At 34.5% G+C, this 61,452-nt stretch overlaps 4 protein-coding genes and 1 pseudogene across 7 annotated transcripts; 4 read left to right on the top strand and 1 right to left on the bottom strand.

Annotated features, from left to right (window-relative positions):
• Positions 1-817: 817 nt before the first annotated feature.
• On the top strand, positions 818-5,884 carry LOC116105389 (pentatricopeptide repeat-containing protein At1g13040, mitochondrial-like). 4 transcript variants are annotated; one of them, XM_031391818.1, is made up of 5 exons: positions 818-2,553; positions 3,294-3,409; positions 3,698-3,803; positions 5,444-5,517; positions 5,601-5,884. In XM_031391818.1, the coding sequence occupies exon 1, from the start codon at positions 994-996 to the stop codon at positions 2,545-2,547; it is 1,554 nt and encodes a 517-aa protein (XP_031247678.1). In that variant the 5' UTR covers positions 818-993; the 3' UTR covers positions 2,548-2,553; positions 3,294-3,409; positions 3,698-3,803; positions 5,444-5,517; positions 5,601-5,884. The 4 variants fall into 4 exon arrangements, with proteins under 4 accessions (XP_031247678.1, XP_031247679.1, XP_031247675.1 ...); XM_031391819.1 differs by lacking the exons at positions 5,444-5,517; positions 5,601-5,884 and adding an exon at positions 3,921-4,465; XM_031391815.1 differs by lacking the exons at positions 5,444-5,517; positions 5,601-5,884 and adding an exon at positions 3,908-4,465.
• A 6,254-nt stretch (positions 5,885-12,138) lies between these two features.
• Positions 12,139-13,260, top strand: LOC116105380 (NDR1/HIN1-like protein 13). Its single transcript, XM_031391809.1, has one exon. The coding sequence runs from the start codon at positions 12,139-12,141 to the stop codon at positions 13,156-13,158; it is 1,020 nt and encodes a 339-aa protein (XP_031247669.1). The 3' UTR covers positions 13,159-13,260.
• A 1,151-nt stretch (positions 13,261-14,411) lies between these two features.
• LOC116105391 (serine/threonine-protein kinase AFC2-like) lies at positions 14,412-18,311 on the bottom strand. Its single transcript, XM_031391821.1, is given in 13 exon segments — positions 14,412-14,823; positions 14,985-15,087; positions 15,179-15,276; positions 15,394-15,458; positions 15,531-15,687; positions 15,848-15,939; positions 16,179-16,293; positions 16,388-16,436; positions 16,508-16,661; positions 16,762-16,788; positions 17,450-17,636; positions 18,095-18,126; positions 18,129-18,311. Coding segments are annotated over 13 exon segments (1,293 nt in total). The 5' UTR covers positions 18,193-18,311; the 3' UTR covers positions 14,412-14,673.
• Positions 18,312-32,989: 14,678 nt separating this feature from the next.
• Positions 32,990-35,149, top strand: LOC116105379 (cytochrome P450 71B10-like). The gene is made up of 2 exons (XM_031391808.1): positions 32,990-33,892; positions 34,422-35,149. Exons 1-2 carry the CDS (start codon positions 32,990-32,992, stop codon positions 35,043-35,045), a joined length of 1,527 nt encoding a protein of 508 aa, XP_031247668.1. The 3' UTR covers positions 35,046-35,149.
• A 12,147-nt stretch (positions 35,150-47,296) lies between these two features.
• LOC116105378 lies at positions 47,297-52,784 on the top strand (annotated as a pseudogene).
• Positions 52,785-61,452: the final 8,668 nt, after the last annotated feature.

Genomic DNA, 61,452 nt, shown 5'->3' with positions numbered 1-61,452 from the left:
ATTCTGAAATTAGGTGCAACTAAAGGATTTTATCGGTAAAATTTATTCAGTCTGTATTTAAGTCCAAGGCATATTATAGTCAATAAAATTGGGCGGAACTTAATCAATCTCCGTTACAAATTGTTTAAAGTCTTTAGAAGAAAGTCCACGAAGCCGTCGTTAGTATGCTATGCTACTTTGGACCAATACCACTTCATCTTCTAAGAATTAAATGCCAACGTCTATTATTATATTAATTCACTACATTTCTTTTGGCCATGCAATGCAAGTGCCCATTAGCAAGCTCGAGTTTGCCAATCTGTGGGAGCGAAATACTGTGTAATAGTTTTTGGAAGTGAGAAATATTAATGACCTTTGATGCGGTGCATGGATTTTTAACCTTATGAGAATAATCCACATGTCTAAGTCTAACTATTCGATTAAGTGTCGCAATAAATACATCTATTACATGGTTAAATTTGTTTTTAAAGACCTACTAGAGACTAGATCGTGTGGAAAGTCACAACACAACAAAAGATTTGGAATGTTCGTCCTCCAAACTTTTAACTTATTATGAAACAAGGTTGCGTGTTGACTGTTCGAGTGACATTTTTTATATTTATTAAGCTTTAAGTAAATGATCGATTTGACATCGGATGTTCTTCTGAAAGAAATATTCATTGTTTAAAGCCCATTAGGTGTCACAGCCCATTTAGAGCGGACAAATTTGAATTTCTGGGCCTTCAAAGTGCAAATACATCTCCAGGACGCCACCTTCCTGCCTCGCTCTCACTCGCCAGTCTCGCTCTCTTTATTTAACTTGTAGGCAAACCGCACGCGGAAACCAAAAAGCCGTATCACCATTTCGGCATTACCTTTCTCTCATTTTCTATATAAATACACTTTCTTCATTTGTAGTTTCAGTCCTCTATCAATGGCTCTGATGCTGTAACTGTCAATGCATTGACTTCCCGTGCCACCATTTCCACTCATTATTATGCATTTCACCCTGATATGTTTCACAAACTGGGCGCCCAACGCCTGATATACCGTGCCCAAATCTCAAAGTTTGTGAAAGCTGGCCTCATCGATCAAGCTGTCCACGTGTTCGACGAAATGACTCAATCAAATTGTCGCGCTTTCAGCATTGATTACAATCGTTTCATCGGTGTTTTAGTTCGCCATTCCCGTTTTGAACTTGCCCAACATTATTACCAACAAATGGGCCCTCTAGGCTTCTCTTTAACACCCTTCACTTATTCTAGGTTTATTTCAGGTTTATGTAAAGTCAAGAATTTTGGTTTAATTCACATTCTTTTAAATAACATGGATAGGCTTGGTCTTGTGCCTGATATTTGGGCCTTTAACATTTATTTGAGTCTTTTGTTTTCTGAGAACCGGATTGAGTTAGCTTTGGAAGAGTTTGATAAAATAGTTAATAAAGGAAGGGAGCCTGATGTTGTTACATATACAATTATCGTTGATGGGTTGTGCAAAGCAAAGGAGTTTGATAGAGCTGTTCAAGCTTGGAAACAGATGATTGAAAAAGGGATAAAACCAGATTTAAAAGCTTGTACAGCGCTTGTTATTGGGTTGTGTGACGGTGGGAAAATTGATTTAGCTTATGAGTTAACAGTAGGTTCAATGAAGGGAAACGTTGAGTTTGGCTTGTTAATTTATAACACGTTGATTAGTGGCTTTTGTAGGGTTGGTAGGATTGATAAGGCTAGTGCAATAAAGAGGTTTATGACGAGAAATGGATGTGAGCTAGATTTGGTTACTTATAATGTGTTGTTGAATTATTACTGTGATGAGGTCATGGTGGGAGAGGCCGAGAAGCTGATGAAGAAGATGGAGAAGAGTGGGATAGAACCTGATGCATATAGTTACAATCAACTTCTTAAGGGCCTTTGTAAAGCTAGCAGACCAGATAAAGCTTATTTGTTAATGTTGAGTAAGATGGAGGCAAAAGGGTTATGTGATGTTGTATCATACAATACTATTATCAAAGCATTTTGCAAGGAAAGTCGTACTAGAAGAGCTTATAAACTGTTTGAGGAAATGAAACAGAAGGCGATTGCACCAGATGTAGTTACTTATACTATTCTAATAAAAGCGTTTCTTAGAGCAGGTAGTTCTGATTTAGCTAAGAAGCTTCTAGATCAGATGATGGGAATGGGTTTGTTGCCGGATCGTATATTTTACACTACAATTGTTGATTACCTATGCAAGAGTGGGAAAATTGAGATGGCTCATGGTGTTTTTCTGGACATGATAGAGCAGGGAATCACCCCTGATGTGGTTTCATACAATGCCCTCATTAATGGACTCTGCAAATCTTCTAGAGTAAGTGAAGCCATGCATCTCTACGAGGAAATGCAGACCAGAGGATCACATCCTGATGAAGTAACATTCAAATTGATTATTGGTGGGCTCATTCGAGAGAAGAAGCTTGAAATAGCTTGTAGTTTGTGGGATCAGATGATGGAGAAGGGTTTTACTCTTGATAATGCAGTTTCAGATACTCTAATCAAAGCTATCCATTCAGGAGATGTTGCACAACATTGAGAAATGGTAATTCACCCACTATACTCTGTCATGTGTTTGATGTTGATTTTATTTGGTGGTTAAAATTTTCTTCTTGAATGTTTTGCTCAACAGGCAGTTTTGAATTGCTTTATTTACCCCACTGGTAATGGGGCTATCCCGTTTCTACAGGCTGTAGCACCTCCAGTTATCCAATACCAATGCTAATAGCGGTGTTCTATTTCCACTATTATGAAATCCTCTCATTTCTATTAACATGTGCAAAATAATAATGGATTGGCTAGAAAGTTTATTGAATGATCTATTGGGCATAACTGTTGACATTGGTGCAATGATGTAGCATATTTTGCAGTGCTAGGAAGTCCAATATATTGTTCTTTTAAACTGAGATTTCAAGAAGCGTTGATGCCACCAGTAATATTTGTGGTTTTCAGCATTGCATTTTTTGATGCTTGTACTCTTTATACTTTCTTTAGGACAGCCAGGATTAATTTGTTGTTTCTGTTACTGTTTTATGCACTTATATAGCTGGTGATTTATCTACTATTTTTAAATATGCTGAGCCCTGACCCTCTGTTTTTAAGTAAAAGTCACTTAATTGGTGTCTTGATGCTGTACAAATGTTTCAATTCGCACATGTAATGGGGGATGATGGTTTAGAATTCATATTGGCGTTGACTGTTTGCGGTGCTAATATTTGAACAACTGAGCTGCCTAGATACTTCATGCCTCATTGTAATGTTATAATATAGGTTTCTGTATTTCAGGTTGAAGTTTATGGTGTTAATGTTATGTTCTCTGTCCTCTACTGCAAAGCTACTGATATTTTTGGTCTGCATTATCTTATGTTGCCGTGGCAGATTCTGAAAAGCGGGGCATTCAGGTTTGAGGTTCTAGATCTCTTATACTATAATGCTAGTATTTTATTGGTATCTAGGTGTTGGTAGATAAAAAAAAAGAAGAAGATATAATGGATGTCATGCGTACAAATATATGCCTTTTTAACTGTCTCATAGTTTTTTTTTTTTGGGGGGTGGGGGGGGGATTGCGCTGGTTCTATAAACCTTTTCAGTATTTGCTTTCTTATTTTAATTTTTTCCTTTCTAATTGCTAATAGAATTTGACATATTCTTTCATATGAACCCCTCCTCCATTTCTTTTCCCGCTTCAGCTTGAATCTGCATCTTATCTGGGCTTCTCCAGGACACACGACCTAATTTTTAAACAGAAGTGGAAGGGGATGCTTATGTTTGAAACCTTGAAATCCAGAAACAGAGGTATGCCTCTCCTTCTATTTCCTTTTTCCTCCGATGTCCAATGCATGTGTACTTGTGTTTTGGAATCATATATAGTATTCAAGGATGGCAGATTTTGAATACAGATGTCTATCATAGGCTAGCAGATTGAATGATCACAACCATCTGCAGCATTTTCAACTATTCTGGGCAGATTGAATGAATGGATCAAAGGTCTCATCAAATTGTTTGAAATTTGGTTAGCTGCCCTGTTTTAGCACTTTAATATGGAAGATGATACCAAACCCTGAGATTTGGGGATACAAGTAAAATATTTAGCGAAGGTGATGCGAGGAATCAGGAAATTGCTTTTGAGCTGGACTTAATTTCCAATTGCCTTAAGAGAATTTTAACAACAGTTGTCAGTGTACTCTGCAAAAATTGCCTGCTTGCTTGTTTCACATCATGGGTCTTTGTGTTTGTGTACTGATGCTGCTACTAGGACTCGTCTTTTGTCCTTTTAAATCCCCGGTTGACTAGAAACAATCAAACTGATTGTTAGTTAATATTATTGTGAGTTTAAATTGCTAGCTTCATTGAAGAAAATAATACTCTTCAAAGCTGCTGTTTATTTATTTAATCAATAATATTTATAAATTTTAGCGGGAAAATAGGTTTGGCAAATGTCATTCCTTTTTCCACCTATAGTATAATTTAACATGCTTCTGCTTATTTAGGGATTATATATAATTTTAGAATTTAACGTGTAATTAGTAAATGACTTATTATGGTAACGTAAATGGATAACAATTTGGCTATAGCTTAATTACAAGCATCTAATAGGGTAATGAGGATTATTTGGATCCACTAGCAACTAGCAAGCAGTCGAAAAAGGGGAATTAGCAACTGAAGATTACTTGCCTCCTTTACTCAGCTAACTTTGATTCTTTGCCTTTACATGAATCCTACTTGAAGTTGTGACGAAGTAATCGTCTTTTCCACTCCACCGCCACAACTCCTCTTTTCATCACCTTCGTGCTCCTCATAATCATCGTCCCTTACATTACATTTCATTTGGCAATTTATCACCATGCGTCACCACCCTGAAACCAACCCTTATTTTTACTCGGAACAACATTCTCAGTTGCCAACACCAACACCAACACCACAGCATGAGTCACCACAACATCAAGAGCCACACCCACAAACCCAACCATCAGGGATGAAACCGCCACAGAGTCAAGACCAAATTCATCCAACCACCCCATGGATCTGGCCACCAACTCAACGACCAACAATCCCACCACCAAAGGTGGAACCAATGGGTCAATGGGGGGCATTGGTTCCACATGGTAGTGCACCAAAGACACAATCAACCCGTTTACAGGCGCAGGAACCTGCACCACGGTTTCCACCCCAATATACTGGTGCACAGGCTGCACAACCACCAAAGCATCAACGGCACGGGCGCCAACAAAGTCCACTGGTGCGACAAGCATACCAACGCCCGATTTTCCGTCTAGCACCTCGTCGAACCAAACTACACACATGGTTTCTTGCAGGCTTTTGTGCAATCTTTTGGCTAATCATTATTCTAGGAGGCTTAATTGTCCTAATAGTCTATCTTGTGTTTCGCCCACATAGCCCAAGTTTTGAATTGTCTAGTGTCACCTTAAATGCAGCATATCTAGACGTGGACGTTTTGCTCAATGCCGATCTCACTGTGCTCGCTAAGTTCATAAATCCTAACAAGAAAGTAAGGGTGGACTTCAATTACGTAGTCCTTGATCTTTACTATGGAAACACCCTGATTGCGTCTCAATATGTTGAACATTTCAGAGCAGAAAGGCGTCAGACAAGTCTTGCCAGTGTTCATATGGTAGCGAGTCAGGTTCAGCTTCCCTCGGATGAAACCGAACGGCTTAAGAGAGAAATAGAGAGAAATCATACTGCATTTCAAGTTAAGGGAGTGTTCCGGGCACGATCGAATTTGGGAAGTTTCCTGCGCTACTCTTATAGACTGTATAGACTTTGCACAATTGTGGTGACTAATCCTCCTGGTGGAGTCTTAAAAGCTGTCAAATGCAAACCTAAACGTTGAGAAGGATACTTTTTTGAAATTACCCATTCTTTACTTGTTTTACATTCGTACGAGTATGAATTCAGAATTAATTTATCAGTCTTTTGAGAGTAGATGTTCCGATGCACCATGTTTCATTCACAATCTTAAAAAAACAAACCTTTCTTCAACTTCTATTCTCGTGTAAATTTTGCTTGTAGATGAGATGATGGGATTATTAATTGCTTTTGCAAGAATGGGAAAATTGGGATGGCTTGTCAATAAACAATTGTGGAATAATTTTCTGATAATTTCATTGATTGTAATTTTACAATATACAGTATAAGCTAGGAACAAAAACATTTACAAGGAAGGAATAATATTTACAAGGAAAAAATATCATATAATTGTGAAAGAAATAATATCTTATAATTAAGAATATTGACCATATCAATCTCTTAATTATAAAATATTCTAACAATATTAACCATATTAATCTCTTAATTATGGAATATTCTAACACTCTCTCTCAAATTAGAGCATGAATATCACACATGCCTAACTTGTCTAAAACGCCATCAAACGCATTATTGGCTACGACTTTGGTAAGAATGTCGGCTAATTGATCTTTAGACTTCACAAAAAGAAATATAGTAGCTTCTAGTTTTTCCTTAATGAAGTGTCTACCAATTTCTACATGCTTTGTTTGATCGTGTTGAACTGGATTGTGGGTCATCTCTATAGCTGAAGTGTTATCACAATACAACTTCATTGCATCTAGAGAGTCAATCCCCAAATCTCTTAGCAAGTTCCTCAACCATAATAGCTCACACACTCCTAAAGCCATGCCTTTGTACTCAGCTTCTACACTTGACCTTGCTACTACCAGTTGCTTTTTACTCTTCCAAGTAACAAGGTTTCCCCATACAAAAGTAAAGTATCCTGAAATAGATCTTCTTTTATCAGTTGAACCAGCACAATCTACATCAATGTAACCTTTTACCTTCAGATGATTGTGCTTAGTGAAAAGCTTTACCTAGAGTAGAGTTCAAATACCTCAATATACGTTCCACGACATCCATGTGAGGTTTACGAGGATCATGCATAAATTGGCTCACTACACATACTGAATAATAAATCAATTTTCCCACAAGTCTATGGTATCTTGCCTTATCAGTAGAAGTTGTATCCAACAATGAAACAACTTATGATTTTGTTCAATAGGAGTACTCGCAGGCTTACATCCAAGCATACTTGACTCAGTTAACAAATCAAGAATGTATTTTAGTTGAGATAAAAAAAAAAAAAAAATACCATTTTTTGATCTGGCTACCTCAATCCCAAGAAAGTACTTCAGGTCACCAAGCTGTTTCATTTCAAATTCTGAGGCCAAGTGTCATTGTAAGTTTTCGATTTCATCTTGATCATCACCTGTCGCCACCATATCATCAACATAGATAATCAAAGCAATAATTATACCCTTTTGGTGCTTTAAAAACAAAGTGTGATTTGAGTTGCTTTGTTTATAGTCGAAGTTCTTCATAGACTTGGTGAATCTGTCGAACCAAGCTCTTGGAGATTGTTTTAAACCATACAATGTCTTCTTGAGTTTGCACACTTTTGTTACATTAGAGTACTTCTCCATACCTAGAGGAAGAACCATATACACTTCTTCTGTAAGATCTCCATGCAAGAAAGCATTTTTTACATCAAATTGAAGAAGTGGCCAATCCCGGTTAATTGCAAACGACAGGAGCACTCTAACTATGTTAAGCTTGGCAACTGGTGCAAAAGTATCTTGATAGTCAATCCCATAAAACTGCGTATACACTTTTGCAACCAACTGAGCTTTATACTTTTCAATGGTCACATCTGCCTTATGCTTGACCACAAATACCCATCTACACTCCACGGTCTTCTTTCTCTTCAGTACAGGCACAAGTTCCTAAGTAGCATTTTTTACAAGTGCTACCATTTCTTCAGCCATGGTTTGGGTCCATCTAGCATCTGTCAAAGCTTCTTGCGTTTTACTAGGAATAGAGATAGACGATAACTATAGCACATAAGACGCAGATGACTTAGACAATTTTTTCGAAGATACGTGATCACTTATAGGATTTTTAATGGGTGGTATACCATGGTTAGAACGAGCTAGAAGACAATATTGAGACAATTGAGATTCAAAATTAACATCATCAACAATCGTAGAATTAGGATTAGTGGGTACCTTTGAATGAGTCTTAGGAGAAGATTGACCCAATGGTTGTATTGGATTGTTATGAGACATTGTACTATCACGGAGGAATCATCTTCGAAGCTTAGAGCCATTTGTTCAACAACTGGGAACCTTTCCCCTTCATTAGGTCGATCGATGGTATCACTTCCAATTGTCTGGAACAAATCCGAGACAGAGTCTTCATCCGTAAATTCCTCGATCACTCGATTTTCTTCTTTCAGTTCTTTTGGTTGTTTGGGAAAGATCCGAAATAAAGAATTATTTTCCATAGCATCTCTAGATGTTCTATTTCTTTTATCTAAATCTTTGAGAAAGAGCGCATGTAGTTCTTCATGATTAATCACTTCATCTTGATTCTCCCCCTGAAGTGGTAAATCAGTCATCGGTGTCTTATAGAAAAGTTCATTCTCATGAAAAATAACATCCATAGAAACATAAAATCTCTAAGAAGATGGATGATAACACTTGTAGCCCTTTTGACTAATCCCATATCCCACAAAAAAACACACTTCACTGCACAAGACTCAAGCTTAGTCCATTGATGTGGATGCAAATGGACATAGACCACACATCCAAAAATTTGAGGAGCCAAAAGTACCACCTGTGGAAGAGTGCAATGATCAGAGAAATCATCCATTGGTCTTCTAAAATTGAGAACACTAGATGGTGTACGGTTTATTAAGTAGACCACTGAATTTAAGGCGTCACCCCACAAGTGAGAGGGCATGACCTCCAATTAAGAGAGATCGAGTAACTTTTAATAACTATCTGTTTTTCCACTTTGCAACACCATTTTGTTTAGGAGAATAAGGACATGTTGTTTGGACAATAATCCTTATTGAGTGCATGAATTCTATCAATTATTGCTTGAAGTATTCTCCCCCTTTATCAAAACGAAGGACTTTTATTGGAATACCAAACTGAGTAGTTACCATTTGATGAAACAAGCGAAAAACTGAGTAAGCATCACTCTTATGCTTCAATTGATAAACCCAAGTCATTTGAGTGCAATCATAAACAAAAGTTACAAACCACCTTATCCCATTAAGAATAGAAATTGGTGCCAGTCCCCAAACATCCGAATGAATTAATGAAAAAGGTAGATTTGCTCTATTATCACTTAAATGGAAAATAGTACGATGACTTTTTGTCATTACACAAGTTTCACAACTAAAATCCGAAAAATAACATCCACTAAACAAAGAGTGAAATAATCTCCTAAGATAGCTAAAAGAGGGATGTCCTAGTCTCTTATGTTGTAACCAAATTTCCTTATTTTTCTGATTCATCAAATCTTCCTTTAGCAAGTGAGTTTGTCCTTCTTTGTTGGAATGTTGGAACCCTTCCTCCAGATAGTACAATCCTCCATTTTGTCTACCACTGCCAGTTTTCTCCTTGGTATGGATGTCCTAAAAAACACAGTGAGTGGGAAAAAATATAGTAATACAATTATAAGATTTGGTTAATTGATTAACAGAGGGAATATTACAATTTAATGATGGCACAAATAAGACATCTTTGATAGCTAAGGTGGGGGATAACGGGACTGTACAAACTCCAATAACTGAAGATGATACTCCATTAGCATTGGTAACGATAGTTTTGGAATATAACGATCACAAGTCATATGGTCTATTGGACCATAGTCAATTATCCAATCACTATTTCTAGTAAAAGACATACCTAACTTAGTAGTAAATCCAGGAATTGTGGCTAGATTCCCCTTCGGATTAATGTCTTCCTCATTAGCACTAGAAGATATCTAAGATGCTTTCTTGCCCTTCGGATGCCAATCCGGATATCCATGGATTCAAAAGCATGTATCCACTGTATGACAAGTACCATTACAGTGAGTACACTTCCGATCCTTCTTTGAAGTAGGCATTTTTCGAGAGGCCATTACAACCCCTTCTCCAATTTTCCCTCCAAGCATAGCATCTTGGTGATTAGCTTCCGCAGAAACCATAGCATAATACAACTTGTAAATCTGGAAGTGGTTTGGTAGCAAGCACGTGACCTTAAACCCCATGTAATTGAGGGTCAAGACCAGCCAAAAACATATACGCACGTTGGGAATTAACCTTAGTGGTATATTTCACAATCTCATTTGTACACTCCTTAGTATAGTCATCAATATCATCAAGTTTCTGTCATATTTTTTGTAGTTTGCCAAAATAAGAAATAACGAAAACTTCCTTTTGGCGAACAGAAATTACCTCATAGTGTAGTTGATAGACTTTTGATGCATCCTGGTCAACCGAATATGTCCGTTTGGCAACCTCCCATATTCCCTTCGCTGTAGCTAACGAAGGATGAGAGATGTGACGTCCTTTGTCATTGTGTCAAGGAGCCAAGATTTGACCAAGTAGTTTTCATCTTCCCATGCTTCATATTCCTTCGAACGAACATCTTTTGGTGCAGCCTTATTACCAGAAATAAAACACCAACGTTTCCTCCCACAGATCTTATTTTGAGCGTTCAAAGACCACTCTACATAATTGGTACCAGCAAGTCATTTCGGAGTGATTAGAGAATAAGTTTCTTGCCATGGAATCCAGCCGATACAGTTGTAGATTTATTCTTCTTTAGAGAATTATTACTACTTTCTTCTAAATCACCCATAGCGGCAAAGATTAAAAAAAAAAAAAAAAAAAAAAAAAAAAACTTCATAGTAGAATGATATGAACAGAAACAACAATTGTGACCGGGCTTCAATTCCTAGATTAAAGAAGAGGAGATTGAAGAGGGCTCTGATACCATTTCAATAAACACAATTGTGGAGTAATTTTTTGATAATTTCATTCATTGTAATTTTACAATATATAGGCTAGATACAAGAACATTTACAAGGAAAGAATAAAGGAATTAATTACAGAATATTACAGAAAATATCCTATAATTATGAAAGAAATAATATTCTATAATTAAGAATATTGACCATATCAATCTCTTAATTATAGGATATTCTATCAATTTTGATCATATCAATCTCTTAATTATAGAATATTCTAACACGGCTCATTGAGTTTTTATTAATATGAATATGATTGAAAAGGAAATCATCCCTTAAGTGGTTTCATACAATGCCTTTATAAACGAGCTCAGCAAATCTTCTAGAGTAACTCTGGCTATGCATCAATGCTAGAAAATGCAAACTAGATGATCAAATTCCGATGAAGTAACATTCAAATTGATGATTAAAGGAATGGATCAAAGGTCTCATCAAATTGTTTGAAATTCGGTTAGCTGCCCTGTTTTAGTGCTTTAATATGGAAGATGATACCAAACCCTGAGAGTTGGGGATACAAGTAAACTATTTAGCGAAGGTGATGCGAGGAATCAGGAAACTGCTTTTGAGCTGGACTTAATTTCCCATTGCCTTAAGAAAATTTTTAACAACAGTTGTCAGTCCACTCTGCAAAATTGCTTGCTTGTTTCACATCATGGGTCTTGTATTTGTGTGCTGATGCTGCTACTAGGAGTCGTATTTTGTCCTTTTAAATCCCCGGTTGACTAGAAACAATCAAATTGATTGTTAGTTAATATTATCGTAAGTTTAAATTGTTAGCTTCATTGAAGAAAATAGTACTCTTCAAAGCTGCTGTTTATTTATTTAATCAATAATATTTATAAATTTTAGCGGGAAAATAGGTTTGGCAAATGTCATTTCCTTTTTCCACGTATTGGCTTTGAGCCTTTGACCCTGTAGCTGTAAGTTTCTAATTTAACATGCTTCTGCATATTTAGGGACTATATATAATTTTAGAATTTAACGTGTAATTAGTAAATGACTTATTATGGTAACGTAAATGGATAACAATTTGGCTCTAGGGTAATGAGGATGAATGGAACCCCACTAGCATAAATAATAGAGCAGTCGAAAAAGGGGATTAGCAACTTAAGATTACTTGCCTCCTTTACTCAGCTAATGTTTGATTCTTTGCCTTTACATGAATCCTACTTGAAGTTGTGACGAAGTAATCCTCTTTTCCACTCCACTGCCACATCTCCTCTTTTTATCACCTTTGCGCTCCTCATAATCATCGTCCCTTACATTACATTTCATTTGGCAATTTATCACCATGCGTCACCACCCTGAAACCAACCCTTATTTTTACTCGCAACAACATTCTCAGTTGCCAGCACCAACACCAACACCACAGCATGAGTCACCACAACATCAAGAGCCACACCCACAAGCCGAACCATCAGGGATGACACCGCCACAGAGTCAAGACCAAATTCATCCAACCACCCCATGGATCTGGCCACCAACTCAACGACCAACAATCCCGCCACCAAAGGCTGAACCACTGGGTCAATGGGGGGCATTGGTACCACAGGGTACTGATGGTAGTGCACCAAAGACACAATCAACCCATTCACAGGCGCAGGAACTTGCACCACACTCTCCACCCCGACATACTGGTTCACAGGCTACACAACCACCAAAGCATCAACGGCACAGGCGCCAACAAAGTCCACAGGAGCAACAAGCACACCAACGCTCTTATTTCGGTCTAGCACCTCGTCGAACCAAACTACACACATGGTTTCTTGCAGGCTTTTGTGCAATCTTTTGGCTTGTCATTATTCTAGGAGGCTTAATTGTCTTAATAGTCTATCTTGTGTTTCGCCCACATAGCCCAAGTTTCGAAGTGTCCAGTGTCACCTTAAATGCAGCATATCTAGACGTGGACGTTTTGCTCAATGCTGATCTCACTGTGCTCGCTAAGTTCATAAATCCTAACAGGAAAGTAAGGGTGGACTTCAGTTACGTAGTCCTTGATCTTTACTATGGAAACACCCTGATTGCGTCTCAATATATTGAACCTTTCAGAGCAGAAAGGCGTCAGATAAGGCTTGCCAATGTTCATATGGTAGCGAGTCAGGTTCAGCTGACCTCGGATGAAACCGAACGGCTTAAGAGAGAAATAGAGAGAAATAAAATTGAATTTCAAGTTAAGGGAGTGTTTCGGGCACGATCGAATCTGGGAAGTTTCCTGCGCTACTCGTATAGACTGTATGGACATTGCGCAATTGAGGTGACTGATCCTCCTGGTGGAGTCTTAAGAGCTGTCAAATGCAAAACTAAACGTTGAGAAGGATACTATTTTGGAATTACAAATTCTTTACTTGTTTTACACTCATACGTGTATGAATTCAGAATTAATTTATCAGTCTTTTGAGAGTAGATGTTCCGATGCACCATGTTTCATTCACAATCTTAAAAAAAAACAAACCTTTCTTCAGCTTCTATTCTCGTGTTAAATTTAGCTTGTAGATGGGACGATGGGATTATTAATTGCTTTTGCAAGAATGGGAAAATTGGGATGGCTCATTGTGTTTTTATTGATAGAGATTAGAGAAGGAAATCATCCCTTGCGTGCTTTCATACAATGCCTTCATAAATGAGCTCAGCAAATCTTCTAGAGTAAGTGAGGCCATGCATCAATACTAGGAAATGCAAACTAGAGGATCAAATCCCGATGAAGTAACATTCAAATTGATGATTGATGTCTGGTTTCCGTTAACATGTGCAAAAGAAAGATGAATTGGCCTGGAAGTTAAAAAAATGGTTTGTATTAGGGGAATGCTTTTTCAAGGATCTATTGTGGCATTGTACAAGTACAACGATGGGGTGCCAGAAAGGGTAAGTTGATTGAACCCGATTATTTGGGGCATAACATAATCATATAGACCAAATCGATTCTACCTACAAGAATCTAATTGGGTGGTATGAAGAATATCATCAACGGAAACCCAGTAGATATTAGAATAGATTAATAGAGCAGTCGAAAAAGGGAATCACCAAATAAAGGATTACTTGCCTCCTGCACTGAGCTAATGTTCGACGCTTCACCTTTACACAGATCTTAATTGAAGTTGTGACCAAGTAATCAATCCACTCCACCGTCACAACTCTTTTTATCACCCTTGTGCTCCTCAAAGTCAAAATCATATTATGGTTACTTACTGGTCCTCCTATCAGAGTCATAAAATAAGTCAAAGGCACCAGTAGTTTGAACCATTTTTGGAATTAGAAAATCATTTACTTGTTCTACACTTATTTCTTTTACCTATATAAACTAAAAATTTATTTGTCTTTCTTGTCCTTCAGCACAAGTTTGTATTTCTTTTTGTACTTATATGAGATGCTCCTTCCAAAATGTTTATCTAAAATCTTAGAAATGGAAACTTTCTACAGCTTTTGTTTGAGGTCCAGATTGTTTGGAGCATGTGTTAAGCATATAACTCATGAAAGGGCATAAAGTAAATGTCTAGTGTTCACCATAATCTACCAAAACAGAATTCTTTCCTAAGGAAAACAAAGCCCTGGCAAACAAATGCTAAGTTTTTGACACAAAAATGGGAAAAGCGGTACAACACTTATCATAGCACAAAAACTGGACAAGGAGAAAGCTTATCCTGACAATTTTATTATTTACAAAAGATGAACAACAAAACATTTCTTGAAGACCAGGAACCTGGCCGCCCTATAAGCCTTCACTAAGGATCGACACTAGTTCAGATTCTTCATAAACCCACACCCACATCTCACTTTAGAAATCATTAAGCAGCGCCAGAATGATGAGAAAATGACAAACAAAATTTACTTAAAATCTCCGGTAATAATCTCCTGTAAGGAAAGGGTGCTTGAGGGCTTCACGAGCAGTTAGTCTGTTGGAAGGATCATACCTAAGAAGCCCTTGCAAGAGATCTATTAGGTATCCAGCTGAGTGATCTACATGCTGCATTACTATGTTCTACAAAAAAATACAAATTAAAAACACACTAATGACAATTCTTTTTTCATTGTGAGGTAATAAAAATGAAATGAGTATAAGAATGATATAACTATAATTAACAAATCACTAAACATGCCCCCAAAACCAAAGGCTAAAATATAATAAGGTTTTATACACACCTGGAGACGAGGTAACTTTAGGACAGCTTTAATGCTTTCCCGAGATGTTGCCCCCTCTGGCCAGTCCAATCTACCTCTTCTCACATACTTCTCAGCATGTTTGCTGAACCAGTAACAAACAATAAACAATTCTAAAAATAGATGAACAGATAAAAGAATGGATAAAAAATAAGAAACCCTTAAAGGGCACACACCCAACTCTTTTTAACATGTGCTGGGGTAATGGGCCTAAAACCCTTTCCATCATGGCCAAGTGCTCTAAGTTTTCATGTGTCTGAAACAAAGCTTCTCCCTGCAAATAAAAAAAATATTTTTTCCCTGGTATAAGAAAAAGAATTTCATTGACATTCCATCACCTTCATACCATCTTATGCATTCGCCAACAGTATACTTTTGAGAGTTAACATACCGAGCACAATTCCACCAAGATACAACCAACACTCCATATGTCACATGGATAACTCCATCCAAGTCCTGAAATCAAATAACCTTAATTCCAGAAATGTTATGTCAAGAATTAATATGGGGCAAAAAGCAAAAGCATACCAAGAATAACCTCGGGTGCACGGTAGTGCCTGGTAGAGACAATATAATTGTGATCTTGATGCTCATATGCTGTGCTGCCAAAATCAATAACCTTAATAGCACCTGACTTTGGCAACCTCTTGTAATAGGTTCCCTCTGTTATTGACCGAGACGTAAGCTGCAAAAAAAAAATAAGAAGTTAAAAACTCAAACATTGAAATTAACAGGAAAGATGCACAAAACTCCCCAAAAGAAAAAAAACTGAATTGCAAAGCCAGAAGATTGCACTGCTATTATTTCACACTAATTAAGAGCATAATGACAATAAGCAACCATACCTTGTAGTCAGGTATTTTTATGTATTCTGGAGAAACAAAAAGTATGTTCTCAGGTTTCAAGTCTGTATGGATGAGGCGCAAGTCATGCATGACTGCATATAAAAGAAAATGAGAGCAAGCATAAGAAGTAATAGCATTAATACTGTGATCTAGCATCAATATTTTTACTCAGAAACAAATGAATGCCTCTGAGGAAAATAAATAAATAAAAATGCAACAGAAGATTAATTGATAACAACAAAACAGCAATTAAGTTCAATGAGCAGTGACGTAGTTCACACAATTTCAAAAAACTTGTCACCATGGGAAGAAGTAATAGCAGTCAACATACATGCTACACATTCCAACAATTGTCTGCCAATCTCGTGGACTAGATCAACAGGAAAGGGGCGATAATTATTTTTTCGAAGAAAATCGTATAGGCTTGGTCCAAGCATCTCAAAGACCTGTTAAGACCATTTAAATCCACCAAGCCTTAATTCTCACAATATATAAAAATTAAGGGAAGTTGTATCATAGAAAATCAAATTGAATACTTACTATACATATATGGTTACGATAGTCAAACCAGCTCCGTATTTGAACACAACTGCAAATAATAAACCCACTTAAACGATGACAAAAATTACAAAGTGAAAACGGTAAGCAAAGTACACTCACCGACGGCCACTTTTGTCATTCTTCTTGAGTAACTGTAGCACATCAATCTCTGTCATTGCTGCATCACGGTATTTCTTAATACTACGCACAACTTTTATGGCCACCGTCTCTCCTGTTTCCCTATCCAAGCAATCCAAAACCTGACCAAAGGTTCCTGTACAAAAAAGAAAATGTATGCAAATATATGCATAATATCAGGAACGAGACCATCAAGAGAAGAACATAACTTTAGGTAGAATCTAAGGAAATCTAACCTTCGCCAAGTTTTCTGAGTATCTTATCTGCAAATGAACAAATAAGAGAGCATAAGGAAAACTCAAAGACCAAAACAAATGAAGAATGAAAAATCCAAAACAATAAGAATCAAGTGCCAAATTAAATAAGTTTTTAAACTTGAAAGAAAGACTTTTCTACATACTCATCAAGGGAAGATGAAGAATCAATAAATCAGTAAAGGGCAAGTAATTTAAATCTAAAACTGCACCTAGATCTTGAAGCAGACAAGAGGTGTCTATTAAATTGGCAGTTCATCACCGTATATAGCTAATATCTTTTCCTTCTTATTTGTGATTGGCAGGGAGAAAGGACATTATGTATGTGATGCACGACATATAAAAATGCCATTGGAACATATTATTGACAATAGTGTTTTCCCAACTCAACATGGTTCTCCAACTCCAAAAAATTAAGATGACATGCAGCTAAAGAGCCATGATTTTCTGAAAACTAGTAGCACGGCCCATCATAGAGCCTCAAAAATGTTCTTGATAGCATAAATGATAAAGAATTCAAGGAATCAAGACAAGAAGAGAGGAGGAAAAATGACTAATATGTTAACAGAAAATTTCTTCCATCAGAAAGTAAAGCACAGAATGAATTATTAGCAAGAATACATCAATAATATAAAATAATTCTTCAATAATAATGATCAAGTGTAATTACAGCGAGAAGATAAATTTTCTCCGAGCGCAAATATGTAATGCCCATCTTTTCCTTCATTTCGCCTTCGGGGAGAGCCATTTTGAGCTAATCCCTTTACAAACAGACTAGCATGGTCTAAGGGTACCCTTGAAGGTCCATAGCTGGTCACACTCCCAACATCTTGTCCACAATATATCCCTGACTGAGCCTACACACAGCCATTTCATTCATACTACACTAAACACAAAGTAATCAAATTGCCTTCTCCACAATTAATTCACTTCCAAAACCATACCCCCTATGAAACCATGCAACACAATAACTGATACAACAGAATATAGAGATTAAAAAAGAAGAAGAAGAAGAAGAAAAAGAAAACCCAAATATCCTAACAGGAAATATATCACAAACCAGATCAGAAAATAAAGATCAAAATGAAATCATAAAATACAAGAAAAGGAAATTGATTCTTTTTCCACATAAAACTTTTGCTCTAGAAAATAAAAAAAAAACTAAACTAAATCATCCAAATCATTCAGATATGAATACAGATTCAAATTTTATACGTTTCAGTGAAAGTATTCGAAGAAAAAATATTTTTTCGGGAAAAAGAAAAAGAATCTAACAAAATTGAAGATAAAAAAAAAAAAAAAAAAAAAATCATACCTTTGCAAGAGCTTGAGGGAGTTCCCAAGCAATCGAGGTTCTTCCTGGGGACGATCCATGTGAGTGTGAGGAAACTCAGTAACGTAGTCCATCTCCATCTGCTACAAAACCCTAACCCTAGATTGATTTATTGATTCATCGATATGCGACGGGATCGATAGGTTTCTCTCTCTCTCTCTCTCTCTCTCTCTTTTTTTTTTTTTTCAATTTTCCCCAAAAATTTGCTCTAACCCTGGTTCTTTACTGAAAGCTATTCCTAGCCGTTGGATATGTTGCTGAGGGTGAATCTGTATCGTATATTTCTGACTTGACTATAGTTAGATATATACGCCTTGAGGTAAACCGCGGTTGAGTTAGTTTTTTTTTTTTTTTTTAAGTTTTATCTTTTTGGAATATTATGTGGCCCTTAGAAATGCGGGATATTAAAAACTCAAAAATAAATAAATAAATATTGGGTGTTAAAGCAAAAAAGTAATATTAGCCCATAATCCACTCTCACAACCTTTTCTCATAATCTTAACATGATAGTTGAGTTGGTAATTCTTACGTCAACTCTCACGACACCCAAGACACTAAATGATTCTTGACTAGACACGAATGGTTCATTTTTTAGGGACTAATGGTTAATCTTTCATAAAAAATGATTGTCCTTATGAAAGAATGATCGTTACTTTATAAGAAATAATTGTTTCTTATGAAAGAACAATCATTTCTCCATATGAATGAATTGTTATTTATCTCTAGAAAATGATTGTTCGTCTCTAAGAAATAGTCGTTCATATTAAATTAAAGTCGTCAATTGAAATGATAGTGTCAACTTTATTATCATATTAGGATTGTAAGAAAATGTTATAAGATTAGGTATAAACATAATATTTTTGTAAAGGAAAGTTAACAAATTAGTCTAACTCTAAACTATATTAATTGTTCACACCCAATAGACAGTTAAGGACATTTAATAGGGATAAGTCCCACTGATCACTACCTATGCTATCCTTTACATTGCGGTTTACTACTTATGCTATCCTTTGTTCTTTACATTGCGGTTTACCCAAGGGAATGGGCAAAGGAATGCCTATCCGGCTATCGCCTTGTTTACGTTACACTTTTTTGGGGAAATCCCATTTGGGAGGAATGTGTATTCCAACCAATGCAAGAAAAAGGTTTGAAATGATTTTGTTGTCCATGTTCAATTTTTTTCCCATTTTGACCCTGATTTAGTTACACAATTTTTTTTCTATGCATTAGATCCTCACATGTTTTTTTTTTTGTTTTTTTGGGAAACTGATGATTTTATAAAGAATAATGAATAAACAATCAAATGAGGGGACCCCTAACCGGAACGTCCCTTGGAGAGAACAAAAAGGGGACAAAAAGAGCAAGGATATACAATCCTTTACAGAGCAAACATACCTGAGATGAGACCAGAAGGGAAAAAAAAAAAAAAAAGAGGTCAAGGGAGCCTATACAAATGGTCACCAGAGAGAGCAAGGCACACAAAACAGCCAAAACCAGGGAAAAAAAAGAAGTCAACTCAACTACAAACGGCTACGGACCTCGACAATCTCGCAACCACAGACACTTTTGCACAGCAGCAGAAACACAACAGACCACCATAACAGCCCATCCCCACGAGAGGGGACTGCAGCGGAATCCCATTCTCATTCCCATGCATTCCACAAAGTGATCGGCTAATCGCTACCTCGGATCTAAAGACCAACTTTTATTTTTTTATTTTTTATTTTCGTATATTATGAAAAAGCCTAAACTTATCTGCGTGGTTTGGATTGGACTATTTTAACTGATAATTTTAGTATTTACCCTTACAAACAAAATTGCTCTCTACATGTAAAATTGATATGCTATAAATACTTAAACAAAATTAAAATTAAAATTGTAAAGATTAATAATTCTATATAACATCAATTATTTATTGTAAAAACAGTATATTATAACAATATCAATTTTATGTTCATTGGTATTATTTTAAGGTTTTTATAAAAATATACAATATTCTTTTTTAATAATTATAAAAATAATGCTTTTTGATATTTCCATTGAAAAAAACAAAAGAAATATTATCCTATTACATAATTCAAATATGTCAAATTATACACATTAGATCTAACAAATTAGTTATATCCTTGAAACTTTTGATTTGCTTAAACGCAAGAAATTGACTTGAAGCTGGTACTTCATTTTGATATTCATTGCCACGTTTTAGTTGAACATATATTGAAAATAAAGTATCTCCAATTGATGTTTGTCAATTGAGCATGGTGCCAAATTTTTTGATATTGAAAAACGTGCCTTCAAACTCCAAAAGCACGCTCAAGATGTTTATCAATTTGGCATGACATTGATGGCTCTCAACCACCACTACAAAGCTCCTGGATGAAAAGAGAACTTGGAAGTGAAGATGTAAACGTAGTAAGAGATAACATTTTAACAACAATTTCTTTGGAGATCACATTCGCACAACAAACTTTTCCCTTAACATACTTTAACCAGTTTGTTACCGACGGTGCAAGACAAACTCATTGAACCACTAGCATTAGACTCGTATCAGCTTGAACAAATTCTTTAGTAAATTGAGCTTGAGAATCATCAACATGTTCTTCAATAATGTCTACAACATACACTTGCTTCTTTTCTTCATTTTTTCCACATTTTCTTACATTAAGGGTCCGTTTGGTTTGTTATTTCCTATCCTACCCTAAACCCAATTTTCAGAGTAATGTTTGCTTTATTATTCAGATAATAGAATCTTGAAAATTGGATTCTGACAATTTTTTTACCGTTGAAGATAGAGTTTGCAGTGCTGTCTGCTTTAATTCCATTTTCTCTTTTCACTACTTCACTGCTTCACCACCATCACAAACCATCTTCCTACGCTTCCAACAAATTGTTCTCCAAACGATCTTCCACCTGCAAATACAAAACAAACCCACCGCACATTGTCCAAATGACCTTCCACCTGAATCAGAAAACAACCCCATAGCACCACCCAATCGATCTTCCACCATCATCACAACAGAAACGCACGGCCACCACACATCACCATCTTCCACCATCATCGCATTACGAGCCCACCGCCATCACCCATCACCATCTGCCGCCATCATCACAACACAAACCCACCGTCACAAACCATCATCCATTGCCACCATCATCACAAAACAAAACCATCATCACAAACCATCCACAAAGACCCCACCCATCACCATCTGCCGCCATCATCACAACAAAAACCCACCGTCACAAACCATCATCCATTGCCACCATCATCACAAACCATCCACGAAGACCCACCGCCACCACCCATCACCAACTACCGCCATCATCACAACACAAACCCACCGTCACAAACTATCATCCACTACCACCATCATCACAAAACAAAACCATCATCACAAACCATTCACGAAGACCCACCGTCGTCGATCTGCCACAATCTGAAGCTCATCGTCACAAACCATCCACGAAGACCCACCGTCGTCACCGATCTGCCACGATCTGAAGCCCATCATCACAAACCATCCACGAAGACCCTCCGTCGTCGCCAATCTGCCACGAAGAAGCCCCCATCGTCGCTGATCTGACTTCAGTGAATACTGTCGTCACCGATCTACCACAATCCGAAGCCTATCGTCACAAACCATCCACGAAGACCCACCGTCGTCTCCAATCTGCCACGATCAAGCCCCATCATCGTCGATCTGCCACAAAGCATTGTCCGTCGTCGTCGATCTGCAACGAAGAACCACCGTCATCATCGCAACGCGAACCCGACTCCTATGATCGTCTACGAACCACCCATCACCATCTACAAATGTAATGCAATTTTCTACTTCCTATTTGCATCAATATACATGTAAATATATAATATATAATATATAATATATATAAATATATAATATACATGTCAATATATCAAGTAAAAAAAAGAAAAAAAAAGTTATTTATCTGACAGTTGGTATTATATTTAACATTTCAATCTTTATAGAGAAATATGTAAATTGTGAAACGGACAAATTTTAAAAAGAACATCTCGTTAATGGATGCATTTTGGGAGTAAAAAATTGTTGGATTATTGGAAATATTTTTTTGGGGATTTCACTAACTAATATATTTGTTTTGCAGATTCGGCATTGTTATTTGATCGTAAGAACAAATTACAATCATATGCACAAATGTCAGTATAATTTGTCTCGACATCGCAGGATTGATTACTACTTGCAGCAGAGGCTTTTCCAGACTTGGAGTTCATCATACACCCTGTTGGTCAACATTGCATGTATCTTCCCCTGCATTGACGGCTTCAAGCAGTGTCGGATCGAACGAGGTAACGGTTTATCTGTGTTTACTTTATTACGTTTAAACGTGCGTATGTGTGTTTCTAATATGTTTGGTGATTGGTATGGTGTCCCAATCTTGGTTGTCGTTCTCACCGTACTGTCCTTAGATGAGTGATACTGTGAACTGGTCTGCTAAGATGACTCACAAATTTCTGATCTTGTTGTCTGAATGGGCGAAAACTTCGCACGGTACTTCAATAAAAACAATCGATTACTAGGAAATGTTGGATGACTTATCATCATTGGTTGGGAGGAGACTCAACATGACACAACTAACCTCTTAAGTACTTTCGCCTGCGAAAAGTATATCAAGCATGATGGAAATTGCTGCAACACACGAGCTTTAGGTGGGATCATGAGTCGCAAAGTCTAACGTGTCCCGTACAGGTTTGGCAAGAATATGTCAAGGTAAATTTTCAACTTTTGTAACGAATATTAATCAATGACACCGTATTTGTACACAATTTTTTTTTGGGACTGCCAAATATTAATATATTATTATTTTGCATTACCAGTAGAACCCATAGGCACAACAATTCTACCACAAGGGACTTCCTCACAATGAGCTTTATGAAATCATATTTGAGAAGCAAACTGCCACTCAAAGATATGCATACACATCTACATCTCAATCAGTGGAGACCTTCACTTCTTCCAATTAGGGCGCGGTTGACATTGATGATAATGACTTTGAACCTGATCCAGATCGGACGACAGGGAAAAACGGGTAACCACATCTGGTCATGGAAGACCGAGAAATAGGAGGAACAGAAGTGGCCTGAGACAGGCACTTGTGGATGTCATTGGTTGATTGACGGATGTGCTTGTGGAGAGGGGGAGTATGGGATTGAGGGCTAGCAATCGTAGTGGAGATGAGGGGGACGAAGAGAACACCAGTGCTCCATCTGATCCGTTTTCCATGAGTAATTGTATTGACATCTTGACAGCCATGCAAGTACCCACAGAGTTTTACATGCCAGTTGTCAAGTACTTATATCAAAATCCAGGATGGCAAGAGGTATTCGTGAAACTCCCGCTCGAAGAAAAGGCTAATTGGATTTATAACGACTTTCGCAATTTGTAGATGACATTGTATGTCCTAAGTGTTTGCCAACACTTTTGTATGTGCCAATGGGCACTTATCCTTTTATGGCTAAACCAAACTGTTCAACACCTTGATTTGAAAATGTCCCCAAATGTCGGCTACTGTATGAACTTATTCATTGTGTTAGAGTTTTATGTGAGATTATATGTTTCATATGAGTTTTAGATTGTCATTAGAATTAAATATTGACTGTTATATTTTGCTAAGTAGTACAACAAGTGTTAATTGTTGATCAATGTTTTGCAAATGTGTAGGTTTAAATGGCATCGTCAAGCCGTACAAGAAGAAGACGACGAAATGCAAATGAGGAAGAAGAAATACTGATAGATATAACCATTGCACTCTACGGTGTTGCCGTGTTAGAAATAGTTGGGCTTCAACTACGACATACATCCATATTAATTGGTCATGAGTACATGTTGGAAATACTCAATGGTCATGCTGACAAGATCTTTGACAAGTGTCGCATGGACAAAGACTGTTTTACATACTTATGTTACATTTTGGCACAGCAAGGGAAATTGTGACCAACCAGGAAGACGAGTATGGAAGAACAAGTTATGATATTTCTGACAATAGTTGGTAAAAACGAGACAATCAGAACGATGATGGAGGATTTCCAACATTCGGGTGAGACGATCTCTAGATATGTTGGCGCAGTTTGCGAGATGATATGTGAGTTGAAGACAGAGTTTATCAGGCCACCTGACTTAAGTGATGTTCCATGGGAAATATCAACTAACCGAAAATATTACCTTTTCATTAAGGTACTTCTTCGTTATGTTTTCTATTAGTGGATAATTAAGTTCATTATGTTATTAATGTTGATAGTCGGTTAATATGACTAAAATTCAATTTTGATGATATGACTGTATTGGAGCAATTGATGACACACATGTATACGCTTCGGTTCCATGAGAATTTGGCGATAGGTACCAGAATCGCAAAGAAACGTTGTCACAGAATGTAATGGCTGTATGTTACTTTAAGATGATGTTCACTTATGTCGTTACTGGATGGGAAGGATCTACGCATAATTCAAGAGTTTTAAATTCAATTCTTAATGATCCTAATTCTGGATTCCCACATCCTCCACCAAGTATAAGTATTTTCTTGACGTATTAAAGTGTATCTGCTCCACTGTCGAGGCCCTAAATTTTCAAATAACATGTGTGATTTTATTACAAGGAAATACTATTTGGTTGATGCAGGTTATCCAAATAGAGAAGGGTTCCTCGCTCCTCATAGGCGAGTGGCTTACCATATTTCTGATCACCGTCGCAACCGAAGAGGCCACAAGAGTTGTTTAACTATAGACATGCTTCACTCCGCAATGTTGTTGAGAGAACCTTTGGTGTTTTAAAAAGACGGTTTCGTATTCTTAATGGAATGAACAATTACCCCGTTGGACAAACAAGGGAAGATTGTTATCGCAAGTTGTGTACTTCATAATTTTATCAGAATGTACAATATGGAGGACCCTATCTTCAAACAAGATACTGAAAATACGAGTAATGAGCAAGTATATTGTGATCGTCAAAACGGGGCAGAAGATGGCGGAAATAGAGAAGGACCGAGTCAACCGCAAGAAGGCATTATAGACAACATGATGACTGTACGGGATAACATAACGACTGAACTGTGGGCAGCACATGTGACCATGTCGTAGTTGTTAATAGAGTATACGTGTAACAACCATTCTAAAGGTTGATAATTAGTACCTTTGTCATAGATGTATTAATGTAGTGTGTTTTTAAACAGTTGGATTAGTGAAATTAATATGGGGTTTTTTTTTTTTTTTAAATATTTATTGGTTACGAAATTACCAATAAAATGTTTAATATTATTAAAATGTAAATTTATAAGTTTTAAGGTTATAATAATACATTATTTTAACAAAATGCACCAAAATATTATATTAATAAATCATTTACAAAAAAATATACCAATCAAATATTCAACACAAATAACAAGATCAAAATACTCAACTGAACACATTTTATTCAAATCTTATTCTCGTAATAATGTAGATATTGGATAACTAGTTTAGAGTTTGAGCCGTGACTCTTAGTTTAACTACCAACTCAAGTCTTTCCAATAGGATCACTAGAGTGAATCAAATTGTTTTTTAGTTCCTATTCATAGGCTTTTGCAACTGAATAGTGATAAAAAGGATTCAATGTATGTCAAGTCTTCCAAATGTGGCATTGCCAGTTGCTCGTTAGTTTCTACCAACTCATTGCGTGTAACCCAACAATATATTTTATGTGGTGTACTTTCCAGCTTTCCTACTTCCTTATTTCAAAGTCTACAACTGTTGATACATTAATCTTGTACAATTATACGGAAGGAATGTTGCTCGCATGTGCTTCTTCAGTTTCTCCCATAAGTATTTTACCACTTACGTCAAAAACGAATTTTGGAGAAGCTTACCAACTTAAACAAGCTGAATCTAAAAATCAGTGAGAAGTATATTTGAAATATGACGACTCTTATGGAAGGTTTTGGTTATCGAGGTATCTGCAATATAAGAATTTTTAGCTTTGATACCAAATTAATGCCACTTATAAAAATGATAGATTCAATACCTGTTGTTTTTTGAGAATACTCGGGAAATTATGTAAACAAAACTAGTTGATTCTCATTGAATACCTAGAATTACTATAACTTACGCCATGAGTTTATTGATTAAATCAGAACCAGGCCACTTATTTATGATAAGCAAACCTAAAACACTAATAGGAATAAGGGAAATTAATTAAATTAGACAAAAATTGGGGGGTTATATATAATTAACTAACTCTCTCATCCCTATGCTATACACATATAACCAATTTATTCAATTAAATATCAAATTACGCTCATCACTAACGACCCAACAGTTAAAGAAAAAGCACACATTTCTTCATTTTCAAACTCTCACACCATAAACACCTTATCAAACAAGCAAAAGCACTTACTGAATGACATTATGTCTAGATAAAATCATTAATTTAAACTAAGGGTCCGTTTGGTTCATTATTTTGATACTTTTTAGAATAATATTTTGAAAAAAAAAAGTTAAATTGGACGGGCATTACGATGTAGGATTTAGAAATTAACAAAAATACCCCCTATGTTTGTTTATTTACTAAACACCCCTATAATAAAATATTAAAAGTTAACAAAAACACCCCCAACCTACCCATTAAATACGGACAACCAGCCACCACCGCTGAAGGGTGGCCAGAGTCACCGTATCGACGCATGACCGGCTGGATCTTACCGGTCGTGCGTCGATATGGCCTTTTTCGGCCAGATCTGACCGCATACGACGACCAAAGATACAACCATCGTTGATGGATGACCATATATTGGTCGTCGTTGACGACTGGCTACGGCCAGATTTAGTTGGTAGTGTGCCATTATACCAAATTTCGGCCAACTTTCTGCAGTGGTGGTCAGAATCTGGTAAATGTGGGTTGCTGGGGTGTTTTTACAATTTCTAAAAAAAATAGTTTGAGGTATTTAGTTAAATTAACAAATTTAGGGGGTTTAAAAGAAATTGAATAATATAGAATAATATTTTAAGAATAAGTCAATTTTATTATTTAACTTTATTGGGAATACTAATAATAGTATTCTCAAAAGTGTAATAAATGGAGCCTAAATATTCTTATATCCTTAAAATTTTTTTTTTTTTTTTTTTTTTTTTACACTTAGTTAAAAATGTTTGACGTGGACTTGTAATTGTAATTTGTGTTGATTGATAATGTATTATAGTATTGTTTGTAAAATGTTTTGTTGAATTTATGCCATAAAATTTGTAATATTGTTACAATAAAAGAGAAAATGCATCGTACATCTCATAATCAGTTGATCACGGAAATTCCCAATTAGTTTAATATACCAAGCAAACTAGGAATTTCATGCTATAAACGTGTGATAAAACACGCTGATCTAATTTTTGCATAGTTTTATCATTAACATTGTTTTTGATAATTGATTAACTAGTTCGTGTGATTTTTCATGCTAAGTGTTGCAATTTCACTTCTAAGGCAAAATCAAACAAATGCAACCTCAACACTTGTAAATGTAATACAATAACATCCATAAAAGCCCAAACGATCTCTAACGATTTTCAATACAAGCCAAAAATCCGTTCATCACCCTAAGTGTCGTCGTTTAGCGGAACACCCCAAAAGACTATCCGATGGCACAACCTAATCCTAATGGAACACCATCTAACACATCTTGACAACACACCGCGATGGAACACCCTAAAGGCACACCTGAAAGACACGTTTTATTGCTCACCCCGATGAGACAACGAAACTAGCTACCTACACCAATCAAGCAATGGAACACCAAGGAAAAAACAAACAAACAATAACAGATAGTCAGATGGCTAGCCACCTGGCATTGACTGGATCTCTTATAAATACCCCCTCCAAGCTCAAGACAAGACAAGGAAAATGATTATCTAAACTCTTTTTATGTCTAAAGCTTTTTCTTATTATAGTGCTTCTCTTACTATATTTTTCATTCAAGAAGCTGATTTGAGCGTTTAACACCCTCACTAGCTCTCTTGACGATCTTTCTTCTTTTGCAGTTTTCTAGGACATCTCGAGAGGAGCATTTGATAGGAGACTCGAGATGTTCAAGATATCCACGAAAGCACATTTCATCTACTTTCTACCAAGCTACACATCTTTCATATCCCAAAATCTACATTAACCTAAATACTTACCTAATAATATTACTGTCATCGTCAATTACACCCTCATTTCTCTTATTCAGTCGTTGCTCCATTGGCGTAGAGCCTCCAAGGCTTAAGTCAGACACTTGGTCTTTATATTAAGGCCTGAGACTAGAGCTAATTTTTAATGAGAACAGAGCTAATTTGTTGTTGGGCTGTGAGGGATTTTTTGATGGGGGAGTTTCGTTTTTTAAAATATATATAATTACATAATATTAAATATTGTTAGGGTGCGTTTGGTTATTAATGGAAGATAAATTAACTTGAAGATTACTGAAAATGTTTAAAGAAATGTGTTTGGTTGGTTGAAATAAATTGGTGGGTATGTTATATAATTTACTAAATTGCCATCATTTTTAAATATTAATATAATAATATTATTATTATTATTTTTGAATAATTTCTTTTAACCCCCTACATTTCAGATTTAGCTAAAACACCCTAGTAACAAAAAAAGTTTAAAACTTAATAAAAACACCCCCACCCACCCCAAGCCACTATCGATGGCTTGCCACCACTGCTGTCGACTATGAAAGTGGAGATCTGGTCGTGAAACGATGGCTGTTTCACGGCCAAATATCTAGCTTTTCACGGCTACATATTTGGCCATGAAACGGCCACAAATTTTGTCGTGAAAGGTCAGATCTAGTTGTTTCCAGTCAGAAACAACTTTATCGGCACACGGCAAGCCAAATATGGTCGGTCGTACACTATTCCATTGTAACCAGTGGTCGTCGGCGGTGGTTTTCGACGGTTGGCAATGGTGGCTAGATCTAGCCACCACCCTTGGGTAATTTTGTACAATTTCAGAGGTATTTATATCTTAAAAACTTTGTATATAAGGATAAAATAGTCAATTGATATTTTTGTAAATTGTTTTTTAAACAAGGGCATTATTGTCTTAAAATTTTATTTATAAAGGGTAAAATTGTAGTAAAAATAAGATAACCAAGTAATCTTAAAATACGTAAGAAAATGAAAGTAATTAGATTACCTCATATATTATTAACAATAACTATTATTAATAACCAAACATGGTAATCAAGTAATATAAAATAGCATTATCTCAATAATCCCAACCCCTAACCAAACACACTCTTAGGGTTATCATTTTCCTTGATCCCTTGTTAAAGGAGGAAGTCATTTCAATTGAGAAGAGTACCATTTGCGAATATTTCATAGAATATCTTATTAATATCTCATATCATTCCTATTATATTAGATGCCAAATTCAGGCACTAAAGTCATGAACCATGCTTTTTTTTTTTTTTTGGTTAAAATTATTATTCAAAGCTCCTTACAATAATAAATTCATTCATAAGCTTAACTTATATATTTATTTATTTATATTTATAGTTGCAATGTTTTTGAACCCTTGCCCCATCTCGCCCCTATTATATTAGATGCCAAATTCGAGTACTAACTAAAGTCATAAACCCTATCCCTCCCCGTCACGGTGGAGACTCAAACCTGGGACATTGCCAAAACTGAATGAGCTCCCTTCTACTAGGGCAAGCCTTTAGTGGTACTTTTATATTTAATTAGAATATTAGAATATAATTTAATGTATCTAACTTTAGTTTCAGACTGTATGCACTATTTATAATATTTAATATTATATAATTATATATATCTGAAAAAAAAAACCGAAAAGGCTACATGGTCCACTTTGAACCGAGCAAGCCCCCTTTCAAGTTCGCCCGTGTCTGTTATTGGAGGATTTACTGATTTTCACCTCTAAAAAGGTAATGATTTTTAGCCCCTACATTTTTAATTTTTAGTCAGAGGCCCCACTTTTTTTTTTTTTTTTTTTTTTGTGACAAGTTTAACCTTAAGTAAATTACTATAAAGGAAACTATAAATTCTAATTACTCTCATACTTTATTTTATAATTTATGGTTTCCTTCTGTTTATTCCTTTTCGTAAAATTTAAAACTCACAGTTTGTTCTTTCCAATTGCTTTAAAATAATAATAATCACTTTTTACTCTCCGTCGTATTTAAATTTTTTTGGTGAAATCCAAATATGATTTTTTATATTCTCATCTTTCTTTTTCCTATACAATGATTCACTCTAAGTATGTTTTTTCTTCTTAAACTTGAAGTTATCAACTAATCCATTTTTTCTATAAAAAAAAATGACAAAACTTCTGATTTAACTTATTATCACTTAGATGAAATTCTTTGGAGTAATTAGAGTTTTCTTAGGAATACATGATTTTATACTCAACAGTTGTTAGCTGATGGAAGAAGTATAGAAAATATAGAAAATCTATTTAGTAATTAAGAAGACAAAAACTTGAGTTTAGGAGACTTAAAAGGAAAAAATGAAAATTAAATATATGGATATTTATTATCTTTAATTATAATTGTAATATTTCAATGAATCTTTACAAACTTTAAACAAAAATAAAAATAGGAGATAATCTAAATCTAAAAAATTAGGAAATGGAGGGTTGAAAAAAAAACCTATTTAAGTCCAAAAGGGTAACTTTGAGGGTTTAAAAAGAGATTTTAAAATATAAATAGGGTGTTGCTGATAAAAAAAAAAAAAACCATGAAAATCTCACTTGGTTCATTATTCTGATATTTTTAGAATAATATTTTGAAAAAAGTAAAATTGGATGGTTATTATGATGTAGGATTTGAAAATTAACAAAATACCCCCTAAGTTTGTTTATTTACTAAACACCCTTGTAATAAGACATTGAAAATTAACAAACACCCCAACCCACCCATTGAATACCGACAGTCGGCCACCACCGCTGACGGGTGGCCGGAGTTGTTGTATCGGCGCACGGCTGACTGGATCTGGCCGGTCATGCGTCAGTATGGCATTTTCTGCCTAGATCTATGGTGGATCTAAACCTTTTCGCAGTGGTGGCCGGAATTTGGCAAATGTGGGTTGGTGGGGTGTTTTTGTCAATTTAAAAAAAAATTGGGGGGTGTTTAGTTAAATTAAAAAATCTAAGGGGTTTAAAAAGAATTAACTAAAATAGAATAATATTTTGAAAATAAGGAAATAAATATGTATTTTGGATAGGATAGGGAATAAGGTAGGGAAAAATTGTGTACCAAAGGGCCAAAGATTTTCATTTTCAACTGACATGATCATATCATAAACTTATAATTTTATCAAGATTTGATTAAGATATTGTAGATGCAAAAAATCTACCGTCATGAAAATAGGGTCTGATCCCGTGAGGTTGAGGCTACTGACAATCTGCTAGACCTGCACACATGAAAAGGCAAGCATGAAGCTTCCGAAAAACACCGGGGTGGTGTTTGCCGTAGGCGCTCTGACGCTAAAGTCAGCAAGACTGAAAGAGATTATTTGATAAGAATTAAGGAGATGAAGAATTACCAGGAGTCTTGTCATAAGCTAGGACTACGGCGGAGGCGTCGGGTTCTCGGGAGTAAGAACTTTAGGAGCAAATAGATGGTTTTAAATAGTGTAGATTGACTATGGGAGATTGCATCCCTAATGAGAGGACAAACCTTTGTTTTTATAGTGAACCCAAGGGGTTAGAATCCTAGTAGGACATTGAGTCCTCTTTTTTGGGAGATAATTCCTATCAAGAAAGAAATGTGATTTCTTGACCTTATCAGATTAAGTTTAATAGTTTGAATAAGATTTGAAATCTTAGTAGGACACTAATTTCTATTTTGGGAGATAATCCCTATCATGAAAGAAATATGATTTCTTGACCTTATCAGATTAAGTTTAATAGTTTAAATGAGATTTATAATCTTAGTAGGACACTAAGTCCTATTTTGGGAGATAATCCCTATCATGAAAGAGATATGATTTCTTGATCTTATCAGATTAAGTTTAATAATTTAAACAAGATTTATAATCTTAGTAGGACACTAAGTCCTATTTTGGGAGATAATCCCTATCATGAAAGAGATATGATTTCTTGATCTTATCAGATTAAGTTTAATAGCTTGAGTAAGATTTGAAATCTTAGTAGAAGAGGAAATAGAATGGGATTCTGATTTCCTATTTATAGACTGTTGTAGGCTAATGGACTCAAACCTAGTTTATCTTAACTTATAGGATAGCCAAACTCATAGAGTGGGTAGGTCGCAAGGTGATTTTAAGCATAGGCTCAATCAGGATTGGATTGAGGCCTTGAACTGTGACATATTTATTTCGTTATTGGGCCTCGTCAAGCCCAAGACGATTTTTGCCCTAACAAATATGACTTTTGGAGAAAAATCTTGCTAAGCTTTAAGATGATAAACAGAGGCATGAAGCGTGTAATCTATAGATTCATTTATCGCCAACTAATATGGAAAAAAAGTTCATTGTGATTTGAAGATGTCTTGTCTGTTTCTGGGCCGCCTACCAGCTATAATGAACTAAGAATACAAGTTCAAGTAATGAACGGCAGATACTTTTACCTCTGAATATCTATAAGATAATATTATATAAATTTTCATTAATAAAAGGAGCCAATGCCACGCTATTGCTTATACGACCAAGTCTCAGTTCTTTTGTTAACGTGTTCGATCTGTTAATAATGTCCATTATCAGTTCGTGGAAATGAATCATGGTTGCTGGCGGCTGACAAATAAGTTGATTTCTAGCTAATACAGTCAAAATATGCAACTGAGATATATGTCAACTCTTAATTTGGAGCTGGGTTATAAATTATAGCTGGGTTATCTTGAAGAAGCCCTGTCTTAGGTATGGCTCTCTACACCATTCCAATGTGGCTCTTTCTTATTCTATTCCCTCTACTGCTTTTTTTACTCTTGAAAAAGATTCAATCACTCAAAATACTAAACAAGCGGCTCCCACCAAGCCCTCCCAAGCTTCCAGTTCTAGGAAATTTACACCAACTAGGAGAGTTGCCTCATCAATCTTTGAGGCAACTCTCTAACAAATATGGACCGGTCATGCTTCTAAAACTTGGTCGTATACCCCTTACTGTAATCTCCTCCGCTCAGGCGGCAAGAGATGTCTTAAAAAATCATGACCTTGACTGTTGTAGCAGACCACCCTTGACAGGAACCAGGAAGCTTACTTATAATTATTTAGATATGGCTTTCTCACCATATAGTGAGCACTGGAGAGAGATAAGGAAAATATGTGTTCTTGAGCTTTTTAGCCTGAAGAGGACGCAGTCATTTCAGTTCATTAGGGAAGAAGAAACCGCTTTTCTAATCAATTCGATCTCAGAATCATCATCATCTTCATCTTCTGTTGATCTTTCGGAGAAGATGTTTGCTCTTACAGGAAGTATAGTATTTAGGATGGCTTTTGGGAAGAGATTTCGAGGGAGTAAATTTGATAATCATAGATTTGAAGAATTGGTTCATGCTGCTGAGTCTGTAGTAGGAGGTTTCACTGCAAATGAGTGTTTTCCTTACATAGGTTGGATTATTGACAGATTGACCAGTTATCATACAAAACTTGAGAGAGTTTTCCATGAATTGGATACTTTATTCCAGCAGATAATTGATGATCATCTTAAACCTGAGAGGTCAAAACAAGAGGTGCAGGAAGATTTTATCGATGTGATGCTGAAAATAGAGAGGGAAGAAACGGAATCTCGGCTCTCGAAAGATCATATAAAGGCTGTACTCCTGGTAAGTAACTTTCCAGATAAAACACTTTCTAATCGCTTCAATTATTTTTAGGCCAAATTCGGTCCTTGCGCGTCTCTACACTATTAGATGCATATTGCAATTGCTTCAATTAATTTTAGGCAAATTATGGCAGTCTGTTGATTTTCAACTTTCGATTAAGGTTTTGGCTAGATATTTTGTCCTTGTAGAAAACATTGATGTTACGATCCCATCCGTAACAAGCCTTTTCACTACCAACTTTAGAAAACAGAATTATGTTTCTTAATTGCTCATTACTAGTTAGACCATGGGCGATGGGCTTTAAGAACTTGTGTTCACTGTTCAAGCTAAGATAGTTTTTGCTCTATATCTATGTATTTACATGAGCCCCACCACTTTTGTTGTAACACCTCTTATAACCAAAGCCTTTCCTACTATTAGCGCTATCACTCACGGCTCTGGCTATAAATCACCTAATGGTCTTGATTATTTTATGAAATTAAGTAATTAATTAAGCTCCTAATTAACTCTATATATTTTGTTATATCAGAATATGTTTTTGGGTGGAGTAGACACGAGTGCAATTACTGTGATCTGGGCAATGGCAGAGCTAGCCAAGAATCCAAGATTGATGCATAAAGCACAAGACGAAGTTAGAAAGTGTATCGGACAGAAAGGAAGAGTAACTGAATCTGACATCGACAAACTTGTATATCTGAAGATGATAATCAAAGAAACTTTGAGATTACACCCTCCTGCCCCACTATTAATTCCAAGAGAAGCTATATCCCAATTCAACGTTAATGGATACAACATTTACCCAAAAACACTAATCCAAGTTAACGCTTGGGCAATTGGAAGAGATCCTAAATGCTGGAACAACCCTGAAGAATTCTCCCCAGAAAGATTTATGAATAACTCCATTGATCTTAAAGGGCAAAATTTTGAGTTTTTGCCATTTGGATCTGGTCGAAGAAGTTGTCCCGCTATGCATATGGGATTAATAACATCGGAACTTGCACTTGCAAATCTCTTGTATTGTTTTGACTGGAAATTACCCAATGGAATGAAGGAGGATGACCTGAACATGGACGAGTCAGCTGGGGTGAGCCTTACAGTTTCAAAAAAAATTCCTCTCATCCTTGTGCCAGTCAATTACCTCCAGCAGCCGTGAGTAAATAAGACAGGGCTCTAGATCTCTATCTAATAATGTAAAATAATAATATGTCAACAAGCAGTTTTGGAGTCGGGCCTTCACTTGGTGCGGTTTGTGAATTGACTTTGCAGCTGCAAAACTTAATTTGTTTTTGAACTTGTTCTAATAATCTTTCCTTGTAGCCTTAGAACTTCTCGGGGGGATGAGTACCCATCTTCAAATCTCTGCAATATTCTATATTTGATCTATAAATTTGGAAAAATATGCCACATGTTCCGTTTATATATAAATTTTGTTTTTTCAGTGAACTTTTTTTAGTAAGTTTTTATTTAAACAATAGACATAGCTTTAGATCATAAGTTTGGATCGGATTTTTTTTTATTTTTTATTTAAATAATTCCGGAATCTTTTACCTGGTTTTACTAACTTGAGTTTGAAACTGAAACCTCAAAGAACTTTATAATTTTGGAAAAATTGAAAATAATGACTTTTGATCATGGAAATATCTATAGCAACACTCAACCTAAACTTTAAAGATGTTTGGTTAGATATGATCAAATTGGTGGGTATTTTATATTTATATGTTTAGCTGGGAGGAATAAAAGATTTATAGGAGATTCTTTTACTAAATTGCCCTTATGTTTTAATAATATATTATTGTTGTTGTTGTTATTAATTTGTATTTTATCATTGAATCCCCAACATTTTAGGTTTAGCTAATTTTGAAATTTAACAAAAACACCCCAGCCACCTTCCCATCACTGCTAATCGCCGACCACAATAGCCAGCCACCACTGGAATGGCGCACGATCAGCTGGATCTGGTCGACCGTGTGTTGATCTGGTCGAAAAAAACCATATCTATTATAGTCGTTTCTAACCAGATCAATGGTCATTAACAACCATATCAGTTGCTGTTAATAGTCATGGATCTAGCCGTTAACGGCTAGATCTATTCTGACGTCGTACACCATGAATCTAGCCAAAAATAGCCAGAATATATTTGGCTGTTTCCGGCCAGATCTACTGTGATTTGGCCAGATCGGTGCACAACCAGCTAGATCCAACCAGTCGTGCACTGTTCTGACAAATACCAGCGGCGACCAACAGTCGTCTTGGGTGGCTGGGTGTTATGTAAATAGTTTTTAGTATAAGGGCATTATGATGAAAAGAAATTATTACCTAGGGATAAGATTAATTTTATGTAAAATGAGGGGTATTTCTATCAAAAAAAAATAATTATAGGGTATAAAAGTAATTTTAATCAATTGGTCAATTTTGATTGACATACGAAGGCATCTCTGCCTGAAATTTTTAATAATTAAGGGTAAAATAGAAACAAAATTAAGATTACCTCGGTGATGAAAAAATAATACCCCTTCACTTGGTAGTTAGATTATCCCCAAGTCTACCTACAGTAACTACTATTGATATTTTAAGATCATCGGAATCTTTTTATTTTTAAACCAAACATGAGAATTTTCGGATTAAAAGATAGATTACTAGAGTAATCTTTTATAAACCCCAACAAAACCCACCCTAAGAGAACAATCCATAAATCAATAATCGCAAACTTGTGGTTGAAGATGTCTTAATTGTCGGTTTCCCTATTTCTTAGAGATTAATTCCAAATGTATATATAATATACAAAAAGAAGACCCTGCAGAAATGGGGTATCTCTAGATGCTGGGAAAATTCGGGTACTACATTGCTGAGAATTTGGGATTTCACTATTTTGCCCCTAGGAAAATTCGGATACTACAAAGGCCCTTTGCCTTTGGTATGTAGAGTTAGGATGTTATCTTTGTAAACCAATTATGGTGCTCACGCTTTTAAAGTCTCGTAGGGTCCTACTGCTACATATAACAGTGCTACTGTTTTTTGCTCTAGGGTTTGACTAATGCGTCACAGCTTTTTGGGCGATTGGATTTTAAATTTTGAAATTGTAGTTTTATGGCGGTTGAACTTCTACACACGTGGGCGATTGATGAGAACGCATTTATGCATCTATGACTGCCACATTTGTCTCTCCATAACTACTGCTAGGCATCTGGGTCTCATGGTCGCGACACCTGGCAACTACGACACACTTTTTAATCCTTGACCTTGTGATCTATCTGACAGTTGGGATTTGACTCTGATATTTCCTTTATAAAGCTTGCCTTGCTGTTTCTTGCTATTTTGCGATTTTTTTAATTTCTTTGCCCGCTAACTTTTGTTTGTGGTTATCCTTCGCTTCAGCAAAAAGCACTTTTCGATCAAATCACCTCGTCTGTCATCTTTTTCAGGTTATTTTTCTGGCTTTCCTTACTTCATCATGACTTTGTGCTCTATCCTTGGAGATACACTTTCGAAATTGCATGTTTCTAAGGTTTCCAACTTTCTGCCATTTTGTTTGTTGATTGATCTTGCTCAAATAAGGGGTGGAGCTTGCTTCTTGTGTCCATTTGCGTGCTCTTGCTTGGTTTGGGTTTGTGATGCTTACCTTGAAACCCTATAACTTAGATTAAATTATGTCTAAGGTAAAGGATTCTCAAAATAGGACTAAAGCTTTGTCTAGTGAGGAGAAGAGCGGTGGTGCGTTCTTGAGTTCGGAGACCACTAGCGTTGAAATTATCAGTAGCACAAAAGCCCTTGTTAAGAGAGGGAGTCACAATGTGTGTCAAGGGGTAGGAGTTCAGACTTCCCTTTCCAAACGAGTTGAGACAATTTCTTGTAGAGACTGGGATAACCCCTGGTCAAATTGCTATAAACACATGGAGGGCGATTATGGCTTGTAGAGTTTTATGAAGGAGCTATTTTTCCTATGAGATTACATTGGCTAAGTTTAAAAGCCTTTACTAGTTAAAGATTGTGCCAAGAGATAACTCCCATGGCTGGTATTACATGGAGGTGGCAACTAGAGAAGCCAATATGTAGGTGCACTAGCCAATATTATTTGTAATTTTAACTTTTTGTTATATCATGTTAAGTATAATAAAAGGTGTATTTACTATATCATGTGATTCATAATATTCTATGTATTAATATATATCCTTAGAATGGTTGTGTCATGATAAATGAATAAATTGTTTTAAATCTTGATTGTGAAGACCCTATGATCACATGTGGTGGCTATTTCAAAAATGTTCGTAGTCTTAGTATTATTTTGAACAATGGCACATGTCAAAGTTGTTTGGTGACAACTTGGTGCAATGAGTGGGTGCTTGTTGTATGCAAGTTCACTAGATTGACCTACCAAAATGATTTCATATAGATGGTAACCTTAGTGTTTATGTAACATATCTTCTAACGGATGGTGGTGCATGTGATCTTTAGACTTGAGATCACCAGAGCGTCGTTTGTAAATATTGGTGCAGGTTGATGCTAGCTTAACGTAGTTCTATTTAGGATTATCAATACAGTGGTGGTTGGCTATATTAAGATGTACACTAACACTATGGCTATGGTGGATAAACAAATAATTTATCACTCCTCGGTACAGGAGAAGTTATCTCATAATGCTATTCAGTTAATTACAACGATCGTAAATCTATGGCTACAGTGGAATTGAGTTGTTGCTCAAATCCAATTTTATTTGGTTGTTGTTCTAATAACTAGAGGTGCAAAAGTAACCAGCCCGGCCCGACCCGACCCGGCTCGCGGTGGGTTACTTCTTTTGGCGGGTTGGTCCTAACCCGCCCGCCAACAAAGGTAGGCCGAGTTAGGCCCGCCATTTTTGGGGTAATGGCTGGCCCAACCCGGCCTGCCAAACCTAACCCGCCGGGTTAGGTTGCGGGTCAGGCCGGGTTAACCCTATTTTTTTATTTTTTTATTTTTGTTTTATTTAGTTAACTTTTCAAATAAATAATTAACGATTTATAAATGAATAAATGTAATTGTTTTTAGTTAACTTTTCAAATATCAATAATTCAATTAAATTAATTTTTTTTTATTAACATTTCAAATATTAATTCAATTTTAATACAATAAAATTGTAATATAAGAAAAATTAGATTTATTCATTCAATTGAAGAAACTTTAGCATAAGAATGAATTATATTTTATACAAAACATGGAAATTTAAGAATAAGACTTCAGTATTTAATTTTTTTATATTTTACGTACCATAAAAAATAATAATAACAATGTGTCAAATATTACGAAGTTTTATACATTTTAATATTTATGATTTAGAAGTATAGTTTAATATTATTGTGTAAAATTATTTGTAAGAGTTCAATCATAATAGTTTAATTAAAAGAATTAAAAAAATGGGAGAAACTTGAAAAAAATAATTAATTTTTAATTTTTAATTTTTTTTGGGCCAACCCTATTGTAAACAAATAGCAACCCGGCCCGCCTGGGGGTTGCATGCGGGTTGGGTTCAACCCGGCCTGCCTCCTCTCTAATGCGGGCCAGGTTAGGGTTGACCCGCCTAACCCGGCTCATTTGTTTCACCTCTACTAATAATTGAATGTCAATATGTCAAGGTAATATATTTGAAGTTGACACTATTTTTGTACTTCAAACCTTGATGGAATAATAGATGATAAAGAGATTGAATTGCACGATAACCATACCGTTGTTAGGTTTCAATTCTTCGCTAATCCTTATATGTTAGGTAACCATGATGCCTTGCTAGAGGTCAATCTTGGTTTGTCTATAGTGAGACAATTAATTGGTGGTTAATCACGATACTACTTATTGCCAACATTAAAGGGAGCCAACGGGTCACACACTTATAAGACTATTTAAGGTTTATAATGAATGGTTCATTTCGTCCTTTTTGGTGAAAATGGGATTTCGTCATTTTGGCGAAAAAGTATTTGAGTAATTTTGTTGTGAAATTAAGTTTGCTGAGGTTGTTACCTAATCCCAATATTTATATTTGAATTTAATTTGCAAAATTGTATATTTATATGTTCATTCCAATAAATACAGTAAAACCTCTCTATAGTGATACTCTATATAGGAATAAACTCTACATAATCATAAAAAATTATATTCCCAATTTGAGATAGTTATAAATAAGAATAAACTCTATTTGTAATAAGTTATAATTTTTCTAATTCCCGTCTTAAGGAAAGTTGCCTCCACATAGTAATAATTATCTGTATATTGCAAAAAAATATATGGTATGTTACATTAAAGGTTTAAGATGAGATAAAATATTTATCTGAAGTTGTTTGGAACAATAATTTATGCTTTAGAGTTGTTATTACATATTTTAACTTACGGGTACTTTACCTAGCATGAACATTTTCTTGTTAAAGCCAAAATATGTCTAGCTTCTTAAGCATGTTTAAAGCTTCTTGACATGAAATTTTTTGTATTTCCGTACTATTATCCTCATAATTATTTCATTTCTCTTATTGTTTAATTATAGAAATGATTTTTTCTTTTGTTAAAACATGCATGACTTGTTATTCATTTGGATGATTAAGGAAGATATTAATATTCATTCGATTAGTGTAGTGAAGTTATCGAATCTGATCACTCAATTTTACAATGACTCTTTGATTCTCCCCATCCACTTCATTTGTAACTTGTAATTCATCGACATTGGGGGTCCTATTTTTGTAATGCTTAAAACAATTGACAATTGTCTATGGCTTCACATCAGTTGTCATGCAGCAATTGCATTTACAATTCTATTAAGGATAATTATCTTTGTTGGTTTCAAAACACGATCTTCTATTTGTTTCAAAAGTAGGCAATTGAAGCGCTGAATTGAAACCCTAATATTATTAAAACATGAATTGAAATCCTAATATTGTACTACTAAAACATGAATTTTGAAATAATAAATTTTTTTAACTACACCTCTATTAAGTTATAACCTCCTTATAATAATAAAATTAGTTAGTTCCACCATTATGACTATAGAGAGGTTTTACTATATATAAATATAAGTATAAATTAATAGGTTATTATTAATTAATTAAACACCAAAATAATTCTATTCTAATTAGGAATAAAAATTAATTAAATACCAAGTTATGTCTATTCCAATTAGGAACAGGAATTAATTAAATACTAAATTAAATCTATTCCAAATAGGAATAGGGTTAATCCTATTCGAAAGTATAAGTATTAATGTAAATGTATAAAAATTTAAATGATATTATGTTACTGTTTGGTAGTTTTAAGATTAATGAACTTTTAATTACGTATAGAAATATCATATTATTTATAATTACTTAATTAGTCAATAAAATAGGAATCTTAACTATTTCTAAAGTCAAACTTTTCAACTAAAATATAGTTAATGAGGAGCCAATAGTTTTAACCCTTTAATATAATATATATTTTAGGTGAGACTTCGTATTAATAAAATTACACTTAAATATCTTTTTTTTTTTTCTTATATACAATTTATAAAAATATAATTTAATCAAAATATATTTATAATTTAACCTAAACTTAGTTTATTAACGTTTAATGAAATAGTAAACATAATAAAAACAAAAAAAGTTTGTTTGATTTAATCTATCAAATTAAATATTATTTGTATCTAGTAAAGTGGCCAATTGAGATTGATTTTCAAAAGTTAATATTTGATTATTTTATAATTTTTGTAAAATTAATGTTTAATAATATTTTGAAAAGTGATTATCTTAGGATCTCCTTCATTTATGGAAGAAAATTTAAAAATTAGATGGGTTACTTTTAAGAGTTGATTATAGAATAATATAATACTTATTATATCCTTATTATTTTATTTGAAAAAACATTAATATCTTATTAATTCTTGACTTATGGTATATCGGAAAGACATTAATAATATTATTATCTTTTTTTATATTTTAGTTTTAATATAATTATTGAGTATATGTTAAAATTAACATGGTTTTATTTTTCATTTTTCATTTAAAGATAATTGATATATTCTAGCCATTATATACTATCTAAACTATAATGTCAAGTTAATTTGGTCATTATACATAATCAAAATATTTAATAATTAAATTAATCAAACGTCTAGATATTACTTTTAATTTATTCAATAGTTTTCAAAGGGAAATTTATCATTAGAAGTCACAATAATACTCAAGCAACCCAATTAATTATTATTACAAAGTAAATGTCAATTCATAATGCTAAGAATATGATAAATTAATGTGAATTTTTGAATATTTTGTGTGTCTCGTATTATTACAATTGAGAGAATATTTATACAGCCTAGAAGGAAGAGAGAAATCTACTCCTATAAATATACAATCAGCTAATTCTAGAAAAAACAAAATTAGGATCTCCTATTTCTAGAAAGAATTAATATACATGATATTTGGTATTAATACCAAATTGATTCCCTATCTACAGCTGTGGTCAAATTCCTAATTTAGGAAATAAATCCACACTCCCCCTCAAGCTGGGTTGTGTATATCAAACATCCCAAGCTTGCACATTAATTCTTCAAACCGGTTCTTAGGAGAGCTTTGGTGAGGATGTCAGCTGTTTGAAACCTTGATGGAGTATAAATGATTTGAACAATGACATTCTCAATTTTCTGTGATGAAGTGTCTATCTATCTCAATATGCTTAGTCCTGTCGTGATGAACATGATTTTTTGCAATACTAATGGCAACTTGGTTGTCACAAAACATCTGTATAGACTCTTCCGTAAATACTCCAAGTTCACCAAGTAACTTTTTCAGCCAAGTTCCTTCACAAATGCTAAGAGCCAGAGCTCTAAATTCTGCTTCAACTGAACTTCTAGAAACAACTGACTGTTTCTTACTCCTCCATGTTACCAGATTACCCCAAACATAAGAACAGTAACCTAAAGTACTCCTTCTATCTGTTACATCTCCTGCCCAGTCTACATCCGTGTAGACTTTTTTTTTTTCTATTATCACTTTTCTTGAATAGAAGACCTTTTCCATGAGTCATCTTGAGGTATCTAAGGATTCTAGTAACAGCTTCCATGTGTTCTTCAGTTGGATTATTCATGTATTGATTGACCACACTAACAGGAAAGCCAATATCAGGTCTAGTGTGAGATAGATAAATAAGGCGTCCAACTAGCCTTTGATATCTACCCCTGTCCACAGGTGTCTTATCTATCCCTGAGCCAATTTTCTTGTTAGAGTCCATTGGAGTTGAGGCCAGTTTGCACCCAAGCATACCTGTTTCTTTGAGTAAGTCTAGAACATACTTACGTTGAGAAACAAATATGCCATGTCTTGATCATGCAATTTCCATGCCAAGAAAATATCTTAGATACCCAAGATCTTTAATCTCAAATTCCTTTGATAAGAAACTCTTCAATCTTGCCAGTTCCTCCTTGTAATCGCCTGTCAGTATTATATCATCAATATAAACGATTATGATAGCTATCCTTTTATCTGATGAGAGTTTGAAAAACAATGTGTGATCTGCCTGACACTGAGTATAGCCATTCTGAATGATTGATTTAGTGAATTTACCAAACCATGCCCGAGGAGATTGCTCAAGGCCATATAGAGATTTTTTGAGTCTGCATACTTTGTCCTGGTTGGATGAATTCTCGAAGCCTGGTGGAATATCCATATAGACTTCTTCTTCAAGATCACCATTCAGGAAAGCATTCTTAACATCTAGTAGGTGCAGTGGCCAGTCCCTATTTGCAGCAAGGGAGAATAGAACACGGATGGTGTTGAGTTTAGCAATTGGCGCAAAGGTCTCTTGATAATTTATCCCGTAAGACTGAGTGAAACCCTTAGCAACCAGGCAAGCTTTAAACCTCTCAACGCTACCATCTGCTTTATGTTTAATGGTAAATACCCACTTCCATCCCACAGGTCTCTTCCCAATTGGTAATTTTGTAATTGTCCAAGTACCATTCTTTACCAAAGCGTTGATCTCATCTTGTACAACCTTTTTCCAATCAGGATCAATTAGTGCCTCTTGGATTGTATGAGGAATCTGTATATTATCAATCACAGAAACAAATGCCTGATATGATGGAGATAAGATTTTATAGGACACAAAGTTGCCAATAGGATGTTTAGTACAAGCACAAACTCCCTTTCTCAAAGCAATAGGCAGATTTGAATAATCATTTATATGAGTAATATAATCATGACTAGGATTACTCAAACCTGAATGTATTTCTGGAGGATGTGGATCCATTTCCGATTCATGGTGGTCCTCGAGATGTGTACTGTCCTTTATTTCTTTATCAGAATTTTTCCTTCTTTGGTAGACACGAAGCTCTTTAGGTTCTTGTTGAGGATCATCAGTTATAGATGGCCCAAAAGTTTTTTCAAATTGATTTTCTATGACTTGGAAAATAGATGGACCTTGATTTTCTATGACTTGGGAAGTAGATGGACTGATCGGCTATGGACTGGAAGTTTGAACAATAGGTGGAGGTGGAGTATGGGTACTCGGAATAATATCCCAAAGATGAGATTCACTCACATTCTCCCCCTGAATCTCAGGTTTGTAGTAAGCATGATTTTCAAAAAAGGTGACATCCATAGAGTTATAGGTTTTTCGAGTAGTAGGAGAATAGCACTTATAACCCTTTTGATGAGATGAATAACCAATAAAGATGCATTTGATAGATTTAGGGTCTAACTTACTACGATGTTGGGAATAGAGATGGACAAAAGCGGTGCAGCCAAAAACCTTAGGATCAATAAAACTAATGAACCTTGTATGAGGGAATAATTGCAAGAGAGTTTGACAAGGAGTTTGAAATTTGAGGACTTTAGATGGCATCCTATTGATTAGATAAGCAGCAATAAGAAGAGCATCACCCAGAAAAATTTGGGAACGTGAGTGGCAAACATGAGAGATTGAGCAACTTCAAGAAGATGTCGATTTTTTCGTTCAGCAACTCCATTCTGTTGAGGAGTGTCAACACAAGAACTTAAGTGAATGATGCCCTGTTGGATGAGATAGGGACCAAGAATAGAATTAAAAAAGTCTTTGGCATTATCAGTTTTGAGAATTTGAATCCGAGTTTGAAACTGAGTTTGAATCATAGAATGAAAATTTTGAAAAATCTCACTCACTTCAGATTTATTTTTCATAAGAAACACCCAAGTTAATCTAGTGTGATCATCAATAAATGATGTAAACCATCTTTTTCCAGTTAAAGTGTTAACACGTGAGGGTCCCCATACATCACTATGAATCAATGAGAATGGTTTGGATGGTTTATATGTTAATCTAGAGTAACTATTGCGAGTGTGTTTTGCAAACTGACAGATTTCACAACAAAAGGAGTTTGGATTTTTATTAATAAATAAAGAAGGAAACATTTTTGACAAATACAAAAAATTCTGATGACCAAGACGATAATGCCATAACATAATATCACTATTCTTATTAGAATAGGAAATGGACTGATTATTCAAAGAAAACAAACTGAACTTTTGAGCTGTGCTAGCGGATAGAGTTTCATCTTGTAGAATATAAAGACCAGAACACATCTCAGCACTGCCAATCCTCTTCCCCAAATCCAAGTCCTGAAATACACAAAGATATGGGAAAAATGTAGTCATACAATGGAGGTCACGAGTAAGTTTACTAACAGAAAGTAAATTACAGTCCAGCTAGGCACATAGAGTACAGATGTGAGAGTTAGGTCCTTATTTATTGTGACTGAACCCGAACCCTCCACTTTAGAAAGTGTTCCATCTGCAATTTTAATTGTATGATTCCCTGTACTCATGTTATACTCAGAAAGAATAGATGCATCTCCGGTCATACGATCTGAAGCGCCAGAGTCAAGAATCCAAGATTTAGTAGTTCTTTTATTGACAAAAAAGGCTACTGATTTATTACCCCTCATGGCCAACATCCCAGTACCCTAAGTAGTTGGCTAAGTAGAGTTGGATGACTGACTTAGAAGTTTCTGAAGAGCCTCAAGCTGAGCTTTAGTGAAAGGAGCTGACTCAGATGTATCATTTTTTCCTTCAGCAGTAGGACTATCAGTGGCAGCAACATTCCCATGACTCTCCCGATCACCCCATGAATTTGGTTTCCAATTTGGAGGCTTTCCATGGATTTTCCAGCATGTCTCTTTGTAGTGTCCAGGTTTTCGGCAATGGTCACACCAAGGGCGTCCCTTGTTCTGACGATTATCAGGATTGGCGCCATGAGACTGTCCTAGGGCAGCAAGGGCAGATGATTCCTGATCTGATGATAGAGTTAGAGAGCCCATCATAACCTTTTTTCTACTTTCTTCAAGACGAACTTCAGAGAATGCTTCTTTGACCTTAGGAAGGGGCTTGGTGCTCATGATTCGGCTCCGGACTGCATCAAGATTTTTGTTGAGGCCATGAAGAAATTTAAAGGTTCTCTTTTTCTCCACAATAGTACGGTATAGAGTAGTATCATCGGTGCACTTCCAAGCATATTCGTCGAACAGATCCAGCTGCTGCCAATAGCGTGTGAAAGTGTTGAAGTATTGAGTGACAGAGGTATCATCTTGGCGGAGATCATACAAGGCAGCTTCAATAGCAAACAGTTCTGAGGTATTTTCAGAACTTGAATAGAAGTCTTTGACAGCATCCCACAATTCCTTTGCAGTGGCATATAAAAGAAAATTTTCTCCTATATCATTATTCATAGAACTTATCAGTCATGATTTAATCATATGATTATCGGCTTTCTAGGGTCATCTTGTTTTGGAGCAGAAATTTCACCAGTGAGATATTCCTCCTTGCCTTTTCCACCAATATACATCACCACAGATTGGGACCATTGGAGATAGTTGTGTCTATTGAATTTATGGCTAGTAACCAGGGAGACAGCTTCATTTCCGTGAGAGAGAGCTGGAGCAGAAAGGGACTGATCTGGTGAGGACGTCTTGGAGGTTACCTCTGAAATGGAGCTGTCTTTTTCGGCAGCCATGGCAGACAAGGATGGACACACGGAGAAGAAAAAAAAATATGGAAGCCCTAGGAGGAACCCTACTCTGATACCATGTGAATTTTTGAATATTTTGTGTGTCTCGTATTATTACAATTGAGAGAATATTTATACAGCCTAGAAGGAAGAGAGAAATCTACTCCTATAAATATACAATCAGCTAATTCTAGAAAAAACAAAATTGATTCTGAATTAATATACATGATATTTGGTATTAATACCAAATTGATTCCCTATCTACAACTGTGGTCAAATTCCTAATTTAGGAAATAAATCCACAATTAAATATCTATCACTTGCAGTTAAAAAATTAGGATATGAATTTGAGAAACTTAGCATTACTCATCTAACATTTTGAATATAGGTAAGCGGTTTCGGGTACCCTGCATTTTTCGGGGGAACCGGAACCGGAACCGCACAATGCAGGTACTAAAAAAAAGGAACCGGAACTGGAACTGCATAGTGCAGGTTCTTAAATTCAAGGAACTAGAACCTAAAATGCAGGTTCCGGTTCCTTTCCCGGGTACCCTATAAAAAATCAATTACCCCCCATTAGTTTAAAAATGACAAAAATACCTTAATTTTACAAACACACCCCTAACAAATTTTTATTACTCATTCATTTGTGTCCAGTGTGACTCATAAATCCTCTAATCTCTAGGCAACACTTGAATCCAATCGATTTATCACAATTCACATAAAATTTCTCAATCAAAACCAAAACACAAACAATTAATTAAATTAATTAAATAATCATACAATAAATCTATAATTTAATATTATAAGTAATTAAATTTCTAATTATTTAATTAGGTATTGTACTAATGTTTATAATGGAATATTATAATTAATTAAGTAATCATACTATAAATCTATAATAATTAATTAAATTTCTAATCATTTAATTAAGTATTGTACTAATGTTTATAATAGAATGTTATAATTAATTAAGTAATCATTTAATTAAGTAATCATACTATAAATTTATAATGTAATGCTACAATTAATTAAATTTCTAATCATTTAATTAGGAATTGTGCTAATGTAGAAAATTACTAATGTTTATAATATAATGTCATAATTAATTAATTAATCATTTCATATGTAATGTTATAATTAATTATATGATCATATTATGATGTAATATTATAATGAATTAAGTAATCATACTATAAATATTTAATATAATATTATAATTAATTAAATTTCTAGTCATTTAATTAAGTATTGTCCTAAGGTTTATAATAGAATATTATAATTAATTAAGTAATCATTTATTTATAACGTAATGTTATAATTAATTAAGTAATCATATTATAAATTTATAATATAATGTTATAATTAATTAAATTTCTAATCATTTAATTAAGTATTGTATTAATGTAGTAAATTACTAATGTTTATAATATAATGTCATAATCAATGATCTGAAAACCGGATCGGACCGCCCGGTCGGACCGGTTCGACCGGCAACTGGCGGCAAATCCGATCCGGTATATTTAAAAAACCGCTATTTTGATTTAAACCGGATTGGACAGCAGTTGGACCACCAGAATAGTGCCGAATCGCGGTCCAATCGCAGCTAAACCCCGCCAGATTCCGGCATCTTTCGATGGAGAAAACACCCCCATTCGACGGACGGCATCTCCATGACCAAACCCATCCATTTTCAGTCGCCGTCGTCCAGCCTACGTCGATCGCCGTCCACCTAAAGTTCACGCGACGTCAGATTTCTTTTATTGATTCCGGCGAGTTCCGACACCGATGGAACTCCCTAGCACCACCATCAGAGTCGCCAGAACCTACACATCAAAAGCCCCAAGATTCCAGCTTTGATTGGCCGTCGATCGTCGCTGCCGCCACCACTCACCAGAATCTTCACGAGATAGGGGTGTTTTAGATGTTTCAAACCTTAAGGGAGTATTATAGGGGTGTTCTTGATGAATTTCAAACCTTCAGGGACTAAAAATAATTTTACAAATTACGGTCCAACCGACCGATCCAACCGGTCAAACCGGACCCTTGAACAGGTCATTGTCCGGTTCGATTTTCAGAACATTGGTCATAATTAGTTAAGTAATCATTTCATTATGTAATGTTATGATTAATTATGTGATCATACTATAATGTAATGTTATAATGAATTAAGTAATTATACTATAAATATTTAATATAATATTATAATTAATTAATTTTTTAATCGTTTAATTAAGTATTGTACTAATATTTATAATGGAATGTTATAAATAATTAAGTAATCATTTAAGTATAATGTAATGTTATATTTGATTAAGTAATCATTTAACTAGTAATGTATTAATGTTTATCAATTTATTTTATATAATTAATTAATTATTAATTTATTACAGATATACTTAGAACTTGATAATTGAAATAAATAACTAAATATTATATTATTATTCAATCAAATATACTATTCTATTCAAAAATAATTCTTTTAATCACATTAATATATGGCCAAAGATTTGGTTATCAATCCGGCCAGATCGGCGCACTACCGGCCAGATCCAACCGATAGTGCACTATTATACCAGATTTCGGCCACCTTCTGGCGGTAGTGGCCAGAATCTGGCGAATGTGGGTTAATGGGGGTGTTTTTGTCAATTTTTTTAAAAAAATTTTGGGGGGTGTTTAGTTAAATTAACAAACTTAAGGGATTTAAAAGAGTTGAATAAAATAGAATAATATTTTAAAAATAAGGAAATAAATGTGTATTTTGGATAGGATAGGGAATAGGGGAGGGAAAAATTGTGCACCAAAGGGCCCAAAGATTTTCATTTTCAACTGACATGATCATATCATAAACTTATAATTTTATCAAGATTTGACTAAGATATGACTTTTGGAGAAAAATCTTGCTAAGCCTTAAGATGATATACAGAGGCATGAAGCGTGTAATCTATAGATTCATTTATCGCCAACTAATATGGAAAAGGAAAATAATACAGCCACCGACGGTAATGCACTAAATTTGTACATCGAATGACGTGGCAAAATCCTGACCGTTTATTAATTTTAACTTAATATTAATAAACGGTCATGATTTTGCCATATCATTCGATACACAAATTTGACGCATTATCTTCGATGACTATAGCATTACTCTATGGAAAAAACAAGTCATTGTGATTGAAGATGTCTTGTCTGTTTCTCGGCCGCCTACCTACTATAATGAACTAAGAATAGAAGTTCAAGTAATGAACGGCAGATACTTTGCCTCTGAATATCTATAAGATAATATTATATAAATTTTCATTAATAAAAGGAGCCAATGCCATGCTATTGCTTATACGACCAAGTCTCAGTTCTTTTGTTAACGTGTTCGATCGGTTAATAATGTCCATTATAGCATTACTCTATGGAAAAGACAAGTCATTGTGATTGAAGATGTCTTGTCTGTTTCTCGGCCGCCTACCTACTATAATGAACTTAGAATACAAGTTCAAGTAATGAACGGCAGATACTTTACCTCTGAATATCTATAAGATAATATTATATAAATTTTCATTAATAAAAGGAGCCAATGCCATGCTATTGCTTATACGACCAAGTCTCAGTTCTTTTGTTAACGTGTTCGATCGGTTAATAATGTCCATTTCATTCGTGAATGATCAGTTCCTGCCGGCTGACAAATAAGTTGATTTCTAGCTAATACAGTCAAATTATGCAACTGAGATATATGTGAACTCTTAATTTGGAGCTGGGTTATCTTGAAGAAGCCCTGTCTTAGATATGGCCTCTACACCATTCCAATGTGGCTATTTCTTATTCTATTCCCTTTACTGCTTTTTTTACTCTTGAAAAAGGTTCAATCACTCAAAATACTAAACAAGCGGCTCCCACCAAGCCCTCCTAAGCTTCCAGTTCTAGAAATTTACACCAACTAGGAGAGTTGCCTCTCAATCTTTGAGGCAACTCTCTAACAAATATGGACGGTCATGCTTCTAAAACTTGGTCGTATACCCCTTACTGTAATCTCCTCCGCTCAGGCGGCAAGAGATGTCTTAAAAAATCATGATCTTGACTGTTGTAGCAGACCACCCTTGACAGGAACCAGGAAGCTTACTTATAATTATTTAGATATGGCTTTCTCACCATATAGTGAGCACTGGAGAGAGATAAGGAAAATATGTGTTCTTGAGCTTTTTAGCCTGAAGAGGACGCAGTCATTTCAGTTCATTAGGGAAGAAGAAACCGCTTTTCTAATCAATTCGATCTCAGAATCATCATCTTCTTCATCTTCTGTTGATCTTTCGGAGAAGATGTTTGCTCTTACAGGAAGTATAGTATTTAGGATGGCTTTTGGGAAGAGATTTCGAGGGAGTAAATTTGATAATCATAGATTTGAAGAATTGGTTCATGCTGCTGAGTCTGTAGTAGGAGGTTTCACTGCAAATGAGTGTTTTCCTTACATAGGTTGGATTATTGACAGATTGACCAGTTATCATGCAAAGCTTGAGAGAGTTTTCCATGAATTGGATACTTTATTCCAGCAGATAATTGATGATCATCTTAAACCTGAGAGGTCAAAACAAGAGGTGCAGGAAGATTTTATCGATGTGATGCTAAAAATAGAGAGGGAAGAAACGGAATCTCGGCTGTCAAAAAATCATATAAAGGCTGTACTCTTGGTAAGTAACTTTCCAGATAAAACACTTTCTAATCGCTTCAATTATTTTTAGGCCAAATTCGGTCCTTGCGCGTCTCTACTCTATTAGATGCATATTGCAATTGCTTCAATTAATTTTAGGCAAATTATGGCAGTCTGTTGATTTTCAACTTTCAATTAAGGTTTTGGCTAGATATTTTGTCCTTGTAGAAAACATTGATGTTACGATCCCATCCGTAACAAGTCTTTTCACTACCCAACTTTAGAAAGCAGAATTATGTTTCTTAATTGCTCATTACTTTTTAGACTATGGGTGATGGGCTTTAAGAACTTGCGTTCAAGCTAAGATTGTTTTTGCTCTATATCTATGTATTTACATGAGCCCCACCACTTTTGTTGTAGCACCTCTTATAACCAAAGCCTTTCCTACTATTAGCACTATCACTCACGGCTCTGGCTATAAATCACCTAATTGTCTTGATTGTTTTACGAAATTAAGTAATTAATTAAGCTCCTAATTAACTCTCTATATTTTGTTATATCAGAATATATTTTTGGGTGGAGTAGACACAAGTGCAATTACTGTGATCTGGGCAATGGCAGAGCTAGCCAAGAAACCAAGATTGATGCATAAAGCACAAGACGAAGTTAGAAAGTGTATCGGACAGAAAGGAAGAGTTACTGAATCTGACATCGACAAACTTGTATATCTGAAGATGATAATCAAAGAAACTTTGAGATTACACCCTCCTGCCCCACTATTAATTCCAAGAGAAGCTATATCCCAATTCAACGTTAATGGATACAATATTTACCCAAAAACACTAATCCAAGTTAACGCTTGGGCAATTGGAAGAGATCCTAAATGCTGGAACAACCCTGAAGAATTCTCCCCAGAAAGATTTATGAATAACTCCATTGATCTTAAAGGGCAAAATTTTGAGTTTTTGCCATTTGGATCTGGTCGAAGAAGTTGTCCAGCTATGCATATGGGATTAATAACATCGGAACTTGCACTTGCAAATCTCTTGTATTGTTTTGACTGGAAATTACCCAATGGAATGAAGGAGGATGACCTGAACATGGACGAGTCAGCTGGGGTGAGCCTTACAGTTTCAAAAAAAATTCCTCTCATCCTTGTGCCAGTCAATTACCTCCAGCAGCCGTGAGTAAATAAGACAGGGCTCTAGATCTCTATCTAATAATGTAAAATAATAATATGTCAACAAGCAGTTTTGGAGTCGGGCCTTCACTTGGTGCGGTTTGTGAAATGGCTTTGCAGCTGCAAAACTTAATTTGTTTTTGAACTTGTTCTAATAATCTTTCCTTGTAGCCTTAGAACTTCTCGGGGTGATGAGTACCCATCTTCAAACCTCTGCAATATTCTATATTTGATTTATAAATTTGGAAAAATATGCCACATGTTCCGTTTATACATAATTTTGTTTTTTCAGTGAACTTTTTTTAACGAGTTTTTATTTAAATAATAGACATAGCTTTAGATCATAAGTTTGGATCGGAATTTTTTTTTTTAATAATTCAGAAATCTTTTAACTGGTTTTACTAACTTGAGTTTGAAACTGAAACCTCAAAGAACTTTATAATTTTGGAAAATGGAAAATAATGACTTTTGATCATGCCAATATCAATAGCAACACTCAACCAAAACTTTAAGGATGTTTGGTTAGATATGTTCAAATTGGTGGGTATGTTATATTGATATGTTTGATTGAGAGGAATAAAAGATTTATAGGAGATCATTTTGCTAAATTGCCATTATATTTTAATAATATATTATTATTATTATTATTGTTGTTGTTGTTATTATTAATTTGTATTTTATCATTGAACCCCCAACATTTTAGGTTTAGCTAATTTTGAAATTTAACAAAAATACTCCAGCCACCTTCCCATCACTGTCAGCCGCCAACCACCATAGTTGGCCGCCATCGGAATGGCGCACAACCGGTCAGATTTGGTCGGCTATGTGTTGATCTGGCCGTGGATTTGGCTGAAAACAGCCAGATCTATTCTAGCTGTTTCCGACCAGATCAATGGCCATTAACGACCATATTAGTGGTTGTTAACAACCATGGATCTAGCTGTTAACGGCCTGATCTATTCTGACGTCGTGCGCCATGAATCTAGCCGACAAAATAGATTTGGTTATTTCCATAGATCTGGCCAGATCGACGCACGACCGGCTAGATCTGACCAACCCTACGCTGTTCTAACAAATATCGGTGATAGCCGATAGTCGTCTTGGGTGGTTGGGTGTTATGTAAATTTATAAAAATTTAAATGATATTATGTTACTGTTTGGTAGTTTTAAGATTAATGAACTTTTAATTACGTATAGAAATATCATATTATTTGTGATTACTTAATAAGTCCATAAAATAGGAATCTTAACTATTTCTAAAGTCAACTTTTCAACTAAAATATAGTTAATGAGGAGCCAATAGTTTTAACCCTTTAATATAATATATATTTTAGGTGAGACTTCGTATTAAAAAAATTACACTTAAATATCTTTTTTTTTTTTTTTTTTATCTACAATTTATAAAAATATACTTTAATCAAAATATATTTATAATTTAATCTAAACTTAGTTTATTAACGTTTAATGAAATAGTAAACATAATAAAAATAAAAAAAGTTTGTTGAAATTAATCTATCAAATTAAATATTATTTGTATCTAGTGAAGTGGTCAATTGAGATTGATTTTCAAAAGTTAAAATTTGATTATTTTATAATCTTTGTAAAATTAATGTTTAATAATATTTTGAAAAGTGATTATCTTAGGATCTCCTTCATTTATGGAAGAAAATTTAAAAATTAGATGGGTTACTTTTAAGAGTTGATTATAGAATAATATAATACTTATTATATCCTTATTATTTTATTTGAAAAAACATTAATATCCTATTAATTCTTGACTTATGGTATATCGGAAAGACATTAATAATATTATTATCTTTTTTTATATTTTAGTTTTAATATAATTATTGAGTATATGTTAAAATTAACATGGTTTTATTTTTCATTTTTCATTTAAAGATAATTGATATATTCTAGCCATTATATACTATCTAAACTATAATGTCAAGTTAATTTGGTCATTATACATAATCAAAATATTTAATAATTAAATTAATCAAACGTCTAGATATTACTTTTAATTTATTCAATAGTTTTCAAAGAGAAATTTATCATTACAAGTCACAATAATACTCAAACAGCCCAATTAATTATTATTACTTAGCATGATAAATTAAATATCTATATCACCTGCAGTTAAAAAATTAGGACATGAATTTGAGAAACTTAGCATTACTCATCTAACATTTTGAAGTCCTTTAAGTGTACCAACACAATTAAGGAGATATGTGATTATTGTATTAACATATTTTATATTAGGTTAGCTTTTATTAAGGAGATATGTTAATCTCATAAAACATATCTAATAAAAGTTAAAAAATCTCATCCTTTAAAATGTTAGCTTTTATTATATATGTTTTATGAGATTAACATATTTTATATTAGGTTAATGCCTAAAATATATAATTTATATCTCTATCATAAAATAAATTAAGAGAAGAGAGAAGATTATTGAGGAGAAATAGAACTAATGTTTTTTTATTCCAAAGTTGAGTGTGTATGTCATTTTTCACAATACATCAATTTATAGTCTCAAGATTATGAAATATTATAAATAAAATTAAAAGCTAATAAGATGCTTTGAAATTGTAGAACTTGAAAGGTTTGACAGTTAGAGAAAATGAAAGATTGGGAAGTTACAGAATTGCAAGGGACATCCACATTTATTCATGAATATGCCTCGTTAAAACCTTAATAGGAAAAAACCCAATAAACCTAGTGAAGGAGAAAGAGTACATTATTCTTGTGTATTATATGCATTTAAAAACTGCCTCATTAAAAACCTTACTAGGAAAACCCAATAGGAAAAAACCTTAGTCAAGGGAAAAAAAGTACAATGCGTATTTACTCCCCCTCGTGATGATATCACTTAAGATTTTTGTACCGATGCATTCTAATATTGTATACCAACTTTTCAAATGTTACAGTTGGTAAAACTTTAGTGAATAAGTATGCCAAATCATCACATGGCTGAATTTGTTTGACTTCAATATTGCCCTTATTTTGAAGATCATGAGTGAAGACGAATTTTGGTGAAATTTGTTTCGTCCTATCATATTTGATATAACCTTCCTTTAACTGAGCTATGCATGCAGTATTATCTTCATATAATGTTATAGGAACTTCTTTGTTGTAATCAATGCCACATGATTCTTGAATATGTTGGGTTATTGATTTGAGCCGAACACATTCTCGATCTGCATCATGGGTAGCTATTATCTCGACATGTTTGAAGAAGTTGCAGCAATAGTTTGTTTTGTAGAATGCCATGAAATAGCCATACCTCCATACATGAACAAATAGCCCGTTTGAGATCTAGCTTTATGTGGGTCAGATAAATATCCTACATCTGCATAACCAATTAATTGTGGTATAGATTCATTTGAATAAAATAAACCCATATCTATTGTTCCTAGAAGATGTCAGAATATATGCTTAATTCTGTTCCAATTTCTTTGTGTCGGAGCATAACTATATCTTGCTAACAAATTTACTAAAAATGATATGGTCATGTATTGTTAGCAAGATACATAATGCACCTATTCCAATTAGGTATGGTACTTCAGGACCAAATACCTCTTTTTTATCTTCTATTGGCCGAAAATGATCTTTACTCACATCAAGTGATCTTACAACCATTGGGGTACTCAATGGATGTGCTTTTTTATTGATATAAAATCATTATAAGGTTTTCTCGGTATAATTTGATTGGTGTACAAAAATTCCACTCGTTAAGTGCTCAATTTGCAAACTGAGACAAAATTTTGTTTTTCCAAGGTCTTTCATCTCAAATTCCATTTGATGATAATCAGCTGCCCTTTAAATCTCTTCAGGAGTTCTAATAATATTCAAGTCATCAACATATACAGTAATTATAACAAATCTAGATCCAGATCTTTTTATGAAAACACATGGGCAAATTGGGTCATTTTTATAACATTTTTTCAACAAATATTTACTAAGACGGTTATACCACATACGACCTGATTGCTTTAATCCATATAATGATTTATGCAATTTAATTGAATTAAATTCTCGAGAATATGAGGTACATGCTTCAAGCATTTTAAATCCTTAATGGTCCGCTTGGGAGTTTCATGGTAGAGGTTATGAGGGTAAACCACCGTAGTAGTTTTGAGGGGTTTTTAGAAGTAGTTTTTAAAACACCCAACCTATGCTTGGGAGTTTATTTTCCAGCGGTTCTGACAGTTTTTTAAAATGATAAATTTACATATATGCCCATAAAAATACCCAAACTTCAACCAGTACTTGAGAGTTTTGTTTTTTCAATTACAAGGTAAGGATTCTTTATTTGTTTTCTACTTATTAGTATTTTATAACTTCAAATGTGATAAAGTCTCCTTATCCTTCTTTGCCATTCTTTGCAACTTCTGGAGTGATTGAAAAATTGTAGCTCAACTTCTCTAAGAAAGCATCTAGATATGAGATTTTAATAAAAAAAAATTTGATGATTGCTTAAAATTATTTTATATTTAATATGGTTGGAGATGCACATAATATGTTTAATTTTTCTTTTTTGGATATAATTGGGATAGTTTTATAGTGGATAGCGTTTTTGTAGAATAAAATTTTAAAACCAACCAAAATACCCCAATTTGGGGTGTTTTATAAACCCCTAAAAAATACACTACACTGGTTTTGGGGGGTTTTTGAACTAGTCAAAACCAGTGCATAAAAAATCTGGCAAGTAATGGTTTTAGAGCACCTCAAAACCAGTCTAATTAAAAACCTCTCAAAACCAGTGAAAAAAATACTCCCAAGCAGACCCTAAGGGATTTTCATATATATGTCGCTATCAAGTGATCCATATAAATATTCTATAACTACATCCGTTAGACGCATATCAAGGGTTTTATTTGTTTCCAAACTAATAAGAAATCAAAATATTATTACACCCACCATAGAAGAATATTTTTCTTCATAATCAATGCCAAGTCTTTGAGAAAACCCTTTTGCTACAAGTTGTGCTTTATATCTTACGACTGCATTTTTCTCATTTTGTTTTCACACAAATACCCATTTGTACCCCACTAGCATTACATCTTTAGGTGTTCGGACTATAGGTCCAAAAACTCCACATTTTTCTAATGAATTCAGTTCTACCTTGATTGCGTCTTTCCACATTTTCCAATCTTCTCTTTATCTACATTCCTCAATAGATTTAGGTCCAAGATCCTCATTATTATTTACAATATCAAGCACTATATTGTATGCAAAAATATTGTTCAACAATTATTTCTTTTCGATTCCATATTTTTCTTGTAGAGACATAATTTATAACCTAAACTTCTTCTGGAGTTTCATGATTAATTATATCTCTATTCTCTTCATAAGAACGTGCCTCCTTAATGTAAGCATCTTGGTCATTTGCTACTATTTTCTTTCGAGGATTTTTATCTTTGGAACCGATTGGTTTACCACGCTTTAAACGCGCCTTAGATTCATTTGCTACAAGTAATTGTCTTTCAAGAATATCAATCCAAATTGGAGCATTTGTAGCTGGTACGTGTGATTTAGTCACTCTTTTTGAATCAGTAAATGCGTTTGGCAACTGATTTGCTACATTTTGCAAATGAATTATATTTTGAACTTCTTATTCACATTGTTTAGTACGAGGATCAAGATAAGTTAATGATGATATTTTCCAGGTAATTTCCTTTTCCAGTTGCCTATTCTCTCCCCTTGATGTTGGGAAATTTGTTTCATCAAAATGACAATTGGCAAATCTGTGCTGTAAACAAATCTCCTATTAATGGTTCTAAAAATTTAATTGTAGAAGGAGATTCATATCCAACATATATTCCCAATATTCTTTGAGGACTCATTTTAGTGTGTTGTGGTAGAGCAATTGGAATATATACCGCACATTCAAATATTCTTAAATGGGAAATATTTGGCTCTTGACTAAAAGCCAATTGTAAAGGGGAGAATTTGTGATAACTTGTTGGCCTAATGCATACAAGTGCTGGTGCATCCAATTGTAAAGGGGAGAATTTGTGATAACATGTTGGCCTAATGCGTATAAGTGCTATTGCATGTAAAATAGCATGTCCCCAAGTAGAATTTGGGAGCTTTGTTCTCATAAGTAATGCTCTAGCAATCAATTGGAGGCGTATAATAAATGACTCTGCTAGACCATTTTGTGTATGAACATGGGCAACAAGCTTTTCAACAATTATTCTGATTGACATACAATAATCATTAAAAGCTTGAGACATAAATTCACCAGCATTATCAAGACGTACTGTCTTAATTGTATAATCTGGAAATTGTGCTCGTAATTGAATTATTTAGGCAAGTAATCTTGCAAATGTCAGGTTGCGAGTAGATAATAAACACACATGAGACCATCTTGTAGATGATCTACTAAGACCATAAAATATCTAAATGGTCCATACGATGGATGAATAGGCCCACATATATCACCTTGAATTCATTCTAAAATGTAGGTGATTCAATCCCAATTTTAGTCGGTGATGATATAATAATTAATTTACCTTGAGAACAAGTAGCACAAGAGAATTCATTAGATTGAAAAATCTTCTAGTTTTTCAATGGATGTCCATGTTGAAGATTCTTGAGCGGATTTGAAAGAAAAATTAAACACAATGAAGAATTTGAGAGAAAAGTTAGTTGAGCTGAAATGAGAATCTTTTTCATTAACTTTCATTACAAAGAAGACTGTTTATACAAAACTGTTGAGTACAAAAACACACCATACTGAGCTAAGTTTCTATTTCTTACATTTTAACCCAACCTACTATATTACTCAGCCTTTGCATTTCCCCTTAAGCCTAATATTTCCCCTTAAACAAAGCATCTCCTGATCTCAACTTTTGCCTAATATTTCCCCTTAAACAATACACTTCTTAACTTGTTGAAACCTCTTCATTGTCTTGAGCTTTTGCTTGACATTTTTCCCTAAAAAACTAGAGTAGCTTTGCTTATACTTTACCATTTCTTCCTTTAAAATTAAGACCAGTACTCCATTTCACTCTATATACAGCAACCATACACAACAACGCCATATCTGCAGACCTCAACTGAATGTAGCAGTACCACATAACATAACAATACCACACAGTAGGTAAAATGACCGTAGTAATTCCATTCCTACATATTTCAATTTAATATAACAAAACCACACAGCAGTTCCATTTTTGGCAAACTCAGTACAGTCACTACAAGAAAAAAGTCCTACATATCAAGAAGGGGGTACAATGATGGTTTTTGAACTGTCATTGTAGCCCCTGTCAAGAAAGGGTCATGACAGTTTTTGAACTGTCAAGGACCTTTTGACAATTCGATAACTGTCAAGGATTTAGCATAATTTTAACCAAATCCTTGACAGTTAGCTAAATCCTTGACAATTATCGAACTATCAAGGATTTAGCTGAATTTTCATTTTTTTTTTATAGAATTTTAGCCGAATTGTTGATAGTTTTCACACTGTCAAGATTTCTTTTGTTAATTTTTTTTTTTAAATCAGTAAAATTTCTTTATTATTACGAATTAAATTATAGAATAGTACCATGAAATGCTTCATAATATTTATCCTTCCAACAATTATCACCATTCAACAATATGTAATGAGACATCGAACAATTGAACGAATGGTACATATATTACTATTGCTCTGAGTAAACAAAATTGAACAAAAGTATAAATTTTACAATATTGCATAACCAATAATGAAAAGTAATCAATTCAGTAATGAAAAGTTTGATACATAGTTTTTGCCCTCATTGGCCTCTGACATCACTGAAACAACAATAACTAAAAAAAGTTTGATACGTACATCGCCCATTTTGCTCTGACTTCATCTACCTCCGCATCTTCGTATATTTCTTTCCCCATGAACTATAAAAGTAAACACAATAAGACTAATCAACAAATATCAACTATATCTTATTATTCAAAATGAAAAAAAAAAAAGACTTACATTATTTTTCAGTAATGCCAACCCATTCTCAACTATATCTCTCATGTATCTCATTATATAAAACCCACATTCAACGCTTTCCGGTTGAATGGGTCCCTACACAAAATTAATTCGGAAGTAAGCATTAATATTCAAAAGGTAAAACAATATTATAATTGAAAATTAATTGCTATTGATAATAACAATTCTACACACCAATACTTTTTGCCATGAGATATTAGCCCTTTTTTTGGACACCTTCCGGGCGGAATGGATTAAGATACCACTGTGAAAGTTAAAACAACTTCTAAAATTAACACACAGTATTTGATATTATATAAGGCATTAAAAATGAAATAAGTAGAATTACAAACTTTTGCACTTTTTTCTGTAAGTCCTGCCCAATATCTCCCCTTAAGGAATCAAGATAGTACACTGTTAAAGTCTTCATGTCAATAGCAACAAGAACCCAATGAAACCTATGAACAAAATTGCATAAGTACCCAACACAACAACCACAAAGAAGCAGTAGAATAATCACCCAGCAAGAGTTAATCAGCCCAAAACAAACCAATAAAACAAAACATGTTAATTTATCAACAAAAGCATTTGGATCACCAATTGGTTTGACATTGTCCATGTAATATGAGCAAAACTCTAACGCTTCTTTTGCTACATAACATTCCGCAATGCATCCCTCAGGCCGATTATGGTTCCTCACATAAGCTTTAAGTGTTTTCATATACCTCTCAAAAGGATACATCCATCTAAAACAAACAGGTCCACATATCCTAACTTCTCTACTCAGAAGCACTGTCAAATGTATCATGATATTAAAGAAT

Source organism: Pistacia vera, unplaced genomic scaffold, assembly GCF_008641045.1.
Source record: "Pistacia vera cultivar Batoury unplaced genomic scaffold, PisVer_v2 Contig498, whole genome shotgun sequence".
In the NCBI taxonomy this organism is placed as follows: domain Eukaryota; kingdom Viridiplantae; phylum Streptophyta; class Magnoliopsida; order Sapindales; family Anacardiaceae; genus Pistacia; species Pistacia vera.
Note: the sequence above shows the minus strand (reverse complement) of the source record. Positions and strands in the feature narration are given on the sequence as shown.

What these genes read in the sequence shown, in the direction of transcription:
- LOC116105389 (XM_031391818.1), top strand. Translation starts at nt 994, where the DNA reads ATGTTTCACAAACTGGGCGCCCAACGCCTGATATACCGTGCCCAAATC.
- LOC116105380 (XM_031391809.1), top strand. Translation starts at nt 12,139, where the DNA reads ATGCGTCACCACCCTGAAACCAACCCTTATTTTTACTCGCAACAACAT.
- LOC116105379 (XM_031391808.1), top strand. Translation starts at nt 32,990, where the DNA reads ATGGCTCTCTACACCATTCCAATGTGGCTCTTTCTTATTCTATTCCCT. An exon ending in ATATAAAGGCTGTACTCCTG is followed by an intron (nt 33,893 to 34,421) that starts GTAAGTAACTTT and finishes TTGTTATATCAG; the next exon opens with AATATGTTTTTGGGTGGAGT.